Source organism: Dipteris shenzhenensis, chromosome 21, assembly GCF_047967505.1.
Source record: "Dipteris shenzhenensis isolate YYH24624 ecotype China chromosome 21, Dip_SZ_1.0, whole genome shotgun sequence".
NCBI classification, from domain to species: domain Eukaryota; kingdom Viridiplantae; phylum Streptophyta; class Polypodiopsida; order Gleicheniales; family Dipteridaceae; genus Dipteris; species Dipteris shenzhenensis.
In genome coordinates this window covers 3343209-3415297 of record NC_141616.1, presented here as the reverse complement: position 1 = coordinate 3415297, position 72089 = coordinate 3343209, and the positions used below count along the sequence as shown (strand labels likewise).

The following is a 72089-nucleotide window of genomic DNA, read 5'->3' as shown; positions in this document are numbered from 1 at the left end:
GACTAGGCAAAGTCTTTCAATCAATGGGGCCCAGATCAGCTAGGGTACAACTCGAGCAATCGTAGGATGAGCAAGGATAGATGCACATGGACCCCTTGGAGATTCTTGAGATGACCACAAAATCTACCGGTAGTTGTTCTTTTAGGACAAGGAGTCTCTCAAGGTCCTTGTGGGCTGCGATGCAGTCTAGGATCAGGTTCTGACAGTAGTTTTGCTAGCCAGTTGGAGGAAGTGTTCACAAATGAGGAGCTCTAGGAAGCCCTCAAGGACCTCCCACCCTAGAAGTTCTCCAGAGGATGGTGACTCTAGTATTCTTTCAGAGGTTTTGGGGGTTCATTGTTGCCCCAATGCGAAAGACTTGTAAGGAGATATTTGACTTTAGCCTCATAACTCACACAGTGAGTTGGGGCTAGATTCGCCTAATACTTCTTGCACTCACAAGAATCATGATTGGAGACAAGGCTTCCAATCCAATAGGAGGAGGAGCTATTGGATTCATAGTTTGTGAATGACACAGCCCTACATGTGGAGGGATCAGCAGCAGTGAGCCTAGAGGTAGTTCGTAGAGCCTTAGCCATCTATTGTGAGGCCTCCGAGGCTCAAATCAACTAAAACAAATCAATTGGTTTCTTCACAGGGCCAAAGGAGGTCCTAGAGGTGCATGATTAAGGGGTTTCCTTTGGCTTTAGGTGGATTCCACAGGAACAGATAGCACGGTACCTGGGATGCTAGGTAGGTATTGATATTTTAGTAGAGCAGTAGATTGTCTTGGTTTTGGAAAGCATCAAGTGTAAGGTTATATATTAGAGCTTAGCCAAGCTTTCCTTAGCAATAGACAGGGCCCTAGTGGTCAACTAGGTCCTTCTAGCCATGCCCTAGTATATAGCTCCTTGCTAGTGCTTTCATAGGGCTTGCATGGGAGAGCTCATGCACCTAGCGCGCAATTTTCTTTGGGCTAGGTTAGACAGCATGATAAACACTAGAGCCCGAGTTGCTTGGCAAACATTGATCATGCCCGAGGTACAAGGAGGCAAGTTGGGCATCATCAATCCAAAGATGCCGAGCAGAGACCTTTTGGGCAAGTTGGTGGTCCAAGGTCTCACTCTAAGTGCTAAGCCCTAGAAGCTCTTCATATAGAGGGATTCTTTGGGTACACACAAGCAATCAGTGGTAGCAATATCACAAGTGACTCTTCTCCAAGGCAAGTCCACAAAGCCCCCCTCATGTAGAAGCATCCCCTTTGATGCAGATACTTTTTAGGGTGTGGAAGAGATTGGAAAGGGGACTCATTCAGATGCCACCTCGCTATAGAGAGAAATTCAATCTTCAGTCTCTTATTGGGCACCCAGAGGTTTGAGATCAAGACATATGCATGCTTGGGCAGCAAACTCATATAGGTTGGGTTCAGTGGGACAAGGGTGTGGAGTAGGATTCCCTAGGATCCAAAGACATGGCAAAGAACTCTTTCCCATCTCTATGGAGCAGGATAGAAATCTAAAGAGATAGACACATCTATTATTGAGACCTAGTGGGTAGCATTGCGGACTTGGACAAATGGTAGATGGTTGGGCTAGTGCCCCAAGATAGGAATCCCTCTGAGGGTTACCATTAGACAAGGCTACGACAAGGCCAGTTTCTTCAGGGTGTGACCTAAAGGGATTCTATATCTAATTTGAGAGAGAGATCTAGATATGGATGGGAGCCTAGATTCACTTCATGGGTAGCTAATCAGAGTGATGGGTTTCCTAGGCAAGGCATGGTTTATTGTGGGGGTTAAAGGTCACTGTGCCTTTACCCTGGTTATGTACAATACTCAAATGCATATATAAATGAATGAAAAAGAAGATTAGGGTGGTTCTGCACCCACCAAAACTTGTGTGGCTCTCTGTTTCTCTCTCTCCCTCTTCCGTTCTTGCTTCCGTTGAGAGCACTCTCAACTAGTATCAAAGCCCGGGTGATCTAGCTGAGCATGCGTGAATGCTTAGAAGCTCAGCAGCTCTGTGGGAGGAAGGAGAAGCTCTGTGGGAAGCTTTATGGGTGACTTTACTTGCAACCGAGTATGTAGAGACCTTGGAGGAACCTTTGGAAAAGTCACTTTGGTTTTGCGAAGTGGTTTTGAGAGCCTGTTAAGTGTTTTCAAAGTTTTTGAGCTTTTCCCTATTCCGTTCGATGACAGAGACTCCATATTGACTTGTAGGGGCAACTATATCTTGCTTTTGGTGTTCACTTCACTTCAAGAGCTTGGAAACACCTTCATTCTTGAATCTGGGATCATTTCATTGGATTTCTGACTCACTGTGTCTGTTCCTACGTTTTTCTACCTGGGTGTTGGAACTCAAGTTTGGAGTAACCATTTGTAGATCTATCAGTTCCGGTGGACTCAGGAGGTCCTAAAACTTCTATGTTGCTTATCATTCGCACTCTGGTGGAGTTTACAAATAGCTCTGTTTTCAAAAACGTTTTTCAGTCCGTGTGTTGGACCCAGTGATTGAGAAGACGGTTTCCAAAACTGTCTATCCCATTGCGTTCCGGACGCCCGAAAACCCCTACTTGTCAGTTCTTGCATGATTTGGTGGAGTATTTTTAGAGTTATAGATCTCTGTGTGTTTGATTTTGTCTCTCTGTTATGCATTTTTCATTCTAAGGTTTTGAAACCTTAGATTTATGCCACATGGTAGTGGATAAGTGTTGACTCCCATTTCTCACTCACCGGTTGGAATTTTGGAGTTCTGATAGAAGAGAGATATTTGCAGATTTTCTTGTTGAGTCCGATTATGCAATGGCGCCCATGTTTTGAGGCATCTCAGGTTCTATTTTTAGTAGCGGTCTTTTCCGTGGGACCATGATTTCTTGAGCATACCTTATGCAGATCACTCTGGTTGCAGTTTGAGCCATGTGCGCTCATTCGTGTTGTGCATTGGGTTGCAGTGGATGATTTATAGGCCATTTGGATGCATTGCAATCCTTATTGGATGCACTGATAGGCCCAGATTGCCTTGTGGGATGCTATTTTTATGGACGCTTTGCACATGGATGCTATATTGTGCTGAGGGACAGCTTTGACACATTGCAAGTGATGCACTGATAGTGTTATGCTCTCTTGAATGAGATATTATTGATGCATATGCCCATGGACGGTGTTTATGCTTGAGCCATTTGGCACTTATTGGCATTTTGGATTGCCATTGCAGTTGGCATTTTCTTTTGGGCTAGATTTGCTCATATGGATGCATAGTACATGCACATGAGTCAGTTATATCTTTTGATGCTTTGAGCTTTGAGTTTTGGTGATATTTTAGTCTATTGTGGCATACACATTGGGATGCACCTGGTATTTGGTGTGATTCTCTCTTGTAGGCACTAGCATTTGGGATTTTGCTTTATTTGCATCATGGCATCCTCTTCCATGTCTAAAAAGGAGTTTTTCAACATTAAAAAGTTTGATGGGACAAACTTTTCTTTGTGGAAAGAACAGATAAGTGATGTGCTTATTCAAAAGAAGCAGATTAAACCCTTGGTAGGGATTGAAGCTAAGCCTGCAAATATGTCTAAGGATGATTGGAATGAGTTGGATGCATTAGCAAAGTCTACTATTAGACTTCATCTTGCAGAGTCAATTTATTTTGTAGTAGTAAATGAGCAGACTATGGAAGATTTGTGGAAGAAACTGTGTGCCACTTATGAGAAGGAAACTACCTCTAATAAAGTTCACCTCATGAAGAGGTTGTTTGAGCTACAGATGAAGGAAGGGTTTCCATTGCTTCTCACTTGAATTAATTCAATATTATTTCCAGCCTAGCTTCAGGCTCAGAAGATGAATTTTGATCGAAGACTAAGACAATATTTCTCTTATGTTCATTGCCATCCTCATGGGATACCTTCCGTATAGCTATCAGTACCTCTGCACTTAGTGGAGTACTGAAATTTGATGATGTTGTGGGTAGCTTGTTGGCCGAGGAGATTAGACAGAAGTCTATGGATGGCAACAAGTAGGATGCAGCCTTAAATGTGCAAAGGGGCAGATCCATTAGGAAAAAAGGGAGCTCATTTTGGGGCCCTGTAAGAAATTCACTATTTTCTCTTTTCTCTCTCTACAAAAGCAAGAAAATATGGATACTTGCGTGAGAAATGTCAGTGTGAAAAGGAATAAATATTTTCTTTCACATGCTTTACATTCAATGTTCATATAAGAGCAACACTTTTCTGTGCAGAATTTGGTGATTTTGACACCGCAAACGCGTCCGGAACGGCCCAAAACCCCAAAAACGGCATTGGAAATGCTAGAATCGGACATCCGGAGGTTCAAAAACGACCAAAAAAGGCCGAAAAGTGGGATTTGCAGCAAAACGCGATCTGGCACCTTTTGAGATTTCAACGGCTCAAAAGGTTCCACATCGCGTTTTGCTGCAAATCCCACTTTTCGGCCAAAAATCTCAAAAGGTGCCAGATCGCGTTTTGCTACAAATCCCACTTTTCGGCCTTTTTAGGCCGTTTCCGAGCCTCCGGATGTCCGATTCCAGCGTTTCCAGTACCGTTTTTGAGGTTTTGGGTCGTTCCGAACGCGTCTGCGATGTCAGAATCACCAAATTCTGCACAGAAAATAAATTTTTAAAAGATTCAAATTAGATCACCTCATTAATGTGACATGCTTCTACGAGCATATAGTACTATTTCTTTTTCTTATTTTCATCTTCTTTTGTTGAATTTTCAACGTTACGTTGGCCCACTCCTGATTGGTTGAGAGCCTATTTTCTCTCTCTTCTAAAAGGTCCCAAAATGAGCTCCCTTTTTTCCTAATGACAGTTCAAGGGAAGTCTCATAGCAAATCCAGAGCACGGAACATTGAGTGTTACCACTATGGCAAGAAGGGCCATATGAAAAAGGATTGCTACAAGCTAAAAAGAGAGCAAAAGGATAAGAAAAAGAATGCAAATTGGGGTGCAAATCAAAAGGAAGAGAGTCCAAGGGAGGACAAAGGAAAAGTGAAGATCGAGGAGATCAATACAGTCACACATGATACTGACAATGACATTCTCTTAATGTCTACTTTATTTGCAGCTCTAGTTGCTTACCACTTCAGATGATGCATATTCCTAGGATTGGATTTTGGATTCTGGTGCTTCATTCCATGTTACTCCCCATAGGGAATGGTTCTCCACTTATGACAATGGAAAAACAGAGGTTGTGTGCATCTTGGAAATGACTATGCATGTGATAGTGGGAGTAGGTGACATAAAGTTTTCTTTTGCGAATGGGTCTGCATTTATTTTGAAACATGTGAGACATGTGCTTAAGTTGACCAAGAGTCTTATTTTAGTGGGTCAGCTAGATGATGCTGGTTTTCACATGACTTTTGGCTTTCAGAGTTGGAAAATTCAGAAGGGCTCTATGCTTTTGGCTAGGGGTGCCAAGTGTGGGACTTTGTATCCCTTACATGTATCAAGGGTATTTGATCATGTTGTTGCAATAACCGAGTAGCCAAGCACTTCTTTGTGGCATTGCAGGTTGGGGCACATGAGCCAGAATGGAATGAAACTCTTATGCCGTTTGGGTTGTGTACCGCATTTGAGTTTCTCTAATTTTGAATTTTGTGAGCACTATCTCTATGGGAAGCAAACTAAATCAGCCCATAAAAGAAGGGGAAAGAAAGAGTTTGTAAAGCTTGATTTGGTGCATTCAGACGTATGTGGTCCCATGCCTACACGGTCATTAAGCGGGGCTGAATACTATGTGACATTCATTGATGATGCAACTAGGAAAGTGTGGGCTTATTCTATAGCTCAGAAGAGTGATGTGTTCTAGGTATTTCAGAAATGGCTAGCCTTGGTTGAGAATCAGTCAGGTAGAACGCTTAAATGCCTACGAATTGACAATGGTGAAGAGTATCTCTCTCATGACTTTTAGCATTTTTGTGATACACGTGGGATTAAGAGGGAGCTCACATCCCCTTGTACTCTAGAGCAAAATCCAGTTGCGGAAAAGATGAATCGTACCATTCAAGAAAGGTTGCAATGCATGCTTTCCAATGCAATTCTTTCTGGTGGTTTTTGGGCTGAGGCAATGAAGACTGCAGTGCATGTGATCAATAGATCACCTAGTAAGACTTTGGATGGTGGTATTCCTGAAGAGGCATGGAGTGGCAAGAAGCCCTCTTACTCTCATTTGCGTATATTTGGGTGTGAGGCATATGCACATGTGCGACAAGAGCTTTGAAAGAAGCTAGATCCTAAGTCTAGGAAATGCATCTTTCTGGGTTATGGTGAAAGTGGAGAGATGCCCAGGCTATCATCTCTGGGATCCAGAAGCAAAGAAGATCATACGTAGCCATGATGTAGTCTTCAAAGAAGAAGCTGCATAAGGCACCCATGAGGGATGTGAAAATGAGGAGAATCACTTTCCAGGATGTGAATCCACCTGCATATGTTCATAAACAGCAAGCTGTCCATGCACCAAATGTGCAAGAAATGGTACCACCAAGTACTCCCATAGGTATACAATCAAGGGTAGATGATGGATCATCTATTGGTGGAAATGATGAGCCAATAGCATATCATCCACATATAGTGCCAAGATTATCAAGCTATTATCCTTAGCCCTTTTAGTGTAGAGGCAGTGAGATCAATTTCACTCCTAAAACCCTGGGACCGAATGAAAGCATCAAACTTCTGATACCATTCTCTAGGCGCTTGCTTAAGGCCATAGAGACTCTTCTTCAACTTGCAAACTACATGCTCTTTGCCCTTTTCTTCAAAGCCTTCCAGTTGCACCATGTAAATTTCCTCATGCAAATCCCCATGCAAGAAAGTTGTCTTGACATCCATCTGCATAAGCTCCATATCCTCTGCTGCCACTAGTCCAAGCATGCATCTAAGTGTGGTCATATTCACAACCGGAGAGAATATCTCATCAAAGTCCACACCCTTCTCTTGCTTGAACCCTTTAGCGACCAAATGGGCCTTGTACCTAGGCACATCATCACCTGTGACCTTCATCTTGTAGACCCATTTACATGGCAATGCTTTCTTTCCATGTGGTAAAGAAACCAAGTCCCAAGTCTTATTCTTCATAAGTGAACTCATCTCTAATTACATAGCATACTCCCACTTGCATTGATCCTCATGCATCATAGCCTCTCTATAGCAAGAAGGCTCCCTACAATCAGTAAGCATCACATAGTCTACCCCTAGAACAAACCTATCAGGTGGTCTAGACACTCTAGATGATCTTCTCAAGGGCATTTCAGCTTGCTGTCCCACCTACATAGGGTTGTAATTATGTAACATTCAATGTTTTTCATTGATTTTTCCCATAGATTTGGCAGTCCATCTGAATCTCACAAATCCGGTCTTTCATGCAAAGACCAAACACATTGAGGTCAGGTACCATTTCATCAAGGAGGTACTTGAGGACAAGCGCATAGAGCTTGTTAAGGTTCATACAAATGATAACCCTGCAGATATGCTAACGAAGAGTCTACCTAGTCAGTAGTTTGAGTATTGTCGTGTATTGATGGGCATTGGATAGTATGCTCACTGTTGTTCTCCCTTAAAGGCACATTGTCCTTTAAGTGGGAGGTTGTGGGGGTTAAAGGTCACTGTGCCTTTACCCCGGTTATGTACAATACTCAAATGCATATATAAATGAATGAAAAAGAAGATTAGGGTGGTTTTGCACCCACCAAAACTTGTGTGGCTCTCTGTTTCTCTCTCTCCCTCTTTTGTTCTTGCTTCCGTTGAGAGCACTCTCATTTATTTATGCTCCCTGCATCTCAAACCAGGATGCTCACCACTAGTGACTCTAGCTTTGAGACAGCCACCTACTTCGGGAGATTCGGTGACAAGTGGTTTTGGTTGTCCATGGTGGGACACATAGAGACAGTGGAGGAAGTATCCTTCTTCTACATGACATGATCGGATGCTCATCAGATGGAGGTTGTAGATGGAGGCTTCGACTTGGACCCTTGAGAGAGAGAGGCATTGGACCAAGCAGTAGGTTTCCAAGCTCTATGCACTTGTCCTCAAGTACCTCCCTGATAAAACGGTACCTGACCTCAATGTGTTTGGTCTTTGCATGAAAGATTGGATTCCGTGCTAGCTGAATAGCACTCATGGAATCACTATGCAATGTCGGTACACCTATATGAATCCCCAAATCTCTCACTAGGGCCATATAGCCTCCTTGCAACCCTCTATGGTTGCAAAAGTGGCCAAGCTCATCTATTTCATGACAAAGTAGCCAATTTTCTTTTTCATGAGTGGCCTTATGTATTGATGCTCAAAGTCTTCACAATGCTCCACTAAATAATCAGGCTAGTCCAGGATATAGAATAGCCACACCCACAACACCCACAAAATGGCTACCTAAGAGATATCAGCTCACATAGGTCAAAAATTCATCATTGGCTCCAAAAACCACGTTTTCTGCTCAAAAAACCACTCAAAGCTTGGAAAATCACTCTAGATACTTCCAAAACCACCAACAGGATTCCACAAGGTTCAAATACCATTTGGCCAGCTCAAATAAGCACACACAAGCTTGCTCTATTCTCTTGAGAAGCTGTAGTAGTAAACTTCAAGCTCCAGACACACACCCACCGAGCTTAACTAGAACACCCAAGCTCTAATACCAGTAGAGAGATCTCAACAACAGAAGTAGAATGGAAGAGGATAAGAGGGAGGGAGAACCAAAAGAGAGAGCCACACAAGTTTTGGTGTGTGCAGAACACCCTAATCTTCTATGTCATCCATATATATATGTGTTTGAGTATTATACATAATCAAGGTTAAGGCACAATGGCCTTTAATCCCCATAGTATAAACCTTCTTGGACTTTGCCTTCTCCTTCTTAATCTTCCTTTTGTGTTTCTTCTTCTTCTTTTTCTTCTTTGATTCAGTGTCTGAATCATTGTTTGACTCATCACTACTTGAATCTCATTTGAATTTAGATTCATTGTCCAAATCATTAGAATTGTCTTTGAAATCACCATTGGATTCTGCCTCTTCTTCTTTGTTGTTCCAATGTATCTTTCAACTCTTTTGGCTACATCAACTAGAGTATTGAACCCATTTACACCTTCCTGGTAGTAGTTATCAGGCACCAACCAAACTATGAATTTCCAATTTCAGCCCCTTGCAGAAGTATTTTGCCATTGTTTCAGTGGTCGGTCTTTTTGCTGCATCTAAACATCATTCAAACTCAAGAACTATTGGGTGTAGTCTTCTATGGATGGCTTCTTTTGTTTTGATTGCCTAAGCCTTTTTTTACAATCACTGGGGATTTTCTCTTGTTGGAACCTCTCCAAATTTTGTGCTTTGAGGATGTCATAGGTAGTGAACTGTCATCACTTCATATGCGCTGAACCACCACATTGCATTTCCAACAATTGTACAAGAAAATTGTTGTAGCTTCTCCAGATCTCCAAATAGGGTGTCAAAACTACTGGCTTGCCACCACTGGGTTTCAAATTGAGCACCATGGCAATATGGATCTTTTTTATGCTTGCCGTGGAACATAGAAAATTTTCATTTTAGACTCACTACTTGTGAATGTGCCATTGGACAACTGGTGGAGTTATAGGTATTGGTATGTTCACTTGTGGACTAACATGTGATGGTGGTGGCGAATTTGTACTCTCGCTCCTTGCCTATTTGGTAGAGCCTAATTCTCTTTATCTTGGTCTTGAATCTTTCATCCGAATGTTGTTTCTTTTTCTTTGGACCTTTTGTCCAAATAGCGCTCTCTCACCTTTACCCTACTTGGTAGTTGTAGATACAGTTGCAAATTCTAACTGTCAAGACACTTAACTATTGCAATAGTAACTTCAAGTTACTTAATTGACCCCTTAACACTTGGCCTTAACCTTGCACCTTATTTACACTGACAATTTGGTTGTCCCAAATATGAATTTATGATCATAGGCCACATTTTGGGAACAAATAACACCTTTCTAGGCATTGTGATGCAAAATATCTAGCCTTAGGTGGCTAATCCAACTAATGCCTTTCTAGGCACTGTGATGCACAATGTCTAGCCTTAGGTGACTAAACCAACTACCATGCTAACTTAGCCTCAGTCTCTTATTTTGAAAGACGTGTCTGTGAAGGATTTTTTATCCTGACATTTTGCGAGCGAGCATGAAAACGATTGATCCAGTAGGCAAGGGGTTGTCTGTCAGTATTGGTGCCAACTATGAAGAGAGTGGGAGAGAAGGAAGGAGTCTCACTTACAGCTTTCTCACATACACAATAGGGGAATATACACAAAAGTGGAGGTTGAAAACAATTTTCCTCTTCTTAGTTGTGAAAGCCAAAAGAATTGTAAGTACAAAAGAATAGGTGAACCCTATATGTGGGTCTCAAACCAAACTCAGCTAACTAAGGTGGCATACTAACTGAGCCACTAACTAGAGTACATAAAGATAGCTATCATCCAGCTATTATTCATGGGTGGTGTACCAACCGCATCTGTAGCTAACAAGTTGGTGACATAAATGCACAATAGTCACCCTGGCATATCACGAGTGGAGCTCGATATCTCAACACTCCCCCTCGAGCTCAATCCCGATTCCTGCACACCAACCAGGTCTCTGAACTTGTGCAGCTTCTCTGCACCCAATGCCTTCGTGAATATGTCAGCTACCTGATCCTCTGTGCTGACATAAACTAGATCAATAAAACCTACTAGAACCTTCTCCTGCACATAGTGATAATGCACATGACTGCAACACTCCCAAAAGAAAACACATATCCACTGGTAGATCGTATATCAGAACTACTACCAACCCAATCAGCATCAGTGTGTCCATGCAACTGTATCTGAACCCCAATCTCATAAAATAGTCCATACTACAATGTGGACTTCACATACCTCAGTATGCATCTAGCCGCATCTTAATGTGGTTTCCTTGGAGCCTGCATAAATTGACTTACCAAACCAACAGCATAGCTCAAATCTGGCATAGTAATAGTCATATAAATCAAACTTCCTACTATGCATCTGTACATAGTAGGGTCTTCTAGAAGCTCACCTACATCTACGCTCAACTTCACATTCTACTCCAAAGGAATTGAAATAGGCTTATAGCCTATCATCCCTTATTTGGACAGCATGTCCAATCCATACTGCCTCTGTAAGAGCCATATCCCACTTATGGATCTAATCACCTCAATGCCCAAGAAGTAACGCAGCTCTCCCAAATCCTTCATCTCAAACTTCTGCTTCAATAGCATTTTCATATGAAGGATATCTTCATCACGATGACCCGTGATGATCAAATATTCATCAACATAAATGACAAGCAGCATAATGCCTTTCTTTGTTTTTCTCACATAAAGTGAGAAATCTGCCTTGGAAATCTGAAAGCCAATAGTGACAAGATACTATCCTATCTTGTTAGACCATGCTCTGGGTGCTTGCTTCAAGCCATACAAGGCTTTCTTCAACCTGCAAACCAACTCAGGATGAACAACATGAACATAACCTAGTGGTTGCTCCATATAGACATCTTCTTGCAAATCACCATGCAAGAAAGCATTATTTACATCCATCTGATGTAACGATCATCCCTTTGATGTAGCCATAGCAATGACTACTCTTACAGTTGCCATCCTTGCAATCGGACTGAATGTTTCTTCACAATCAATGCCATATGTCAGTGCATACCCCTTGACAACTAATCTTGCCTTGTATCTGTTCACAGAACCATCTACATTGTGCTTCACCTTATAAACCCACTTGCAACCAATTGCATTCTTGTCTTTAAGCAAAGGCACCAATTCCCATGTAGCATTTTCTTCCAAGGCATCCATGGCTTTCTCCCATTTTTCTTTTCCCATGGCTTGCTCAAAATAAGTGGGTTCTAGTTCATGTATCACTTTGACCATATAGGCATAGTGAATGGCTATAAATCCATTATATTTTAGCCTATCCATAGGAAACCTAGCTCTGGTAGACCTACGTAAAATAGGCTCCTGGCTCACTACCAGGTGCTCTCAAAACATCCCTCGTCTTCCTTACTCCAAGTGTAACAATAGAAGGAATACCCAACTCATCATCAAGGCTTTGTTCTGAGCCACTGGATTCACCATCCACATAAGAGTGACCTACATTCACATCAACCATGGGCTGATCTACTTTCTCTGTTCCTTTTTGTAATACGTGCATACCACTATCTGCATTGCTTTGAGGAGATCCTCCTGATCTCAATCTGCCTGTCCATGTTGAAGTATGTAAACCACTGCTAGAGGTTACTACAGGTCCACTAATATTTTGTGATTGCTGCTGTGAATTCTATGCAGCATTACCATTTTGTGCATCTACATCATTAATCATATTTATTGGTCTATATCAGTTGCTCATCTCATCAAAAACATCTCTGCTCATTGTAAACTTACGAGTAGAAGGGTTATAGCATCTATATGCTTTTTGCTACAGAGAATAACCAATAAAGATGCACTTCTCAGCTTTTGGCTCCAACTTGGATCTCAACTCATCTGGCACATGAACATAGGCAATGCAACCAAAAACTTTCAAATGAGAAATATCTAGTTTCCTACCAGTGTACCTCTCCTCTGGCGTCATGCCATGTATTGCTACAGTGGGAGTCCTGTTCATTATGCAGACTGCTGTAGCAACTGCTTCAGTCCAATAATAATCTAGCAAGTCTTTTTCATTGAGCATGGCACGAGATACCTCTCCAATATGCCTGTTTTTCCTTTCTGCAAGTCCATTTTGCTGTGGGGTATGACTGCATGAATATTGCTACTTTATGCCATGCTCCTAAAGAAAACTTGCAACCTCATTTGAAAGGTACTCTCCCCCTCCATTTGACCTTAGGCATTTTATGTGCAAGCCTGTTTCTTTTTCAACCATAGCTTTAAAAGCTTTGAAATGCCCAAACACTTCACTTTTCTTTTTCATAAAATACACCCAAACTTTTTTGTTGTAGTCATCAATAAAAGTGACAAAATAATGACAGCCTTCAATAGATGCAACTTTAGTAGTCAACACATCAGAATGGATTAATTCTAATGGCCTCTTACTCTCTTGAACATGTCTAGGAAATGATTTCCTTGCCTGTTTTCCAAATTGGCAGGCTTCACATGGCTTATGCATTTCTGTAGCCTTGAACTTAGGCAATTTTGGGCCTGCATTAATTTAAGTCACTATACATTAACATGACCAATGCGTTAATGCCAGATATCAATATCTGCAACTACACCGGTCCCATGTGCAAACATTGCTGCACTCAATTCAAGCATGTCCACATCCAATGTAAAAATCTTGCCCTTCTTCTTTCCTTTTGCTATCAAGCGACCTTTATTTTTCATATCCTCAACAAAGCATCCATGAGGATTAAATCTGACCTGCATGCCCTGCTCAACCATTTGACCAACAGAAGCAAGGTTCTTAGTGATATTTGGGACATGAAATACATCAGACAGGTATTTCTTTTTTCCATCTTGCATAGACAAAGGAATTTTACCAATCTGCACAAAAGGGCAAATCTGCAAAACTTCTGCCTCACAAGGGCAAATCTACAAAACTGACGAGAGTGGTATTTGACCACACAGTCACTTCCTAGTGACGATTATGCATCAACAGGCAATAAGAATGATTTTGTCACTCCCAATATCTCTACACATAGGCATACGATGTAATTCCTACGATAACTTTTCACTGACCTACAGAACAGTGTCACACAGCAAAAACAAGGCACTTTCCTGAGTGCTTGTGGAAAACTTCTGCCACCAAAACGGCGGACCCCGAAATGGCCTCGAATCAAAAAAATAATTTCACCTAGGGCTTAGTCCTTCTCCGTAGCATATACTTCCCTCTCGCCACATCATGAAGGGCATCCCAATCTAAGACATTGCACTCTTGCCCTTTCCAGTTGTGCTACCTGCAGAGATTTGCTCCCAAACTCGAAAAAAAGGAAAGCAACATTGATCCTCTTACTAGGACACCGCGAACTTGGTTTGCTTTCTTGAGCTCCTTACCAGAAACTGAGCTCTGATACCATGTGAAGAGAGTGGGAGAGAAGGAAGGAGTCTCACTTGTAGCTCTCTCACATACACAATAGGGGAATATACACAAAGGTGGAGGCTGAAAGTAGTTTTCCTCTTCTTAGTTGTGAAAGCCAAAAGAACTCTAAGTACAAAAGAATAGGTGAATCCTATATGTGGGTCTCAAACCAAACTCAGCTAACTAAGGTGGCATACTAATTGAGCCACTAACTAGAGTACATAAAGATAGCTATCATCCAGCTATTATTCATGGGCGGTGTACCAACCGCATTTGCAACTAATAAGTCGGTGACATAAATGCACAACGGTTACCCTGGCATATCATGAGTGGAGCTCGATATCTCAACACCAACATATACCAACACTACCAGACAATGTTGATATATGCTGACACTAACAATGTCGATATATATTGACACTATTAGAAGAAGTTCTACTAGTGTTGGTATAACTGACACTAATACAAATTTTCCATACTAATAAAAATATAGAACATTATTTGCAATAAGACCCCAAAAAATCTTTGCTTAAAGATTTATTATTTGAAAGATAAAAATATAAGAGTATGTACACAAGTTTGAGATCAAAATACTCATGTACTCGTGGTGAACTCAATATACAAATGTACAAAATGCCACTAAAAGTGTGAAAGGGACAAAGATAAAAAGCCTTGACGATGGCAAAAGAATCAATCAATAGGATCTTGAGTCAAGTCTAACGCATGAAATAAGTCAATCTCTAAGTGTATAGTCAATTTATCAGCTATATCATCATCATTTGTTGTATCTCTACCTAAGACTAGATCCTCTAATTCATCTAGCTCTTCAATACTATCGGGTGATACATAATCTCCATCTTCTTTCCTAACCTTCCTCCATCATGATGTCATTAAATGCACTTTCTTCTTGTCCCATATCGGGATCTTCATCTTCTTCCCTAGATCCATCGGCATCAACTAGCAGCATCTCCATATACACATCTCTATCTTCAAAAGTATGTTTACTTCGAGGAGCAACTTGGATCACATACCACCATCATGGATCAGAATGATCTAGATAGCAACGACGACCTCATTAACTATGTGTACAAGCAAGTGCACCTGAGTCATTGTAATTCTTGAGGGAATTCAAATTTTTTTGAAATATAGGCAAGGTGATAGAGAGGTGATATGATAGTAAAGCATATATACCTCACAATGCCACTGATTTTGTAGATAGCTATTATAACATCATCTAACTAGAATCCTGTTACTTTAATTGGGAGGATAAACTATTCAAGTAACAAAAGAATTATAACAATGCATCACAATCATAGCTATACTAAGCATGGGAACAATCATAGTTCTAGTAATCATTCAAGCATGTAGAGTACATATAAGAACTTGTGCCAATCATGGGACTTGAGTCCACTAAGATTTTTGTCCTTTGAAAGCACTCCTTTCAAGTCCCATCAGTGTCCAAAAGGAGACAATGTCCATCTTGACCATTGCCTCCTTTCTCTTAGAGAGGATCTGGGTGCTTTTGGGAGAACCACTTTTAGACCACACATTTAGGGTCACAACTCAAGCATCCTCGCCATGGCTCTCAACTCTTGTCTTACTCCTTTTATGTCTTTGTCACCAACCAAGTGCACCCAAATTGAAGCCCCCACATTCTTGAAGATATGTATGGGATCGAAGAAATGATTGATTTGCAATTCACCCCAATATGGAATCTCATGAAATATTGTTAGCCTCTTCATACCAAGAGGAGGATCCTCTCCATTCTCCCTCCAAAGGCTAATTCAATCACTTGCCTTCAAAGACAGTGGTGGTGGATCAAGTTGGCATTCACGCAAAGGATGGTCAAGCAGAAGGTATCAAGCATGACCTTCATAAACCATTTTTTTCACATGTTTGGAGTGTCATGCAAGCTCATTCAAACTTCCACCGCAAATAGGCAAGCATGGTACCCACTTATGCTAATTCCTATACATTGCATGCATAAAAAGGTCATGACAAGGCATGTGTAGATCACATCAAAGCATAAAAATATCAGTACACATGCCCACTTATACAGCCACATACCTGAGCACTCCCAATATCCTAAAAAATCATGTATGGTCCAGATTAAAATTTTCCTAATAGAAACATCAAAGAGACGCATGCCTCTCCATCGGTGAGGAGCTCCTCTATCAAAGGTGCCATGTGCATGTCCATATTCTTCACCTTGTACTTCCCTGGCACAAGTAGGGCAAGCATGAGGTGTCCCTTCTTTATTGTTATCCATGGTGGGATATTGTAATTCACCAAGACTATGGACCATATTGACCAAGATGTTGACCGTAATCTAAAAGGGTTCACGCCGTCCATTGTGAGCCCAAGATGTAAGTTGTGTGGCTCCCTCACAAAGTCTAGCCACATGTTGTCTATGTGCTTTCAAGCACCACACTCTATAGGAATCCTCAAAGTGTCATCAGTGGACTGGTGTGTAGCATGGCATGTCATCAACTCTGTATGGACTTGCATCTGAACATGTGCTGTATTCTGATGATGATGGGAAAGTGCCTCAAGACCTTTACTAGGATCTTCTCACCTTGCATGTTCCATCTATAATGTTGTGCCCCACACTTTCAACAACTAACCAATTCCCCATGCCCATGACAAAAGAGAAAACAATCATTCGGACAACTATGGATAGTGTCATAATCCATACCCACCATTGACATCACCTTTTCATTTTGTCTCTTGACATGGGCATGGTATTTGGGGCATGCAACATCTTCTAGAGCAACCTATTACAATTAACATATGCAAGAAACTTTAAGAACAAGATACTAGTAACTATTAAAACAATTACGATCCAAACATCAATCCAGGTGCGTTACCTCATTAAGGCCGAGACACTAGTGTCTAACCAACCATACTTTGCTTACAAATTTAATATCCAAAGGCAAGCTCGTAGTTTTGACATCTGATAACCATCATACGAGAGTGTTTATTACAACTCCCACACCATGGTCTCAGACTCGGACATCGTGTGCACATGCGACATCATGCCTCTAAAAATAGAATCCATCAATGTCCACCATATCCTCATTATCATTTGGTAGATCAGGCAGACTATCCTCAAGCTCCAAGTGTGTAGGTGCGCATGCTCCCTCGTTTCCCTCCTCATCTTGTATAATGGTTTTACACATGGTTAATGTGATCCCAAACTCAAATACCAACGAACTCAAATACCATGATTGACTTATTGATGATCCACTTGTTGAGAGATCATGCTCAACATCGTGTGATCATATGTGCATAGCACTAACCCAATAAAGTGCTATAAAGGAAAGGGTTAGATGCCCTAACCCTAACCTTAAATGGGTTTATATATATTCTACATTTCAACTAAATCTAGTGTACAGTTAGCCATTTGTGATGTGCTCTCTAGCTATGCCCTCTCTCCTCACCTCCACTCTTCTCCTCTCCGAGTCCTCTCCCCTCTTCATATTTTTTCATGGTATTAGAGCTCCCTTGCTTTTGCTGAGGCATTGCAATCAAGGATTACGCTCACGTTTTCACATTTGTGTTAATGGGTTATTAGCATTCATTAATTATTCTTCCAAGTAGCGTGAAAATAATGTGATCATGTAGGTTACTGAACAAGTCATCGATAAAATAAATAAAAGTATTGCTGGTACACAAGACACTACCAACAATAGTACTGATATCATTGGTAGTAATATTAATTATCTTGGTGGTGTAAATACCGATGGTAATATACACCACCGGGATAATTAATATTATCTCCGATAATATGAATACTACTGTCGGTAGTGTCTTTTGTACTGGCGGTGTTGTGGGGTGCAGATTCCCAGTTTCCTGCGTGCCCTAAGGCTATATATTGGTGGAAATGGCAATAGAGGCTCATCATTTGATCCAGTTGTGGTTCATATCCCAATTAGTTGGGAAAGAAAGTGAACCACAATTTGGATCTGAATAGTTATAAGGCTAAGTGGGTTAAAGTGAGTTAGCATTCATTATACCTGTGGGTGTGGTTTGCTCCTCCGATTCCTTGCGTCAGAGAAATTATAGACCATGAACATGAGGGATAGTGGATGCAAGTGTTTGTTGTGTGTTCTTGAGGGTGGTCTATACTCCGAATCCATGCGTTTTAGGGAACTTACAGACCATGATTTTATGAGTGCCAATGAATGCGATTGTTAGTGTGCAGTCTTGACTCTTAAGCTAAGGGCCTCAGGTATGGAGAGAAGGGGGACACGAGATGGTAGTGACTTGAGTAGAAATAGGGTATGTGTTGCAACTATGAATGCACAATCGGAAATGCCTGAAATTACAAATGCTCGTTCACAATCTTCAAGATAAGTTATGACTAGGCAAACTGCGGATGCATCAAGTCATGCACATGCCAGTATTCATATGCCTAAAAATGTTCCTGAGATTGAAGAAGGAGTTGTAGAAGAGGATCTCATTGCCAAAATGGGCACTACCCCAACACTCGATCCACCCTATGAGGTTGTTAACCAAGATACGGGGAGAGGATTTATGCGGGTGTCAATCCTCTCAAAGAGTTGTTCCATGTGCACAAGGGGGAAAAATGTAAGGCCCATGGTCCAGAGTGGGACTTTGTTATTAATGTCCATGACTACATTGAGTGGAAATGCAAGTATTGTGGAATACAAAATCTAGGGGAGCACCTTGCATAAGGGGCCACTTGCTTAGTGACTCAAGAAAGAGCATTCAACGATGTGCAGCCCCAGGAGCTGCTATAGCAGCTCACACCTTAATAGAGAAGATGCAAGCTTGTGGAAAAATATGAAGAACATCAATTTGGGAAAGTCAAGGTATAAGTGGAGTAGAGTCTGAAAGCATACACAGTGAAGAAAGTACTAGTGTTGCAGGCTCCCATGCCAAAACTCCTTGTGTGGACACTAGCATGCAAGATAGATCCCCATTTATCACCACCTATGCCAGAACTCCTTGTGTGGAAACTAGCATGCAAGATAGATCACCACCTATGGCTTGTGAAGCATGCAAGATAGATCGCCACCTATGGCTTGTGAAGCTAGATCGGCAACTGCTACTCCTAACTTGAGGCAACCTGCAATAGTTGAGAGCATCCAAATTCAAGACTTGGAGAGTGCACAGTATGTACTTGGTAGATCAATCTTGTGATTAGGATACCCACTAAGTATGGTCAATAACGATGATGATATGAGAGTTGCATGGAATTGCATTGCTAACTATGGGCCAAGCTTCAAAGCCAACTTCTTATCACACATTGCGTATGTCATTGTTAGATAAGGCATATGCAGAAGAGAAAGAGCACATAAATTGTAGCATTTTCGAGCAATTGTATAATGCTGGATGCACAATTGTCTCAGACGGGTGGACAAGCATAAAACAACATGCTTTATTGAATGTGATGGTTATATTGCCACATGGGGAGGCCTTCCACACATCGATTGCTGCCTCACATGTAAAGAAGTCAGGGACATATATGGTTGGTGTGTTATCCAAGGTTATAAGAGAGTTAGGCCCTGAAGAGTTTGTTCACCTGTTGTCATGGATAATGCCAAGAGTTGTAAAAAGGTAGGAAGAATATTGCAAAGGGAGTACACTAATTTATATGCATCTGCATGTTGTACACATACTTTAAATCTTGTATTGAAAGATTGATATAAACAAGTGCCATGGTTCAAAGCGATTGTTTGTGAGGCTCGAGACATCGTCAAGGTGGTACAATTGAAGCAACATCTCGAAGCAATCTTTATGTCTCGTGATGGTTCTATCATGTTGCAATTGCCAGTTAACATGAGATTTGCCACGTACTTCTACACTTTGCAATCTCTGGTGAAAAATAGGAGTTTTCTTATAGAGACATTTCATTGTAATGCATTTGAATGATGGATGTCAAAGTTGATCGATAGGGCAAAAAAGGAGAAAATGCATGACCTAAAAGAAACATTGGGATCCCATGCATTATGGAAATGGTTTGAGAATGTTAATAATGCTATGAAACCTGTTTTATATGCACTTAGAGCATTAGACTCAAAGTCTCCAACAATCAGAAAAGCATGGATGCACTTTTAGAATATTGAGCAAGCTCTTATTGTTGCGAGGTATCCCCCTGCTTGCCGAGCCAAGAGAATGAGAGAAGACCATTTAATGCTACAAAATGCAAGGAATTGTGGCAATTGTTTAGGCCGCGATGGGAGCAAGCTCATAATCCATTGCATGGTGTTGGGTACCTTTTAGACCCCAAGTGGTGGAATATCAAGCCTGAAGAGATCCCAATTGTTACGCATGCCTTTCATAAGGTGGTGCGATAATATTATCCCCACAACCATAAGTTTGCAAAGTGTTGTAACGAGTTAGGCAAGTATCGATGCAAGGAGGGGTCATTTGCATCGAGGGATGTTTAAGCATTGGTAGAAACTACATCTTCTTGGAAAGGGTGGATGATGAATAGTGGCACGTGTGAGCTTCTACGGCCGATTGCAATGAGGGTTCTTTCTCAGACATGCTCAAACTTAGGCTCAAAAAGAAACTAGAGTCATTACAAGTACATTCATAGTACTTTACGAAATAGACTTCTAGAGGATTGGGCTGAGAAGTTAGTGTACATCTATGCCAATTATAAAATTCTAGAAACATTAGGAGATGTGGGATATGAGGACAAAGTTTCAAAATGGACCTACAATATCCCACATGCTACACAACCTGAAGCAATCCCATCATTGCAAATTTGAGAACCCCAAGAAGAGGATGAAATTAAGACTGGTGGTGCAACATCCGAGGAAGATAGTGATGAGGAGGATGAATCTGATGAAGATGAAGGAAATAATATTCACCTTCCACATGGGTCTGAAGATGAGGACATTGATGACGAACATGATGAGGATAGTGATTCGTGAATTGTGGCAATGATGGCAATAGGGTTTTGAATGTCTCATTGTATTCTGAATGTGTTCTTGTTTTTTGATTGTAGGTTGCGGTTTAGGGTTGGATGAGAATTGTCTTGTTGTGCATTGTAAATATCTTATGTTAAGGGTTTGGGCTTTGATTCTTCCTTCTCGCCATCGCATAGGCTTTTGGGTTGTAATGCCAATTGTTGCGCTCTTAACCAAGTTCAATTTATCAAGAGCATGGCAACTAGCATACCACTCTGTCTCATATGCAATAGAATCCTATGCGAGGACGTGAGAAAGAAGCATGTGCAAGGTTTAATTTCTTGTCTTTGGTAACACTTATGTTTAATGACTTTAAAGATAAGTTTTAATTGTGTATGTGAGAGAGAGATTGAGAGAGAGATGACTTTAGGATTGCGTGTAATGGAGGCATGTGACTTAAGCTTGCAGTTTAGGGTTGGATAAGAATTGTCTTGTTGTGCATTGTAAATGTCTTATGTTTAGGGTTTGGGCTTTGCTTCTTCTGTGTTGCCATCGCATAGGCTTCTAGGTGGTTATGCCAATTCTTGTGCTCTTGACCAAGCTCAATTGATCAAGAGCATGGCAACTGGCATACCACTCTGTCTCATATGCAATAGAATCCTATGTGAGGACATGTGGAGGAAGCATGTGCAATTACAACTGTCCTAAGCCCAACACCGTGTACAATGCCATTGACAGTTGGGCTTTATAAAGTGGACAAAATGATCTAGTTGGCAAGTAATCTACTAGACAATAAAGATGGAATTTATGGCCGCAAGGCAAAGAGTAATAGCTCGTACAATTATCAAACAAGCATTGACATATCGGGCACAAGAAATTGTCTAGGCTATCGAAGGGAAGGAGTTCCACGGCATATGGCTATGAGGATGGATGGCAACAAATAGCTAACCACACCTCCACGCTTGCATCTTCGATTAGCGTTGCACGTGCTTTGTGGGCCTCTTGCCGCAACCGTGTGTTGAGGTCCTCCAAACTCTTCAATTGGGCATATAGAGCAATAATCTTGTTCTGCAACTCTAGCTGGGTTTATGGTCTTTCAATCTCTAAGTGGTGGACCTACTCAAATCAAGCCACATTCTCTTTGTGAAGTTGCGCCACTTGTTGCTCCAGTGGACCACGTGCACCCTCCAATGCCATGGACAATTTTTATTGGGTGATCATCTCTTTTGTACAATCACGCATGCGCTTGTCCTTGTAAGAGGAGAAGTCCACCTGTATACACTTAACATACAATAATTTGGTGAAGTACATTGCCACTTCATTATGGTGTGGGGGCTTTCCATATACCTCGATGTAGATTTGCCTGGCGTTTTTTTGAATCCATTCGTCTCGACAATTGGCTATCTTCCACCTCCCGTGTTGGTCCAAATCTTGGGTTGGGCTGCTTCCATCTCCCTCTGTCCTTCTGTGTCTCCTCGCCTGACTGCCTTAGGCTACCTCTTCATCTGTCTCTAAGGGCTAGATTGCCTGGAGCTCTTGTTTGGAGACCAGCTTGTTTACTTTTTTTCATTGCATGGCTACAAAACCAATGCCCATGGTGTTGATTGCTATTCAGATACTTATTGGCAATATCTTTAAATAAAATTTGAATTATTAAACATGCAAACCTCCAAGTTGAGCATAAATGGATGTACATGCAATAGTCTCTGGCACATGCTCGAGGGCTGCATTGGCAACCCTGCATAGCTGCTCGTACTATAACCATTGATGCTTGGCACGTCGAGCCTCCTCTTGTGTCAATGGACTCTTGCCTACTCTTTTGGAGACTTCCTCCTCCCTGTGGGGAGGAGTATCCTCTCCTTGTGATGTTTTCCAAAAGTGTAGTGCGGATACTACAGTTTGGATAGCTCAGTATAGATAAATTCCCTGAGTCCAGTATGCAAATTTTGAATGCATCAAATTCAATATTTGTGAGTGAGATAGGACACAAGATGCAAATGTCATGTACAATATGCTTGATGAAAGATGAAGATGTTACAAATGCTATGCAAAATGTACATGTTGCAATCTTGAATAAATGCTTTCAAATGTTGCAATCTTTACAAAATATAAAAGGCCATACATCCACAACATAAATGATATCTTTTTTGAATTATAAATGCTTTCAATGCCAATAATTTTGTTTTTGAACAAGAAGTTTATTACGATAAGTTGACAGACACATGGTGGCCCAAAAGTATTACAAGGCAAAAAATGTGGCTTATGTTGCAAGCCCAAGGGCAAGAGACATCTCTTCCATAGGCCTCATAGCCAATTCTCCCTCACATTCCACTCTCTTTAAGATATCACTGGTCTTTGCAGGTGGCTTTCTATGATCGGCAATGTGATGCATCATTTGTTCATGTGCATGACGTTTAATGGCATTAACAACATGAGAGGGAGGAAATTTTCAATCATTCTCAATATAACCCCAGGCATCTTCAAAAAATTGAATCATCTCAACAATGATCCATCCCAATGCATAGGTATCTGCATGGCATGTATATCTACCTCTTAAGGCTACTTCTTGTAGAGCTCGGGTGCAAGCCACTTTTTGTGCCCGTGCTCTTCCTCTTTCTTGCGAACTCTGTCAGCAAATTCGGCATCTGTCTCCAAATACTACTTCTTCAGATGCTTAAATGCCTTTCGACTCTCCAAGAAGTCCATGGCCGTCCCCCAGTCTATGACACCTACTTGGCATCTAGACCCAATAAGATATTGCCTGGGTGTAAGTCTGTGTGCATCCACCTTCCTACGTGCAACCTTCCCAAACCATCCACAAGTGCACGTGATATGGCAACCCTGCAGCTCCTACCAATCGCACTTTAAAAACAGTGCCATAGGATCCTAAACCGATTTTCTTGCCAACTTGGATCTCCCTCTTTGTGCCATAGGCCAAGATTTGACACTATGTCTACGTTACCAACCAGGTGTTGTGCCCTTTGAACCTCATCACCTTTCAATGGTTGAAAGGGTGTAGAGGCTAGCTGCTCTTCACCTGCAGCCATGGACGTAGCTCACCCATAAGCTACTACAGCCTTCTTTTCCCATCTCTTAGCCACTATGAAACAATGATCTAATGCAACGATCTTACTCTTGTGCTTCGCCCACACACTCATCCCTTGTGTCAATTTGAAGACATCAAACTCTTGTGGGTCTCATTGCATGCTTCATTGAAGTAGGTCTTTGCATTCCCAATAAAGCTATCAACCCAAAGCATGGCATGTATCTCCCACTGCAGTCGGCTCGCAAGGTCATCATGACCTTCAGACTACAAACTGGTCTTAGCATCACCAAGAATCCTCCTCTTCATAGTGCTAACTCCCTCTAAACTAGATACAGTTGATTGCATCTCACTCTCCTCTATGTTGCACACCCTAATAAAAAAGGAATCCTGAATGCTCCTCATCACTCTCTTGTGCTTGCCCTTACTTAGCTCTTCCCCTACTTTTCACTTAGTGCTGTCGGTTGAGGCCATGCTTGCAATTAGATCTTGCTATGTGTGTGCAAAAAGTTTTCTCGCTTGACACCAGCAAACAACTATAGTTGCCACACAATAGTGAGCAGGCAGGCATCTGACAATAACTCCCACCCTATGCATGCATGAAATGCAAGTGCAAACGATTTCAATGCATGCATGCAAATGATTTCAATGCAAATTTTTTAATTACATGAAATGCACACATGCAAGAAATGATTCTTTCAATGCATGCATGCATGAAATGCAAGATAATTTCGTTTAAAATTTGATTTTAATGCATACGTGCAAGAAATGCAAGATAACTTTGTAAAAAAATTGATTTCAATGCATGCATGCAAGAAATGCAAGATAATTTCATAAAAATTTTGAAAAAACTCCCCCCTCCCTTTAAGTGGAGGGCCAAGGAAACCTAGTACTAGGTCATGGTCCCAACTAGCCCCCCATCCTATTTAGGATGCGGGGCCAGGAACCACTTCCGAAAGCAAGCCCCTCAACCAAGAGACTTGAGAGAGGAGGATTTTTACCTCTTCTCAATCCACTATTAGTGGACAATGACACTGGCAGTTGTCATATATTTTTGGGCGGTAGTACTACCACCGGTAGTTCAAATACAACTGCCAATAGCAGTAGTACTACCGATGGTAAAAAGATTAATACTATCGATTGTAATACTACTACCGACGGTTACACTTAAACTATCAACAGTAATAAAAGTACCGGCAATATGGTCACTATTACCACTGGTAATAATGTGTCAATTAACCAACAATACTATTAGAACTACCGTCGGCACGTAGATACTCTCACCGATAATAATGTGTCAGTTTACCAGTGGTACTATTAGAACTACTGCCGACACATAGATACCGTGGGTAGTATTACTATTATTATCAGTATGTATCTGGTTTTCAATTCAAAGCCACCTAATAGTGTAAAGCCATGATTGTAACCATGAATGCGTGAAATATGTCATCATGACACGTAATCACAAGTAAATTCATGTAATTATGTGAATATGAAATCCTTGATTGATTGATTGCGATCCTTGAGAGAATGAGAGTGATCGAGAGATTGAGTGTTCCATTCACTTTCATAGAGTGATAGAAAATTTCTGTCCATTTTCGTTAAGAGATTTCCATTCATCTCTATGTGAGATAGAGTTATTTGATTGAAAGCAAGAGAGAGTGCTTTTTTTTGAGAGTTTGTGAGAAATTCATGAGAGAAATTTCCTCATGAGAGAGATAGGGAGTTCTTTGGGAGAGATTTCCTCTCTGTGAGAGAAAGAGAGAGATAGATCTACTTTTGTTCTCACTTCCACAAGCAACTAAAGCTCCTACAACTACTCCATTTAAAGAGCCTATCCTACATCCTTTATGCTCCAGTCGACTACCTCATGGGCACCTCTACAACACCCCAACTCCTACTCTACATGTGGCTAGTAGTATGCAAGGCCGACTCCAACACAAAAGCCCTCCAGCAAGCCTCACCAACAAGACTCTAGTGCATCCTCCTGTGCCACCTCCAAACCAGCAATGGCTTCTCTCCTGCAATAGCCTTCGCCATAGTGAACTGCATATGGTTCTCTTTGACTCACACTAGCAAAGGCCATGGCTCCTCTGAGACTGTGACAACTTGCAGTTGCATAATGACCAGTAGTCTTTGCCAAGAGATCACCAACAGCCATGCTCCAGTCTTTGCAACGATCAGAGTGGTGCAGCGAAATCGGCTCTTGGCTCTTGACACACACAGACAACTAAGGCCTCACATCCAACATCAACCTCCATGCACACAACTCCTTTGAGGGCTCTAGTCGCATCAAACAACTCTCCATCAATGGCTACCCCAATAGCCTAACGATCTGTAGCTTATCTATGTCGAACCTGCATACAACGTGCAGCTTGCCCAAGCGTCCACCGACGCACCTGCTCCAAGCTCCAATGGGCTCCTGATCGCTAGCAATTGCACAAGCCGCTGCCATCGCCAACGTGAGTCTCCAACAGTGCCTCCAATAGCTACAAGCTATCTTCAAATAGCGGCCATCACCAGGGCTCCACCCACAGTAGTCTTCAATGATACGACCAACCAGTCCACCATCCTCGACTCCTACCAACATCAACACACAACCAATCCAACATCCTCGACTCCTGCTTCTCCAAGTGACCTCTGGGTCTACCACGGCCAATTCAAGCCTTATCAACATCCTACAATAGACTGAGATAGAATTTTGTTGATTCCGTCCAGCATCTCCATAATTTCAAAGAATCAAAGATGGAATATTTTGATTTTATTCTATGTTTTTGGCTTGTTTCATAGGGTGCCACGTGGTAGCCTTATCCTAATTGCCACGTGTAGAATCTACCACATCATCTTATCTAATTATGTCAGCAAGGCAGCCACATCATCAAAGTGTCACATCAGCAGTCCTAGTCACTTGCCATGTCAACTAGCACTCTGCCTTGCCATGTCAGCAGTGGCCACAGAGTCACCACGTCATCAATGCCATGTCATCAGCATCAAGTCCAATCATCACTACTACATCAACATCCTAGTCAACAGTGACACATCATCAATGATGTGCCACTCTGACCCCCTGCTTGGCACACTTGGGATTTTGTATGTGACCACTCCTACCACCTCAGCATAGGGCTCCACAAGCATAGTCACTGCATGTGACCCCCTTAATTGCCACATCATCATTGAGCACATTTACACTCCTTTTGCCCCTCCACCTAGATCAAGTCGTATATCTTGATCCAAGAAGAATTTGAGTGCACTCCAAAAAGAAAAATCGCTCAATTTTTTATGCTCTATGCGCTCATCATATCATACACACATTTTGGTGCAAGTATCACTCACTTTTGAGCCTCATTGACAAATCCACTTCCTACGTGCACATCAGTCTCTACATCGACGCATATGACCCATCACATAAAAAGAACCAAAGAAAAGAAATTATTTGTTGTTCTTTCATCGATCACTGGTTGGTATAGATCTAGATCATAGTAGACTAGATTGCCATAGAGGGGATGCTTTGAATTTCCCCAAGTTGCCAATCTAAGCCATGACCAAAATTCCTGACTAGTTCCTACTCGAAGTCAGTTCCTACACTCACATATGGTTTCACATTATCACATTACCTAAAACCTGACGTTCAACACTTTGGTGACTCTTCAGTGATGAGCAGACTTCAAAGTGTTGAGATTCATTGTCGATTGTTTAGTGAGCAAATAGCACATGATTTGATTTTACACACACATGCCATCATTATAAAGCCTATTCGGCTATTTCAAGGCATTGTGCACATCATTTTAGCCTTGGAAAGCCTCTTGACTATTCCCAGAATCATTTGCAACAAGCCTTGTAATTCAAATTGGATTATATATTGTAGTTCTACCTTCATCAACATTTCAGACTCCACTTGCCACAGTCTGTGTTTTGTTGTTGATTCAGACAGTGATTTTCACGACACTTTGAGTACATTTCTTGCACCATGTCTATGACTAGTAACCTCAATCTAGAGGCATCTGCTAAGCTAGATACCAAATGGAGACCATTCTTGTACTTTAGGATAAATGGGAGTATGTCGATGGATCTACACCTAGACCATTGGATGATCTAGCCAGCAGTAGCTCTACTCCACCTATTATCATAGCACCAGCAGCGGGATCTACAACTACACAAACAGTTTTTGCACCTATAGCAGATCTTGCCATTGCCCAAGCACAGGCAGAATGGGATAAGAAAGATAAGTATGCATGTCATTTGATCAAGTAGAATGTGCAAGATGGCATGCCAGTGTAACTACTGTCATAAGTTTGGACACTATGAAAGAGATTGCCGCAAGAAGCAATACGATCAAGGCGGTCAATCCAACAGTAATCGAGGGAATTTCCATGGCAGCGAATCATCATGGTGGACATTCTAGTCACATTCATTTTGCAAATGAACACGGGAATATGTTTCTTGCAAATGAAGAAATGCACAAATTCATATAGTGTACCTAGACACCGATTTCAATACAAAAGAGGATTTTAGCTATCAAGTCAACCAAGTAGATTAAGATCCTTGGCACATCGACAACAGTGCATCATCTCACATGACAAATCATCAAGAATGGTTCATAGAGATGAAACCATTAGAAGGTTAGAAAAATGTCATCTACATAATAGATGATACACCAAATCCAATTCAAGGGACAGGCATTATCCCTATGAACAATTTCACTGGTACGAAAGGATTGGTGAAAGATGTACCCTACGTTCCAAAGCTTAGCAAGAACCTTTTATTAGTAGGTCAAATAACAGAACACAACTATCGATCATCTTCAACGAAGATGAATGCACTATCAGGGACAAATCTAGAAGATTTAAACTAGCAGGAAAAGGTGTCAAGGAAGGACGCTTGTATAGACTACTAGCTACAGTACTAGATTTACATGCCATGTCAGCTCAACCACAACAAATGCCACTATCTGCAACATGGCACAAGAGATATGGTCATGTCAATTTCAAGAGGTTACTAGATCTCATGAATTAGAATATGGCAATTGGGATTCCTAAGCTACAGTTTTTTGGAAAAGTTTGTGAAGCATGATGTTTCGGCAAACAAAAGCGAACCACAACTTTGGCAAAGGTACCTCTCAAGCAAGACGTATTCTTGATTTGATACATATGAAATTATGGGGTTATGCCCAGACCTGCAACATCAATGGTTCACTTTACTACTTGACTTTCATCGACAACTACAATAGATATTGTTGGATCTACTTTTTGAAAGAGAAATTTGAAGTGTTCTCTAGATTTCAAGAATTCAAAGCCATGGTAGAAAACTAGATACGCAAAAAGATCAAAGTCATGAGATCAGATAGAGGAGGTGAATACATGTCTTCAACATTCATGAACTTTTGCAGAAGTCATGGCACTCGAAGACAATTCACTTGTGCAGACTTACTACTCAGTAGAATGCGAGAGCTGAAAGGAAGAATGGGACTTTAGTAGACAGTGCTAGAGCAGTGATTACTGAGAAGCATCTTCTAAATCAGTATTGGGCAAAAGCAATAGCCATTATAATCTATTTTCTTAATTAGCTTTCGACCGAACCGATTCAGGGTATGATACCTTATGAAGCATTCACTAGAAATAAGCCACACATTGGGCATCTCTGCATATTTGGTTGTATAGCATATGCCCACATACATGATGATCATCGCAAGAGATTGGATGTGAAGTCACATAAATGCATCATGGTTGGCTATAGTGAAGAAAGCAAAGCATACAAGTTGTATGATCCTACCAACCACAAGGTCATTATCTCCACAGATGTAATCTTTGATGAGGAATCAGAATGGAAAACCTCAAACACAAAGGAGATAGATGCACTGATTTCACAGTCATCTGCAGAAATGGTTGATGAAGAAGAGGAAGAATTGCTAGAAACACCCCAAGCTCAAACGGTCTACTAGGGAAGCAGAACACTAGCTAGATTGACATATGCTCAGAAAGGCAAAGCAATTCAGGTTGAAACCACCAACTATGCTCTTATGACTACCATCATGGCTACAGAAGAGCCAGTGTACTTTGAAGATGTAGTAGACAAGCCAAAATGGCAAATTGCTATGAATGAAGAAATGGATGCTTTGTATACGAATAATACTTGGGAATTATGTGACGTTCCACCAAGAAAGAAGGCCATAGCAAAAAAATAGGTATACAAAGTGAAGTACAAGAATTTCCAGATGGAAGTATTCAAAGATATAAAGCCAAACTAGTTGCAAAAGGATTTGCACAACAATATGGTCAAGACTATGATGAGACATGCTCCAGTAGCAAAGATGATTCCATACTGTACTTGATATCACTAATGACACTCAGCATATGGAATGTGTACTAGCTCGATGTCAAGAATTCATTTCTCAATGGCTACCTAGACAAGGAAGTCTACATGCAACAACCAATAGGTTATATTGAACCAGGAAAGGAGAACAAGGTTTGCCATCTCAAGAAAAGTCTCTACGGCTTAAAGCAAGCACCCAAAAGTTAGTACAGTAGAATCGAAAAGTATTTTGCTAATCTAGGATACATGAAATCCAATGCAGATCATACTCTCTACTACAAAGTTCAAGGGGAAGACATTACTATTGCACTTTTCTATGTAGATGATCTGATTGTGACAGGAAGCAAGGATGGCTTCATCAAAAAGCTAAAACAAGACTTATCTGCTGCAAAGTTCGACATGAAAGAACTTGGACTTATGCACTATTGTCTTGGAATTGAGTTCTGGAGAGATTCAGACATTACCTTTATGAGTCAGCTCAAGTATGTTGACAGTCTCCTGAAGAAGTTTCATATGGTAGATTGCAAGATTGCAGCCACTCCATGGAACAGAGTTTGAAAAGCTCTTTACCGAGTGGTTTGGTAAAGATGTCTGCAACATTCTCTTTGCTATCACAATGCTAGAGTGTGATGTCACCAAGAAACACTCTTTCTCTGATGACTAACATCAATGTACTTTGTCTTGGAGTGATATACTGGATTCTTGGCCAATGCTTGAGCCGATTGATTATCACAGTATATTGTTGTTGGCTTTGACTCATCAAAGCAATCTATTTCTGACAATAGTCTTCTAAGCCATATAGCCTCACATGCACCTATAGTGAGTGCTTTATATTTTGCTTCAGTCGAAGACAAAGAAACAGTTTGCTATTTGTTTGACAACCATGATATAGCACCTTGACCAAGGAAAAATGCATATCCTTGTGTGGATCTCCTGGTCTCATGATCTCCGGCATAGTCACTATCATAGTATCCATGCAACTGTGGATGACTTCCTCTGTATTCTTTCCCAAACTATCTTGTACCTCCGATGTATCTCAAGACTCTTTTGGCTGCATTTCAATGATATTGTTTTGGATTTGCCATAAACTGTGTTAGTGAACTTGTTGGGACAAATCGATGTAATGGGATCATACCAAGGGTCATAAGGTCTATGATTGTGAGTGTGATCACATGAGTGTGTGTGTTAACATGTGCGTGTGTAGGTGTGATTGATGATGTGTTAATCAGTAGGTGTGATTGAGAGAATCAGGGAGTGATTATAGGATCTAAGGATTCCATCCTCGATGATGTCAAAGATGTATACTCTCTTGCCTATATATTGGGCATCCTCCATGAATAAAGTGTTCTGTTTATGATCCATTACTTCCATTGTGCTCCACTTTAACATGGTATCAGAGCTTTTCCACCCTCCTTGAGCGTCCAACTTCGCTCTACTTGATTTGGGGGTTTCTCTCAAATCTCCTTCATGGCTAAGCATTGCAAGTGGTTAGATGCTCAAAAATTTCCTTGTTTATCATTTTTCACTTTTGCTTTTGGTCATTTGCCCATATAATGTCTTCTAACATCGATTCAAGATTGATCTTTGGGTTGCTGTCCAGTTTGACTATGTATATGTTTGGATGATGAGCTTCATTGACAACAATGATGTAGCCTATTTGATGCTTGAAGGTGATTCAGTGAATGAATGTAGTTTCTATCATGATAATTGAAGGCTATTTGCACTTGGATGGTCATATTTTGCCTTAAATTCATGTATTTCCTTATGAGTCATGTGAACCTTTCCTTTGTACAAGAGTAGACACTACCCTTGTTGCAATGACAAGTGGTAAGACCCTCTTATCCATGATGAAGATTGAATATCCCAAGAAGATCACACACATTAAAGAAGATGAGCTTACCAAGGAAGCTCAAAGTGACATAATGGTGGCATGGAAACGATGTCGCAAAAGGAGTGCTACCATCAAGGGGGGGAATTTCCCCACATATTCAAAGTAGATTTTTTAATGTGTGTGGTCAATAAGGTTCTCTGCCATGGGTAGTCCCCCTTAAATAATTGTGAGTCTTATGTTTTACCTTGTTGGATCTAAGGGTATTCCCATGCACAGTCATTGTCCATTCTCGGAATTGTAAACCAAGAGCCAAATTTGGAGTGAGATCATGGAGCAAGGGTCTCCAAATGAGTCTACTACCAATGCAACTGGAGTGAGTCTAGGTTGTGGATCATGTGTCTTGCCACTAGAGTTGGGAAAACCATGAGGTTCCCATAGACTACTGATAGGGGTGAGGTCATCAATTTGTGGGGGGGTATGTTGGGACAAATCGATGTAATGGGATCATACCAAGGGTCATAACGTCTATGATTGTGAGTGTGATCACATGAGTGAGTGTGTGAACATGTGTGTGTAGGTGTGACTGATGATGTGTCAGTCAGTAGGTGTGATTGAGAGAATCAGGGAGTGATTATAGGATCTAAGGATTCCATCCTGAGATCATCGATTATGTTAAAGATGTATACTCTCTTGCCTATATATTGGGCATTCTCCATGAATAAAGTGTTTTGTTTATGATCCATTGCTTCCCTTGTGCTCCACTTTAACAGAACTTACTGCAGAGCAAATATATGGCTGTGTGATAGACATATAAGAGATCCGATGAGTTTCCTGTAGTACCTGTCATTGACTGTAGGATTTTCTAAATCCTTAGTAAGTCAACCCATTTCTCCAACACTAATTTGCAATGTAAAGTCTTTGGCTATGTTTCTTGGTGGTATGAAAGTGAGTTGGTTCCTCCATTAATTACTTCTAAATTTGGACTTTGTATATTAGTGTTATAAAAGGATCAATTGTAATCCATGATCCTAATGAGAGGTAATATATGCCAATATTATTAATAATGATATGCATACATCGTATGGCAGCATTTTGATAAGCCTCCTGACTTTTAAAAAGAGAGGACAAGAATCTTCTTAACTGTGACCTTTTTCTTTTCCACCATTGTATAAGTAAATCTTTCAATCCATATCGTTTGTGTTTAGGAGATAGAGATGTACCCCTACATGGTAAGTATTTTTGAAATATATGGATTACAATTCAAGAGGTCTAATGGAGAATTTTCTAACTTTTTCCCCAGCTTATGGCTTTTATCATGAAGTAAGATGTCATGTATCATTTATGTTTTATTATAAATTGAACATGGACATATTTTAAGAGATGGATGGCTCATGTTTTTGTAGTGAAAGGGAAATAGTATAATTTTTTACTCTAATGCACTTGCTTATTGGGTTTAAACTTGGATTGGATTTGTCATCTATTGAAGTTAGAGATGCAGTTAGCTAGGATAACACACACTTCTTTATCCATTGTACATGGCGGATAGGTTATATGAAGGAGTATTACCTTTGGAACCCACTACTACCCTAAGCCTCAAATTTGTTTTTACACTTTGATGGGACGCGATTGTATTAGCAACCCAAAAAATCCATGATAGATATGAGTATTGATCCTTGCATAAAATAGAATATTGGTTCTCTTATATCGGAGTGTTAGTCATGTTCAAGATGGAGCAACAATAGGTTTTTTCACTAACACAACTTACCTGGGCTTATCTTTAGCCACATTGAGTAGCATTTTTTTCATTCTACATCTCCTAGACTTCTACTACATTTTGGTGGTTAGCTCTACTTAATCCTCAGCTCATTAACGATTAGATTCAATATGTCCTTTCAATTTATCATCTTCTAGAAGATGATAGGCTAGTCTCACTACCAAGTGTAAGGCTTTATACCAGATAACTTGGATCCATCCTTGTAGTTTCTTTTCATGGATTATAAGAATCAATAGATGGTTCATCACTCTACTTGCAAGTAGCTTACAACGTGCTAGATATGTGTGTCATTTAGCCTGTGTGCTACTTTGCTTATGGAAATGTTTGGCAAAGTACCTCGGCCCTGTGTTACCACTATGTTGATTTCTTGCTATGGGGAGAGTGTGTGCAACCAATGCTACAAGATGCTAACCTATGCTAACACCGTAGTGAGTGTTATAAAGAGCCATCAATACTTGCATGCAGCATTTAGAGAGCACTCTGTGAAGCAACTAAGGCAATTTTGTCAAACTAGATTTGCCACTTCTTTTCTAGTTCTTGCTAGATTTTTGGAAGTGCGTTAAGCTTTAGTCGGGACTGTTGTTGATAGACGATGGGCGAATTGGCTCGAGAAAAAGACACATTATGCAATACCACGCAATAAATGTGTACATCTTGTGGAGGATATTATTCTTCTTTTCGTTTGGTTGCGACCTAAATTCCATAATGGCTTCTTTAAATTTAGTATAAAATAGTTACCACATCCCTGAAAGCATGACATTACTGTTTGCATCCATAAATGGAGTAGTGAATAGGGCCATCATATCATCATGTGGGGCATCATCATCACATGAATAGGGCCATCATATCATCATGTGCTGGCTAGCTTCTAAGCCATGTAAGTGAGAGGTGCTAGTAGGACAATAGTTGTAATGGCTCCTAGTGCTTGATTGTTGTGATGTCTTAGGGTAACATGAGACTAAGACTGCATCCTCTTAGACCTCTCATGCTCTTTCTCCATCTCCCACATGATTTGCTTCAACTCATGGGGATTGAGCTTGTTGATAAGCTTTCACACTTTATCATTTTGTTAATTTGAAGGATCATTAGATTCGATAATTCCACGCTTATCATGATCACTCCCATTGGCTTTGCTCCCACTAGATGCCATATTGAATACACATAGTTCTAAAACAAAGACATTTCCATTGAGATAAAGATGGAGAAATCACTTAAAAGCTATGCCAGAAGGTTTGGAGGAGGTAGAGAAGTGTAAGCTCTCAGATCTTAAAAATTTATGGCCTACAATTCTTGGTCAGAGTTCGGAGATTTGACATTGCATTTGACGACCAAGAACAGGTACGAATTCTGACCCATTAGATGCATAGGAAGGTGTAAGGAAAGGGGGGAGGAAAACTCTCCCCTATGATCTCCCCTTCATAGGGGAGAGGTGGATTGCCTCTTTTCTGGCTGTCAAAGTGCAAGCATGTTTGATAGTCTAGCTTGCAAATCACACAGATCAATATTCTTGTTTTGTATGTTCACAAATTCAATGGTTGAATGTTTACCAAATCCAATGGGTGAGATTGAGTTTCCTATGAACCTCCGAATAAGTCAAGCAATTGATCTTCAGTCTATTCCACCTGAGAATTTGAAGAGACTAAGAGGGGCTCCTCGTGTGGCTACTAGTGCTGGAAATCTTAACCCCACTAGGAGGGAATTTCACCTACCCCATGATGTTGCAGCCATGCTCAATTGTTGTAGCCTAGAATGTCGTAACTAGCACATCGTTCCCTAGTGTATCGTCTCCAACCTAGCATTAGACTACTAGGAGGGAAAAAGTGGTGACCATGTGAGAATTAGTTTGCATCCTCCATTGTTTGTGATTTCCATTGGTGAGTCCCTTGCCTTGTTTTTGCGAGGTCTAGTGGAATGGAAGTTGTGGGAGAAATAAGTGTAGTATATACTCTTGTAAGTTGTGACCCTTGTAGTTCATATGAAATATCAACAGCGGTTGAATCATGAATGTGTGCTTCGATTTTGTACGAAGAGTGCATACTTGAATGCAAGAACGATCTAGTATTTGATTGTTTGATTCATCGATCGGATTGATTGATTCGTCGAGTACTTGCTTCGTCGAGTATTTGACTGATTGATTCATCGATAGCTCTACGATTCTTGACGGAAATTCACGGAATAACACTCAGTCGAAGCCTGCAACGGCAAATGAATCGAAATGCGCGGCACTCTTTGAAGCAGAGATTGATCATTGCATGATATGATACAAGATTAGACCAGAGGAGGTTGCGGGGATGTGACAATGGAGCATTGATTCAAACACCACGGACCGGTCACCGGATCGCAGTCCCATAACCTCTGGCGGTTGCAAGCAGATCGCTCGATTGAAGATTCATCAAAGCACGAGGATTTCTGCGGTGTTTCACGGGCAAGAATGTACTTAAACGTGAGAAATTTGGACGGAACACCTCTTTCTTAGATTTTCAGAATGCTGGTTGTTCCTTCGTTGCCATTTTCTTGACGGGAATTGGTGCAAGCTCTGAGCTTTGAAAACGTTCGTGAGCAAAAAATGCAGAGCGAAGAAGCAGCCTGCGATGATTTGCTATCGGGAAATTTTTGAGTTAAGCGCGAGGATGAACCGTATGACGATGATTTCTTAAGGAGAATCGAGCGCTGCCTGTGGATTGATGTGAAAACGGCAATAATATTAGACTTCTCCAACTGTAAAGTAGGGCAGAAAGCAACCGATTTTCGATTTTTCTGCAACGGCGACCGATTTCAGGGGGCAACAAACGGCGAGGGGCAACAAATTCACAATGCGATTCGCTGCAGGTTTGGCGTCGAGGACAGATTTCAGCTGGAAAGACGGTGCTGTAGCCTTTTTGGAGCAGTAATTGCGACATGGGATGCTCAGACCGTTGCATGATTTCTCTCGAGAATCCTTTCCTGCTCCATTGCGGCTTAATCCCTACGAGTCTACGACTGTCTGCTGCAATCAAACGCTCGATATTGTTCCCTGCTCGGCGTCGACATTGATGAAGAAGACGGATCCCTGTTCATATCGCAGGAGGACTAGGAGAAGAGGAAGCAGATTGTAGCGGACGAGCTTCGATGTGCATCCATCGTGCCGGCGACTCCCACTCCATGCTCGGGCCCCGCGAGCTCCCATGGCGGCAGGTAAAGAGCAAATCTGGTTCACCGCGTAGCAGCATCGTGTTGTTCTGCTCGGATTTCCGCATCGTGCTCGTTGCAAACGACAGTAACTTCTCTATTTTGCATCCTGCAACCGTTTCCCTCTTGCTGTGTGTGCGTGTCGTGGAAACCATTGTCGCCAAATCGCACGTCTCCAAAGCAATATCCCATATACTTCCATTGCTGCTTGCCGGCCCTTTTGCAGCACGTCCTTCCGTCTTTCCCCTTCGTCGTGCGTGTTTGTGTTCATACACCATCGCACGCACCGGCATTTTCCTCCTTCTGCGTTGCATCGATGCATTTTTTTGCCTCCCCTGGCAGGAATTTTCAATTCCAGAGAAAGCCACATCCCCCGCGTTTTGTTGCCCGCACGTAGAGCATTGCCTCCTTCTACGCTTTCTTCTACTTCCGTCGGCACTCCCTTTTCAGGTTCTAAGCCCGCCGTAACCACATTTGCTCTTCCCAGCGCTTGGCAATCGCTTCCTTCGAATAATTCCTCAGCGATTGCCGTGGCATCATCATGTAGTTTCTCATAGCAACAACTAATAAGCAATCTTCAAATCGTAGGCCGATTGCCTCGTTCGCTTTGCACTTATCCGTTGTTTGCTCGGTGTGCGTTCGTTTCTCTCTTCCCAAAGGTCAAGGAATGACTACAATTTAAACGCAAGGAATAGCCACATTCTTAAATTTTGTTTACTGGAAGCCGTCTTTTGGCAGGTTCACATTAAAGTCAGGTTCTTCCAATACTCCGACCGCTCATCAGCAGCGGGAGAGGCCATCATCTGAAACGAGGAATTTATACCATGGAGGGATGCGACCTTTTTTCTACGGTCGAAATGCAGTGACGGGATATGGCATTTTCTTCATACAACAGAGGTAGCGGTTCAGGTCAATCTCCTCGAGCTGCAATGGTGCGTCTAGACAGGCCTCTATCCATGGGATCGACAGTGAAGACAGCCGCACTCACGGCCCCTGCAGCTGTACCTCCCCCTCCCAGGACGAAGTCTATACCAACATCCTTGTCCCAGGGAAGGCGTACAAGTCCAGGATCACGGAACGGAAAGGACGATTCAGGTGGTTTGTCATTCTTAACTCGACTTCTGGACATGCTGAAATTTAGTAGAGCCTAGCCTTGCCCAAAATAGCCGCCAGAAGCGTTTTTTCCCGTCGAATTCTGTAAAGCTTGACATGCATTTAATACGATATCACAAGTTGTGCGCTATATGTCTGGTTTTCGTGCAAAGTACAAAGAGAGGTGAAACCTCAAAACCTCCAAACCTGCAGGCTGAATATATTCCAGAGTGAAACTTGTGAAACCTATGCGCAACTACACAATTCGTTAGCAAAAAGTATCGTGAACATGGCCTCATTTGTCTTAAGACTGTACAACTTCAAACTTTTGTTTGAGGCTAATAGCACCACAATCTTTCATTCTGCGCGAGGCTCCGAAGTTCTTTTTATGAAAGATCAAGGATTTGTAGGTGAGTAATTAGCAGCTAATAACTTTCCGCGTGAAGCAGAGATTTTGAAACTGTATGGTTTCAGTGTCAGGAAGAGTAAGGGTTGCTGTAAGACTTCGTCCCAGGAATGCAGAGGAGCTGATAGCTGATGCTGACTTTGGCGATTATGCGGAATTGATGCCAGAGGTTCTCCCATGATCCCCTCTTATTTCTTCTCCCTTTCCTTGACTGCCAAAGAAGAATAGTAAAAATTGCCAATTTAATGAGAGGAAGATCTCTTCATTCTTCATGCTCTTTGCATCATTGTAACATTACGCTCTTTGCGAAAAGAATTGACATCGCAGCAAGGATTTTTGGGCAGCAATATTCTGCTTTTGCAAGACTTTTGTTCTGATTTTAGGGGCAAACATGCTTGCAGCTAAAGAGATTGAAGCTGCGGAAAAATAATTGGGATTGTGAGACCTTCCAGTTTGATGATGTGTTGACTGAGACTGCTTCTCAGAAACGTGTCTACGAAGTGGTTGCAAAGCCAGTAGTTGAGGTTAGTGCTTTTGGTTTTTATTCCTTATTCAGTGTTACCTAGGATGGTGTTTTCAGGGGTTGAATATTTGGGTGACAACAAAGTAGGATTCTTGCACACAGGTTACTATGTGTCTGAGCTCTACATTTTTGGATTTTGTTCAAATTCACTGCAGTGTACATGGAAGTAGCTTTCTAATCTAATATTTAATTATAAAGAAACGTTTGCAGTGTGCACTCCATAATAAGATAAGAGTAAACAAGCCCACTTCAAGACAGCACCTTTACGAAGATCAGATGGGTTAAGTAACGTAGGTCTCCTATAGGGGAAGATATCGCATGCGTACATTTCTCAGGTTCCTGGACAGGTCACTAATTATCCTTTTATGGCTGAAAATACGTGCTTAACTAAAATAATAATACCGAAATGTTGTACTTCTGAGTTTCTGTTTTGCAGAGCGTATTGGAAGGATACAATGGGACTGTGATGGCATATGGACAAACAGGCACAGGGAAAACATTCACTCTTGGAAAACTTGGTGAAGAAGATACAGCTGACCGCGGTATTATGGTGCGTGCCATGGAAGATATTCTTGAAGATACATCGTCTGAGCAAGATGCAGTGACCGTTTCTTATCTACAGGTGTGATAGCATAAATTACTTTTCATTCCGGTATTACTGGACCTTTTCAATGACTATTTAGGGGACTTGAGTACATCAGGTCAATTTTTACTTTTTCTTCTTTTGGTTTTAAGAGGTAGTATGTGCTTGTGGTATTTGGAAGAGACACAGTATTCCTCACACTTTCCTCCAAATACACATGCTCATGCAAGTGCGCACACAAACACAACAACTACTAATGTCATCAGGAAGCCTTGCAGGCCTATAGGACAAAGTACACCAAGAGAAAGAGCTCGTACAAGCCTAAGTGGGCTGAAGCAAAGGGCCCGCAAGGGCCCTTGCTGAGTGCTAAAGAGCTCAGGAGCTCAAAACAAAACTCAAACAAAACTGAAAACTGAACACTGAAACTCAAAAGCCGAAAACTGGCAACGTGGTGGCTCCTCAATGGGCTGCAAATATATATCTTGGATCTGTGTCTCACTATGGCGGAGGACGTGCTCTCCTTGACCTTTGTATCTGATGGGCTATGTCAAGAGTGACGCCTCATCTCTAGAGTTCTCCTGTGAGGAGAGTTGAGTTAGACCAGCCTCAATCGTGCGTGCTCTGGTCACTCTGTCGTGTGTGGTCTCTGCATCCCTCGCTTGACAGCGTCGCATCGTCTCTCTCGGCTGATCCACAATGCCCTCATGTCAGCTAGCACCTCCTCCACCCCACCATGTCTTGGAGCTGACCCAAATGCATAGAAGTCCGTGACATGTCGTTGTGCTTGGTCTACCACAGCATCCTGCGGCACAGTCACCTCTCGCTGCTCTATGATCTGTTGCAATAGTGTCTCTCCATGTCGTCACATCTCAATCAGCTAGCACCTCCTCCACCCCGCCATGTCTTGGAGCTGACTCAAATGCATAGAAGTCCGTGACATGTCACTGTGCTTGGTCTACCACAGCATCTTGCGGTGCAGTCACCTCTTGCTGCTCTATGATCTGTTGCAATAGTGTCTCTCCATGTCGTCACATCTCAATCAGATAGAGCCCAATGCAAATCTGGTCATGGAAGTAGATCAACTGTGAGAGTGGGCCAAAGCCATGCCTCTCCTGAAAGCGGCAGCAATGTTGTTCCCTGAGTCTTACACGTACTTGGAGCAATCTTCACAGGGCTAGTTTTCATGATGACCCATGCAAGAGGACAAGGAGCCTTAGCCCGATTAGAGATGCAATTATTTCACGGGCACTTTTAGGATCCGCTGACAAAGAGCTAGCTTTTCGACACCCTAGTGAGGATGGCTGCCATGTATGCAGCAACTCTTTGGGGAGTGATCTCTCGGCGACAAAGTGGAGGAGATTTGAGTGACTACAAGTGATTATGTGGTCTATGATGATTTGGAGTAAGCCCTCAGTACCCTATCGGATAGTACAGGTAGAGTTCGCTATAACACCTCTCCAGGTTGATGCCATTTTTCAGATAGTGTCATTCCTCCACACAGTTTGGGCCTTACCCCACTAGAGACTGCCGAGGTTGGCACTAGAGTCATCCATACGGCTAGCAGAGAGAAGGGTTGGTACAATATGGTATGCACGTGTTTCCACATGCTTTGCCAGTCACAGTATTCAAATGGACCGGCTTCCCCCCTTTCAATACAGCATGGATGCTTGATCCCACGAGATGAGATTAACCATATCATACGGTTAGACCTTCTCAAGCTCCATATGTCTTGGATCGGGGGGGGGGGGGTTGTTCCCCCACCAAGATCCAGTTCTATCACCACTACTTCTCGAGAGTATCGGAGAATGGAGTCATCGTCAGAGCCCAGTACCTCGGGGATAGAGGACTCTCACGTGCACTGAGGATTGCCATTGGACAGATGCGGGTCTCATCCCATTAGTTGACGATTGAGGCAATGAGAGCCGCTGGCATACTCAGAGAGCTGCAAATCTGCAAGTTATGCACGCTAGGGGAGGTCGAGACAAAGCAGCATTTCTTATGTGTCTGCCTAGCCTACTATGAGATCTATCTCCACTGGCTCACCTCGGTAAGTGAAGCTATGTTGGTGGAGTACTGTGCGTGAGCTATTGAAGATCATAACCTTGGTCTTCCCAAGGTTGACTACTATCAAGTCTCTCTCTCTGCAAAACACCTCTAAGGCCTCCAAATGTTTCTGCAGTCCCTTTGCTGAAGATGATATGAGGACTATGTCAACCGCATATAGCAGTATTTGTATCATCAAATCAGCCAGTAGTGATCCCTCTCCTCCTAGGTGGTCAATAAAGGATGTGACTAAGCCTGAAGAGAGTCGGTGAAAGAGGGCATCCCTGGTTCACTCCGATCATGCTCTCAACCCAATCTAATAGGCCTCCTGGGGCACAGACTCTCCCTCTGACGGACTTACATAGGGTCATCATACCCTAAATCATGACCTTCAGGATATTTGCATCTCTTGAAGTCTCCTGATCATATGAGATCATGGGACAGTGGAAGGCCTTCCCGAAGTCTACAAAGCAAGCGTAGATGATTTGGAGCAATTACTTTAGTTCGGATCAGATCAGCTTAGAAGGGAGGTATCTTTTTTGAGAAATGAGGGAAGCATTGTCTTACAAAAATTTCACATGTTTCCATCTTCTTTCATGCTGAAGGACCAGAGGAAATTTTGTAGTAATGCATTACCTCCCACAAAGGCCTGTTGACAAGGAGAGAGAGCTTTTCATGCTAAAATCTTACCCGGACATGATTGGGATGAATTTACTGTGTGTTTGCTGTGTGGTAGTCTCAGAAATGTATGCTTCCATCTTTCATGTATTTGCATATTCAAACATGTGAGACTGAGGGCTATGATATCTTGTACTATCACCTGTTGTTGAGATTATTTGTCAGACCCTCAGCTTGAAGGGAGGCATCTTAATTTAGATGAAGCAAGTATTCTCTTACATAATTTTCACATGTCTCCATCGTTATATCCTTGTTTCATGAAGGACCAGAGGAAATTTTGTCGAAATGAATTTCCTGCTACAAAGCCCTGTTGACAGAGAGGCAGAGCTTTTGAGGCTAAAGTCTCAACCAAGATATGATTGGGATCAATTTACTGTGTGTATGCTGTGTGGTAGTACAGAAATTGTTATTTTTGAAGCCACAGGATAGTCGGAGTCTATCCTTGTTTCATGAAGGACCAGAGGAAATTTTGTTGAAATGCATTTCCTGCTACAAAGCCCTGTTGACAAGGAGGCAGAGCTTTTGAGGCTAAAGTCTCAACCAAGATATGATTGGGATCAATTTACTGTATGTGTGCTGTGTGGTAGTACAGAAATTGTTATTTTTGAAGCCACAGGATAGTCGGAGTCTAGGTCAAGTAATGCTGCAAATGCTACAGCTATTTTGTTCTGAATGTCATTTGGTGACATAGCTTTATTTATTTTCTTCTGCTTACACGCATTACAAATAGTCACAGATGTTTTTAGGTAGGGACTGTTCTCGTCTTTCCTGATGTCAGCCAGGGGATTGTGCATCAAACAGCTTTACATGGAGACAGTGCAAGATCTTCTTGCACCTGAAAAGGACAACATCTCTATCGTTGAAGATCCAAAGACTGGTGATGTGTCCTTGCCTGGAGCGACTCTTGTTGAAGTCAGAGACCAGAAGAGCTTTGTGGAGCTTCTAGAGACTGGGGAAGCAAATCGTTTTGCAGCAAACACCAGGCTCAACACTGAATCTTCTCGTAGTCATGCAATACTTCTGGTAAACCATGGTCTTCAGCTTTGTGGGAAAAGGAGATAGATGTTGTGTTTCAACTGTCAACATCAGGATTTAATGCATGCAATAGCCATCAAGGCTGATGTAGCCAAATCTCTGGTAATGATGTTTGTTTTTGGTGCTTGTACACAATCTTTTGCGCAGGTGAATGTTAAAAAAACTGTTAAAGTCAAGCAGGATAGAGAGCTGGCTGTTTTGAATGAGAATGGCTCAAATATGCAACTGTCTAAAGGACATCGCATACCGACAATTCGAAAAAGCAAACTGCTTATTGTGGATCTGGCAGGCTCGGAGAGGGTTGACAAATCTGGTTTGTGTTTTCTCTGTGCTGATAAGAGTGGACACAGAAAAGTTGTTCACTTAAAGAATGGAACAATCTCCAAGCACTATCTGCTTTTATGAAGTAATATAGCACTACAGCATTGTTGGCATCGTGGTTGAGTGGGGCTCATCTGTTAGATCTTTGTTGTTTTGCCAGGTAGTGAGGGCCATACATTGGAAGAGGCCAAATATATCAACCTATCACTGACAGCCCTTGGAAAGTGTATCAATGCACTTGCTGAAAATAGTCCACATGTGCCCATCAGAGATTCAAAGTTAACCCGGCTTCTTCGAGACTCATTTGGAGGTACTCCCTGTGCATGTCTCTCTTATTTCGTGCCCTACCTTTCCAATGCATACATTGGCTGGCCACGTAGTTGAGAATGAATCTTCACCCAAACACAAAAGCAGCGCACACTTTTTTGGCACTCAACAGGCAATAGTAGAACACATCAGAAACTGATTCAAGAAAAGAAAGTCGGCAGACAAGATGGGTATCTACAAGGAAACAGACATTGCGGTGTATGGCATTTGCAGACAGAGATTGTCTCATGCCCTTGTATGTTGCTAGCAGCCTGACAGTCAGCATGCATGAATTTATTATCAATGTTATTTTGTAATTGCACAGAACATAATCACACTGTTGAATGCACCATCACCTGCAATGTCACAGTCCCGACTCTAATTCAGAGGAATGCTTTTTCATGTCTTATATCTAGTTAGTTGTCAGTTGGCTAATAGATAGTCACAACAAATGAAATTATGATCAAGGTTCAGAAACTGCACGATAAACAATGCAAATGTTGAAAGTGCAGTCGCCTGCAATGTCTGGACTTTGTTGCACAAAAACCTTTGCGGAAACCACTTGCCTTATAGGTTGCTTCTGCTTCTGCGTCTAGCTACTGTGTTGCATTTGTCCTGCACTGTAGGTCTGCTACTATGTGACTATGAAGGAATACTCTACCTTGATGGATACTTCAAGGGCATTTGTGAAAGCACTTTGCCACTATGTACAAATGTTGGAACAGCATGCTTCTAGTTCCATGGTTTTCTACACTAAGCAGAAGCAAATGAAGCTAAATACAGACCTTCAAGAGCTACATAAGCAATGGAATGGACTACACAAGTCTATGCCTACTCCAACCTTCTCCAAGCTACTCCTTGGAAAGATTCCAAGTGAAGGGCTATGATGATGAGGAATGAGGTAAGTGGTGGGCTAGTTTTATAGGTCCCGACTCCCAACCCTCTTCTAGGTAGGGGGAACTTTCTAGAGAGAGGGCTGCTACTTGTAGCGACTCAAGGCCACCTAGATTATATGGCACACTTATGGCAGCTGAAGTAGCCTCTAGGATAGTGCATCTAAAAGCTCCTACTTAGGATGTTTAATCAATGGATGGATTGAACCGTTGTGATTATGAGAGTGAGAGCTACGCTTTGGAAGCTTGAATGCTGACAACCATATCTGTCCTAGAGCCAAAAGTGCTCAAGTGTGCTTTTTAACATGCTCTAGCAGCATCTAGTCTTAAGCTTGATAAATGTAGGGTAAACATCATGGGCCATGATGTATGCTGAGTCCACAGTAGGAATGCAGTATACAACTGCACAACTAGTTAGGTAGCATGTGAAAAGAAAAATGATTATATCAATGAAAACCCTCATATCTAGTGTTCCCCATAATGACGTAAGAATTCTTGTGAAGCTTTCAGTGATTGAGGAATTGCAAAAATGACTTTGTCATGTAAGTATTATGGTAATATATGAAAAACACATATAATGCAACCTGAGACCCTTTAAAAGATAAAGCCTTGAATGATGAATACTTTTTTTGAAAGATAATGTCCATTGACAATCAATCAAAGAGACTACTGTTCTACTCTCCTCCAAGCTGTGTGTCAAAGGTCCTAAATGGCAAAGGTGTTTCAGGGGCAGAGTTAGGCTAGGATGTTGCCTTGATTTCATGACTATTTTTAGTCCAGTTGGACCCAACCATGGGGAGGCCATGTAAGCCCAAGTGTGGAGACTTGCATGTTTTAGACTTTTGCTGGGCCAAGGCCAAACCATTATTTGCAGTGGAAAATAATAGATTGATGCTACTCCGTGTACGGTCACAAGCATGCACGAAAAATTCAACACTCAGATTTGAAGGTAGACAGCAAGATGTAATAACCAAAGCTTAATAGATAGAACCAAATATAGATACAAAAGGTGACTCACCCTACACCATGTGGACAGCAGGACGCTGCTCCATTTGTGCTAGATCTAAGTGTTGCCCAATAACCCTGCTCTGTCCTCCTGCCATGTGCCTTCAGCTGAGGTCCTCGGTGGAGGCGAGGGCCTATTGGAATTCCTCTATGTTTGCTGGTGTCTTTGCTGCACCTGCTGTTGCCAACCTCCATCTTGCTAGTGCCTGGAATACACCCTGCAAGTGCCGGAATGACCTGCTCAAAAATCTGTATGTCAGCCCATTGCTTGTACCCAGAATGCACCCTGCAGTTGCTGCAGAGTCTGCTGAATTATGTACATTCTGCCCCCCAGTGGGGATATACAGGCACTCAGCCTCCAAAATTTGGCCAAGACTTTGCCTTCTCATAGACTGCACAGTCTGTGCATCAGGCCGATACTGGTTGGTTGGATGGCTGAGCAGACCAGGGTGGGGCCTATAAAAATCCCACTCTTCTTTGGTGCATTTGGCTGGGCCTAGTGCCAGAGCTACTGCCCACCACGTGGATCATCTGCATGCAGCTCCATCTCCCCTACATATGGTGTTAGAAAGGAGAGTCGCTTTTGTAGCCAACTCCCACAGTGGAAGACTTGCCTTACCCCAGAGCTCACAGAATCCATAAAACAAATCTCACTCCCGTCTCTTGAAGTAAAAGATACAAACTAGAGCATGTTCATGAAGTAGAATAACCAAAATATGTAGAATAGATTGACAAAATAAGCAAACTGTGATACAAAATGTAGTGCATGACCTACCACCATCTAGCAGGCAGGGATGGACTGTTGGCACTACCATATGCTACCTTCTACATCCACAGAGGACCTCCAACGTGTCAACCTGGGCACTCCGTAGAAGCTTCAGTGGGCGTGTCAAGATGCTGCTTCAAAACCTCCCTTTGCTGCTTTCCTTCGTGATAAATGTCTGCTGTCTACACACTGGATTCCTAGACCACCTTGCTGCCCCAATGAGGGCCTTTATATAGGGCTACAAGCCCACAAATTTGGCAGAGCAGATTCATAGACAAAGACATCGAGTGGTTTGAGGGAAGCCCTCTTGGGAAACACCTTTTTCTGCCCTTGAAGGCCTTGCAGGAATCTCTACTTCACTGCAGAACAGACTCCTACCCCTAGCTGACCATAGCTGACCTGACCTGGCCTGTATGACCGACTAGCCCCTGTTGTACTGCTGATTCCTGCTGCTCAAGCCACCTGCCCCTCCTGGCCTTTTCCGACCTGCTGCAGGCCTATTAAAGCAGCCCTTGCTATCTTGCTGCACTTGTAAGGCATGCTGCTGCCACCACCTCAGCCCTCATCTAGGGCCTTAAGCTGCTCCTAGGCATCCCTTTTATGCAGCCACATGTCGGCCCCTTTCTTTCCCTCAGATCTGCCCCCGTGGCAGCCTTCTCAAAGGCCGCCCAGGTGGCCATAGTTGGTTCCATACTCATATGGTTGGCTGAACCATACGCGTATGAAATAATTATTCCGTATGCGCATGGTACAGCCAACCATGCTTGCCTTTTTTTGAGGAAAACGGGGTTCCTAGACCTTTATGAAATCAAAATTTTAATGAATTTGAAATTAATACAAGTTCTTCTTGAATCTGAAGATCCCTCTTGTGGATCGCCCTTTTTTGGAGACTTGCCCTTGTCCTTGTCCTTTGCTTGAGTGTTGAAATCCTTGTTAGTATTCGTGCCATGATACACCTTCATCCAAGTTCATTTCTTCAAGTGTCATGGACCAAGCTCCTTAAAAGTGGCAAGTCTGCTCCTTTGATCTATGGTTAGTTCCATGACAAAGCCTTGATGATTGGGGGCAGCTTGCTCAAAACAAGCTTAACCAAGGCCTTGGTATCCAACAGTTCACCAATGAAAGCCGTCTTTTGAGATTCAATATCTTCCTTAAGTTGTCTCTCTCATACTAATTGCTAAGAACAAACTAGGCAGCCATCTGAAACAACAAGATTACGATATCTTTGTCGTCTGTGTGAGAATTGCAATGCATTTGCATCTAGCTTCTCTCACGCTTGCAACAAAGTTGGATTTGGAGGCGCTGCCATGATGCCTATCCTCATTGCCTGGGGCTTCCCAAAGGTATGAAGTATCACCTTCCACCATAAGCTCCACGAAATTAAGAGACTCTTGACCTTAATAAGTCGACTTGGGTAGTTAGGTCTGTCAAGCTTTTCCTCCCCAAAGTTAGGGATCGAAATATACTTAGCTGCTCCCATCTTGGATCTCTTTCCTACTGAAAAGAGAACTTGGAACTAAGATCTTTCTGTCCATTAAGAGCAAACTAAATATACTTGCCTTCTCCACATGGCTGTGTGGATCTTAAGGTTTGTTGCCCCCCCTTAGTCCCTATGGACAGCAAGCAAATGCTTGTGTCCTTGGTAGGCTTCAACGTTTGGCTGATGTGGGTCAGCCCCTCAAGCATCAATGAGTCATGGTGTAGGTGGATTATCCAAAGGTCTTGTCCAACTTTAGATGGCTTCTTCCTAGAACCTCTTCTCAAGTGAACTCATTGGCTCTGATACCATGTGAAAGAAATCAACCCCTCAAGTATTGAGCATGATGTAGGTGGATGGTCTGCCAACCTTGGATAGCTTCTCCCAGGTGTCTTCCTGGAACATCTTTGTAGGCGAACTCATTGGCTTTGATACCATGTGAGGGAAATTCATCTGGCAACTATGCACATTTGTGGAAGCAATGTTAAACTCAAGAATACTGTGTGTGTGTGTGTGTGTGTGAGAGAGAGAGAGAGAGAGAGAGAGAGAGATCTATTAACGTCTTCGGGAAGCCTTGCGGGCCTATAAGATGGAGTACAATAAAAAAGGTAACTCATGTAAGCCACTGTGGGTTGAGGCAAAGGCGCTCTAACGCCCTTGATGAGTGCTATGATCTCAAAACCTCAAAAACTCAAGTACTCAAAACTAGTACTGGGAATTCATATCCAAGTGCCATGTCGGCTCTTCGGTGGGACATGAAGATGTGTATTTGAGCCTGTCGAGTCGTCTCTCGCTCTGGCGGGGGGAAGGGGGCGTGGTCAGAGAGAGAAAGAAAGAAAGAAAGAAGAAAGTTCATTAAAGTTTGCTAAAGACCGATGGGTCTATGAGACTGAAAGAAAACCTGATACAATGAGCAAAAGGGTGGAGCTACTAAGTGAGCATCCTAACCCATGCTAGAAAACGCACGCACACGCACACACGCGCACACACAGATTATAAAAGTCTTCAAAAGATTGAAGGCTCTATGAGACTAAAAAACTAGAATGCTTAGGGTCCCAACTCTAGTTCATATCACAAGAAACGTTTCGAAACGTAGAAACGCGAAATGTAGAAACACGAAACGTTTCAAAAAAACTTGAGAAGTTTCAAAATGCAAGTTTGTACTTTCCGGCCCCAAAAATGTTTACAATATGTCCTACATATATGTGATATATATATATATATATTCAAATGATGCTAAGCATGCAGATTCTCAATTATACAACCTTAACAATGGCATACAATGTATAGGAGTAGTTCAATGAATTGAAATCTAAGTTTAAACTTAGAGAACATTACAGGTGTTCAATCAATTAAAATCAACGTATAAAATCCAAAAAATGCAGCAAAACCCAAAACCCTAGTCAAGGGAAAAACCCACAACACATTCATGCAAACGCTTCTTTGGAAGAGAAACGTTTCAAAACCTGCTGCAAGGTTTGAAACATTTTTCTTTTTAAAGAAACACGTTTTTTGTGCCAGCTGGTGCCTTTATAATGTCCTATGATAGACGCCTTTTGCTGGTTCTTGCTCCGGCCGTGCTGTCACATCCAGCCCTCTACACCTGCTTCTACCCTACCCATCTGGCCAGCATTTGCTCGCCAGCTTGTCCACTAGTGTTAAGGAGGTTGATGAAGCATTTGGGAAGACCTGGAAAGCGAAGGGTCAGTATTGACATCTTCATGTTCTCAAGAACTGAGTCAACATCAAGGTGGAAGAGTTTAAAAAATCAAGGTGCAAGACCTCATATAACTCCGTATGGGAAGGGGCCTGGGAGGAAGATTAGAAGCGGCAACCTTAGGCCCTAGGGTAATTCAAAGTCTAACTGAAAGTGGCCCCTTCCATGCAGTCCAGCTCTTCTAAAATGAGAGGCCAGGTTAGATGGGGGCACTGCGTAAGATGTCTTCTAGAGGAATTGGAGCAAAAGACTTTGCCAATCAATGTGAATGTAATTTACTTGTTTCAAAGGATGGTGTCTTAAAGTTGAGCCCCTATCCATAGGAGACATAGAGAGACATAGGAGCCATCAAGATTTTGTTTTTCACGTCTAATTTGGTCAATAGATTATATTCTTCATGATGTGAATACGAATTGTTTAGTACAGCTAATGATTTTATTTCTCATCCTACTATTTTCATGGGGAAATGTCCTTTCAAGACACAAAGTTTTGACAAATTCTGCCTAAAGTGGAAATTCCCTTAAGAGTAAATTGTAGAGGTGTTTTTTTTCAAACTTCGTATAAGCTGATGCACACAATTGGTGTATTAACCCTATGGATTTTAGGAACGGCAAGGACTTCTCTTATCATCACAATTGGGCCATCACCTCAGCATCGTGGAGAAACTACAAGCACTATTCTGTTTGGGCAAAGAGTAAGTTGTTGCTTATCTACCCTATCAGGCTTCAAACTCATCTTTATAAAAATTCTTGCTGCCATTGATTGCCGTGATCCTTGTAGCTTTATTAATCTGCATAGGTCTATGCTAGTCCTGGACTTCATGAAAATTTTGTCTCACTTTTGTGCTGAGTGCAGGCCATGAAAGTTGAAAACATGGTAAAACTCAAAGAAGAGTTTGATTATAAAAGCCTTTGTAGGAGGCTAGAGACAGACCTGGATAGGTTGATTGCAGAAAATGAACGGCAAAACAAGGCAGTGCTTGATGCTGAAGAGGAAATGGAGAGAAAAATCCAAGAGGCCCAAATTTCAGTTATGGAGGCAGAAAAGAAGCTAGCAACAACCTTGGAGGTCCTTCCAAACTTCCACGCATCTCCTTCATATTCTGCCTCTTTTGCATTAAGAATACAAAAAGTTTATAAACCAACAGCAATACGCTCTGTATGTTGGGTGGAGAGTGACCACTCAACTTCCTAGAGTCTCACTTATCTACTTCAACATGATAATTCTTACACATATTAATAGCTATTTTAAACTAACCAAATTAAATTTAAACTGAGCAGCCCAAAGTGACTATTGCATGGAATCAAAATTTGACATGAGAGCTGGGTAGAGCTTTGCAGTTTTTCTGCGGAGAATTTTGGAAATGTTTTTCAATATTGTTTACAAGTTTGTCGAAGAATAATGGAGCTGAACATGAACAGCACCTGGTGAGCCTCTTTGAATACCAAACAACTAAAGCTATCTTGACAAGGCAATACATCATTTTCTACTATTTATAACAGATAAACTGTTATACTGAGGCCGATTTGACAATACTTTGCAAGCAAAATAAGCCGTATATGTGTTCTGTGGCTTCAAGTTTGTTAGAGCGTGCATGATTGACTACAAACTATCTAATGGCTTCATATCCTTTATGCACTTTTTGAAGCTGATCTGATTGCTTGCTACATATTGCAATATTAAAAAGTGAATATCTCGTGCATTTCATCCTCTAATGAACAGAAGCAGGTTTAAGTGGTGAAAAAGTTGTGTTCTGAGGCATCTGCATATATTTCGTTGAAAGAATTAGATTCCTCTATTGGAGAACAACTTAAGCCTAACCTTGCCATCACTGTGTAAGGCTTGACTGTAAGTGTGAAGAACTGTATGATTAACTTTTCTACTTATGCTCCCCGTCAGCATAGTCACTTCATATAGAATCCATATGCTGGTCTGTTGCTTTTGTGAGGACTACACTGCAACCTCTGGATCCTTTTGCTTGAATATCACCTCAAGGACATATCAATTGCTATAAGTCCTTCGTGTTTGTTCGGCTCAAGCATATACACACTTGTGCATGCGTATATAATCAATATTACAATGCACCTAGATTTTATTTGGTAGTACCTGTGCTGGTGCATGAGAGCTTGAAGCTGAAATCAAGCCAAGACAAGCTTGTGGGTTTGAAGTAACACGTGTTTTGCTAATTTGAACAACTTTCAGCTTGGCATATATGTTCATCCATTGGGTTGTATAGTCTTTAAACTCTTGACATGATTTCCCAACCCACAAGTTTAGGTCTCAGATCTGGGCATGTGCTTTTCTTTTACGAATATCAAAGTAGCTACACATGTTCTGCCTATTGTGTGCGTCCAACAATATCTCTCTTTTTTTACTTTTCCCTCACATTAATACAGTGCTTTTCTTGTTAGCTTTTGGGCCTGCTGAGGTAAATGGACCTCTTTTAGAAACCTAGTATAGCTGCTTATGCTTGGGCACTGATGATGACATGAGTGTTGCTTTGCTTGCTAAGTATGTCTTCCTTTTGTTTTTCATAAAAGTTTTTGTTTACCTCTTTTTTTCTTCTCTTTCATTTTCTCTTTTAATTTTTGTGTAGATTTTTTATCTTTAGAACAACCAAAAATTCTAAATTTGTATGATTGGACTTATTCTAGTCTTACAAATGTATCTATTGTCCCAGAACTGTAAGTGATTTATGCTTTTCATAAAGACTACTGTTTTCACTGCTTTACAATTATTGCTGTGATGACCTTTCTTTTGAAGGACACAAAAAAGGAGTTGTAGGTGAGATATTTGGGAGCTTTAGAGTTTATAAGTATTGGCAGTAAAAGAAATGGGAGGGAGAGTGATGAGTAGCCAAGTTTTGAGGAGGGAGTGGACAGTTTTTTGGAGAGAAGCGAAGCTATCTTTTGAGCGTTTAAGATAGGGCTGATACTGTTTCTTGGCTCTTTTAAACAGGAAATGACAGCAGAAAAATTAAGACTACAGAAGGAGCATATGGAAGCGATCTATAAGCTAGAACAGGAACGCGCTCACAGGGAAAGGCTAGAAAAAGAGCTCAGAGACAGCACACAAAGTCTGCATGCTCAGAAAGAGGTCTCTCTCTCTCTCTCTCTCTCTCTCTCTCAATTGCAGACTGCTTTATAGTTTGGGTTATGCAAATGCTTGTTCAGTTTTCAGCCATTATTCAATGTGCTCTCAAAGGGTCTTCCATTGAATTGAGCTTCCATGAACATGGCGAGAACCCAGCATCAGTGTTTGGCAAAAATCTGAATCATATGATCATAAACTTGACATGAAAAGCTTTCTTTCAGGATTCCCTAAGATGTTATTCCAGGCCTCCTTTGTTTACTCTAAGTGCTTTTAGATTTCCCATGACAATTCCAGGGCTGATTTATTTTCTGATCTTAAATTTTGCTCTTTTCAGAAGCAGATCCAGAGTGAGAAAGTAAGACATCAAAAAGAGCTTGAAGAAAGTATGCAAAAGCACCAGCATGAGATCACAGAAATAGCAAAAAGATTAGAAGCAGAGCGTCTGCAGAAGGAATCCTTGGAAAGAAAGCTACAAGCAGCAGAGCATTTAGTGAAGCAAAAGGATAAAGATGAGGTATTAGAACATCCATAAATAAATTATGAATGAGCTAGGTCATGTTGTGTTTCATAGCTGAAAAGATGTCGTTCGCCCCTTGGTTTATGCATAGCAGCTAGGAGATCAAGAACAGCTTTTGCATCTTACTAGGCAATTTGAGAAGGAATCTAAGTTAAGGGAGCAAGTAGAGAGAGAACTTAAAGATTTACGCTCTCAAGCAGCCATATCTTCTAAAGAAGAGGTATCAGCCATATAAAATTAAGAAATTCCACATATTTTTTCTATGGGTGAAACCAATGTATTTACATTAAGAAAATATTTTTACAATGCTTCTGATTTTTCAGAAATTCCACACACGCACATACACTTTTTTTTGTGAAGAAATCTTTTATTGCTGTAAAATAATTACATTCATAGTTACTTCGAAACTGAAGTAACTATTACTCAACTAAAGATCTCAGTATAAGCTGTATACATATCCTGATCAATCAAACAAGTCTGAACACAGTCATAGAATGATTGCTGCAGAGATCATTTGAAAAAGATAAAGGATGAAAAAAGGGGATCACCAAAGACTCTATGATTTCTGTCCATCCATAAAGTCCATAGTGCCTAGTAGCGTACCCATATAAAAAATAAATCAAAACCCTGTCTCGGTGGATGAAAACCAAACAACCAGAAAAGCCTGCCAAAAGTAGCAGTAGGAAATCTCGCTCGAAGCCTCTGTCGGATGAGAGCGATGAAGGTGCAAGTATGTGGACAGAACCAAAAAATGTGTAGCACACATTCAGTGGGATGTAAGCATCGCAATATGTCTGTGTGCAAGTAGCTGGCCAGATGGAAAAATGCCAAGCAGGACTCGCCAAAGAAAAAGATGTTGTCGAAGAGGGACGTTGTAATGCCAAAGGAGACGCAGCCTTTTGCTCCACCACTTTAGTGGGCGATCCATATGCCAAACAGTATTTTCTCTGTTAGAAATCCAAGGCGGAAGTAATAGCACTTTATACAGTGATGGCACTGTAATATGTGAGAACTTCAAGGGACGGGCTGAAGAGTAAGAAGAGCGTAAAATCCAATCCTCAAGCCTGTTCTGAAGTTCCATGCGAGATACTGGCAAAAATGGTTGAAGCATTGCTGAAATCCGATGCCAGAGAGGACAGTAATGAGCTCCCAAACCGTATTTGCTGGCAGTCATGGAAAAGGATAAAAGTGTGCCATCATCCTGAAGTACATCTGCCACAGAAGTTATGCCTTTGAAGGAGAGAAAGTAAGAACGTCTTGGTTCTTAAATGGCCAAAGAAGGGTGGAATACTTTAGACCAATAGATATTCTCAGCCCTCAAGGAGTTTCCCGACAAAGAGTCTCGGCCATGCCATTCCAAGTGGGATAAGATATGTTTCCAATCAAGAAGCAGGCGAGAAACAAAGGGGCAGCCTCTGATCTTGCCTTGGATAGAGCCAAATATGAAATCCCACGGAGTGGGCTACCAATGCCCAAATGCAGAAGTATGAACATGTAATAAGAGAGAGCGGATCATTAAAGCCCACGGCTGATCTCCTTGCATAAATAGCAACATCATTTTTCCTCTGTGAGCAAGTAAATGCATGTGAATATTGAGAATGTTTAGACCCCCATGCATCTTTGGAGAACGGAGACGATGTATAGAGAGTAATCTGAGACTTTTCTTGCCATTTTTAGCACACCAAAAAATTTCCATGATAGCTGACATAAAGGAGTTCAGCTCTACCTTAGTGAACATAATGAGAGGCAGATAAAACTGTATGTATGCTATCAAAATGGATTGTGCGATTCGCAAACGAACATGTAGTGGCCAAGTTGCAAGCTTCCAATATTCAAGTTTTGCCTTCAACTTTGTCAACACCCAATCAGTTTGTTGGGAACGGGTGAGTTCCCAACCTAGAGGATAGCCGAGATGTCGAATAAATTGAGAGGCGGGTACAATTTCTTCAGGCCACAGAAGACTGTGCCATTCTTGTTCATGTAACGGCAACAATTTTGATTTCTGAAAATTGACCCGAAGACCAGCAGCCAATCCATATGTAGAAAGAGCCTGCATAATCATGGACAGATCACTGCGAGTATTTTTTGGAGTAAAGAATGAATCATCAGCATATGCTTGAGCGATCATGCTACGAGTGCTAGTAATCTCCAAACCATGCAACTGGTCAGTGTCCAAAAGGTGGTCCAGATATTGAAGCATCGGATGAGTGGCTATTGCAAAAAGTAAAGCACTTAGGTGACATCCTTGCCTAACAGAACAGCCAAGAGTCCAGGATGTAGAAATATCCCCTGAAAGTATGCAGGCAGCTTTACTATCTTGATATAGCCAAGTGATAACTTGTTGCATTTTTGTGCCAAATCCCAATGCGTGCATAGTCGATGAAATAAAATCCCATTCAACCGTATCAAAGGCTTTGGCAATATCAACTTGCAATAATAAATATCTTGCTGCGTGTATTTGTCATATTCAATTCCAACATAGGCATTAGCAATGTTATCTGTGATATGCCTACGCGGGACAAAGCCATATTGGGCAAAATGCAACCCATCATGTAAAAACCCCTTTAGCCGATCGACAATCATTTTTGTAGTGACTTTGTAAATGACTGGCATAAGGGTGATAGGTCTCCAGTCTGCCAAAGATTCACAGATTTGTTTTTTTGAAAGGAGTTTAACAATACCTCTCTTCCATGCGTCTAGCATTTTCTGATTTCGCCATGCAAAATTCACCATATGCAGCAATGTATGCTTCAAAAGAGGCCAATATTCTAGAAAAAATTCAACCGTAAGACCATCCCATCCTGGAGATTTCCATCTTCCGCAGGATTTGATTGCATCTGATAGTTCCCTCTCAGTAAAAGGTTCCTCCAATTCCAAAGCTTGAGTAGTGGAAAGAATAGGAGAAACATGTTGTAACAGCAAATTTTGTGCAATCAAAGCTTGCTGTGAGGGAGGAACTGCAGAACCAAATTGCTGAGAAAAATGTTGCACACAAACAGAAGCAAGCTGTGACCTCGAGGTGGTCCATGATCCATCAGGCATAAGCACCTTGCAAATTTCTGTTTTTAATCTTCTCTGATGCAAGCTTTTGAAAAATTCTTTGGAAGAGCAGCCTTTATGTGTAAAGGCTCTTTGTCTGGCTCTAGTCTCCCATTTGACCAGTTTTCTATGATCATTGAGTTGAAGACAATGTCTGGCCTGGCATAGTGTTGTTTGCTCATGTGTTTGCTCATGCAGGGACAACGAACGAAGATGGCTGAGTTCAGTGAGGTCCTGACAAGTAAATTTGGCCTGAGCAATAGTTTCCCTCAGAGTCTTCATGTAAGACTCGCCATAACTTCTTATCACAACTTGCATTTTTGGGTTAACATATGAGTATGTCTGGAGGTATTGTCTCCCTGTTGAGGAGCATTATTAAAATCCCCACATATAAAGGCATGATATCTCCATGGATATTGTTGCATGGCATCCCAAATTTCAGTTCTTTCTCTAGAGGATTGAGGTGCATAAACAGAGGCAAATTCAAACACCTCTCCTCGAATAATGCATTGAAGAACAAGCCATCTGCCTTTGTGGTCATTTAAAGCAATAACTGGTTGGAGCTCATGTTTGATCAAAATGACCACCCTTGAGAAAGAGTGCTCTCCAGCATAGAAAATGTCATAGCCACAGTAGTGTCCTGTCTTTCCTGCATAGACATGTTGGTTATGTTCTTGTAATGCCACTATGTCAGGCTGAAATCTATTGATGTACAGCCACACTGTTTTCCATTTCCTACTGTCACACATCCCCTGGACATTGAGTGTAAAACATTTGATATGAGCAGTCATATTTACATATATTTATAGTAATATAACAACTATGTACAACAGCAAATTTCATGATGTCAATCCTGCATTTCTATCTCAGGGTTAATGCTTCTCCCTGGAGAAGAAATATCCACTTGAGGAGTAGACAGCAGAGCAACAAGCTCTTCTTCAGGGAAGAGTGTTCTGCTGGCTGTCACTGCAGCCCATGTGATCCCAATTCCTGTATTGACCTCTGGGGTGTTTCCACTGGAAGACGCACCATTCCAATTACGAGGGGGTGGAAGTCTTCTAGCAGAAATAACTTTTCTTGGGACTTTGCCATCCATCAATTGGAGGTTTCTGTCCTTTTGTCGAGGGTTGAATAGCAGGAGGTGAATGTGAAGAAACATTCCCATTTGAAACCACTGGAGCTTTGCCTTTATCTTGAATTCCAGAAAGCTATCTACTACCTTTGTTTTTATTTGCAATAGAAGTAGGAGCATCCTTGGTAGGCATTTGAACCGGTAAAACAGCAGGAGGCATTTTATGGTGATTCATTGGACACTGTGAAGCCATGTGTCCAAATTTTTTGCAGTCAAAACAAGCCCCTGCAAATAATCCCCATTTCAGTTTGTAAAAGGCACTTCCCATGTCCACATTATTCACCACCGTGACTGAATAACAGTCCGGTGTGGGATTATCAGTATTCCAAAGAATGCAAAATCGATTTGAATTGCCATTAGGCCGTGGTAGGTAGACCACTTTGCCTAAAGAAGCTGCAATTTTAGGCAAGAGTGAGGCCATGCATTGTGGGAAGTCTACAACTTCAACCCAGACCGGGCATCTATGTCAGATTAAAGCCTGATAATCCCTTGTGGGAGACCATGGCAATACATGCACCATTTGTTGCCCAAAAAAAAGAGGTGAATGCTCCAAAAGCATTTGTCTGTGTAGCTCATCCACCATAATAACCTCAAAAAAACCCCTGGCTGCATAGTGCACTTTGCGAACAAACGAGCCAGCCAGTGTGCGAGTCAACCAGTTGCCTATCTCTGCAGCAAGTGGCATCCGGCCAGGAAAAAATAAAACTACTGCATTTTTAGCATATTCTCTGACAGGATCCACAATTTCATCTACTTCCACCATGAGGCCAACTGATGGAACCGAGTCTTTCCATACACACACGCACACACATACCCGTGCATAGGCACATACACACACTGTAGCTAGACTATCCTTTATGTATGCATAGTAACTGTGCTTTTATTAAACGATCATGTATTTTGTGAGTTTTGATATTAATTTCAAGTCAGCTTTGTGTAAGGATTTTCCATGATTTTGTTATTTCCTAATTCCATTCATATTCATGAACTTTTTTTTGAGTGTGCATGAGTGCCTGTTATGGTCGCATACCTGTGCAACTCTTCTGTTTCAACTTTTCCACTTGCACACTGTAGTGCATATGCGCACACATATAGGCACAATATAGAAGGAACTTCTGGAGATGAACAATGTAGCACAAGCATGGTGGAACAGTTTCATCCTTGGAAAAAGAAGGAAACACGGTTGACCTCAATAGACATTTGCAGATGTTTGAAAAAGCTTGGTAAAACATATACTACTATAATGGTTGGTGGAACCTGTTACCAGGCCTTTCACCACCATTTCAATAGCCATTTAGGCACCTAGCTTTAAGGAAAAGGGATCTCCTGAAACCAAACTATCCTATGTTGTGAAAGAAAACTTGCATATAAGATGGATTGACAATTTGACTTCTGTCGGTGATGGAACTTTAGAGACACTTTAAATGTTTCTAGTACTCTAGTTCAGGTCCTTACATGCTTCCATCCACTTAGGAGCATGTTTTTTTTTCTTCTGCATACAGAACTTCAGTTTATATTCTCGCTGTAGACTGAGGATTTGGATGCTTAGAAGTTATGTTAAAATATAAGAGGCAGTTTCAAAGTCAAAGTTGTTGGAATAGATGGATATGTGAGCCCGCCATCGAGGACATGGTGCAGGGTAGCGGCACTAGGAAAGTTTTGGAGAAAGATGCCTTGTTGGCAGGAGTGATGACTGCGGTATGGGCAGATCTAGTGGCAGCAAGCAGGCTGCCACATGGGCAGATGATCAAAATTGAATGCCATCTAGACAGTACTACTGGCTGACATATGGGCAAAGCTACTTATTGCCTGCCATGTGGGAAGCAGCAAGAGGTGCCCAGCCACGTGGGTTAGGTAGGCAGCAAGATAGGGCTGTATGGAGGGCCAGCCATGTGACCTGGGTGGCCAGGATTTGAGCTGAAGAGAGCCAAGCAAAGGGCTTAATGTGCAGGCAAGAAGGCCCTATACATGGGCAGATGATGTAATGCCATCTAAGAAGCACTATTGGCTGACACATGGGCAGGATTTGAGCTGCAGAGAGCCCAGCAAAGGGGCTGAATGTGCAGGCAAGAAGTCCTTATACATGGGCAGATGATGGAATGCCATCTAAGCAGCACTACTGGCGCCATATGGGTAGGGCTACTGACAGTGTGGCCAGGGGGCTGAAGAGATCCCAGCAAAGGGGCTGAATGTGCAAGCAAAAAGGCCTTATACATCGGCAGATGATGGAATGCCATCTAGGCACTGGCAGCCATATAGGCAGGCCTACTGCCTGTCATGTGGGCAGCAAGAGATGCCAGCCGTGTGGGCTGGGTAGGGAGCAAGAAAGGACTGTGTGGAGGGCCCAGGCTCAGCCACGTCAGCTGGGTGGCCAGGCTTGGGGCTAAAGAGAGCCCAGCACAAAGAGTCTGAATGTGCAGCCTAAAAGGCCTTATATAGGTCAGAACCTGGTCAGGACTCAGGACTACTGCCTGCAATGTGGATAGTAAGAGATGCCCTGTTGGGGAGGCAGCAAGATAGGGCTGTGTGGAGGGCCCAGCCATGTGAGCTGGGTGGCCACTGAAGAGAGTAGCTAAGGGGCTGAATGTGCAGCAAAAAGGAATTTAGGAGCACAGAAAGTCAAGGAGCACAGAATTGACTTTTTAGAAGGCTTAGATCAATTGATGACACATGGTGTACTATTCAGGTGCTGCGATGAGTAAATATATGATTGATTTTGTTAAGCGTTTCCTTCTCTTATTTAAAGCTACTTTATAGAGATACCTTTATGCTGTTTCTAATTATATAGAGGTGGAACTGAATGTTCGGATGTCAAATTTTTAAGATACCACAGGTCTTACCGTTTTCACAAAATTTGTCCCTCAATAGTATGGGAGTGTGGACAGCTAATGTTAGGGATGTTGTGAGCTACTCCTCTCAGGAAGTTTGACAAGGAGATTTGATTGTACTTATAGACTGCCAAACTAAGAGATGAGACAAGTTCTTTGAGGCAAGAACTAGAAGAACAGATCAAACAGAAGGAGAAGTTGGAACAGGAGGTTAAACACCTGAAGCAACAACTGCTGCTTTTAACTTATGAAGCTGACGAGGTAAGCTAAAACTTGAACTTATGTCAGTCTGTTCTTGTTTTTCATTTGAATTGGAAAATTGCTCAAGCTGGATTGCACTTTCTGTACCAGACAAGCAAGAGCCCCGACAAAGAACCTGCAAGGACATCAATAGGATCTGAATCTCCCTTGAGCTTGCACAAACCAAGCCATATGCGGGAAGCAATAAATGGCCAAAGAGCTACGATTGCAAAACTCTTTGAGCAAGGCATTAATGGCGAACCTTAATCCTCTCTTCCCTGTCTCTGATTATCGTAACCTGGAAAACCCTTGTGTTTAGCTCTTCTCATGTTTTACAGTAATCCCTCTTCTTTTTCTTAATGGAGAGTTCATGAAAAACAAGTTGATATGATATGCAGTGGGGTTGCAAAAGATCTTGTCTCTATTGGAGTCCGAGGACATGGATGTACGTGTTCATGCTGTGAAAGTTGTTGCCAATCTTGCAGCAGAAGGTGAGACTCAAACTTTGCTTGTAGTAGATTGAGGCTGCTACTTTTTTGGCTCAAGTTGATTCCCTTATGACAGCTCTGTTCTGTTGACTAAATATAGTGTAGAGTACATGAATCAGTACAGTAATGAAGCCTTCTTATGTAACCTAAAGTTTAGATAAGACAATGCATTGTGTGGAACCATGTGAGCATATGCCAAAATTAGCATCCAACAATGCATAGATCTTCATGCGAGTTTTTTCGGTGCCATGCTTTAGCCTCTCTTAGCATTCAATGCTAACCTAAACCCATGATTTTGTGGTGTGATGATAACAGAAGCTAATCAAGAGAAGATTGTAGAAGCTGGGGGCCTGGGCTCCCTGCTCATGCTGCTGCAGAGTTCTGAGGATGAGACAATTCGGCGTGTAGCTGCTGGTGCCATTGCTAACCTTGCCATGAACGGTATGTGATAAGAGTCAATTTAAGGGTTTACTCTTGGATCTATGTGCAGTCTGTGGTTGGTGCCATTGAACAAGATAAAGGCCCTTCATTGAACCAGAGCTTCCTACAAAGGGTATTATTGATAGTGCATAGATTTGTGTTGACCTCACATCAGAAAATGAGAAATGCATGATATAAGGTGCTGATTGTCTTGAGGAGGTACATTTCTTGTAATATAGATGCATCAATGCAAACTCCAGATCTGAAACTGCAATCGGAATCTTTAAATTTCTTTATATTATTAAAGCTTGACAAAAACTGCACCATGAAACGAGGCTTGTTACTCTGGTCACACAAGATCTGCTTTGCATGGAGTTCATCAACCTTATTTATTTTACAAGCTCTTTGTTATTCTCTTACCTTGCGTAGAATTTTTTTATACTTCACAATTTCTAGGATCTAAGATATTCGTATGTTTATAAACGACTTATTGTTTGATATTTCTGCAGAGACCAACCAGGAATTGATTATGGCACAGGGTGGGATCAGACTACTGGCTAGGACAGCCAATGAAGCAGAAGACCCTCAGACACTCAGGATGGTGGCAGGCGCCATAGCAAATCTCTGTGGAAATGGTACAAAGCTTTAGTTGTCTTTTGTATTGAGACAAATGCGCTGTTCCCATTTGACAGCTAAACATTGCAACTGTTCTGGATGTCACATATGTCTCTTACTTGGGCTAAGGGGTCATTCTGGGCCATTCTCTACTGAAGTTCTCTAAATTTTTGCAGACAAGTTACAGGGAAAGTTAAGAGAGGAGGGTGGAATCAAAGCTCTCCTTGGGATGGTTAGATCAAGACATCCTGATGTCCTTGCACAAGTTGCAAGAGGTATAGCAAACTTTGCAAAATGCGAATCCCGCGGAGCTGCACAAGGTTAGAAAAATTCCTGTGTGTTATTTTGTTCGGCTTTTTAACAGGCAATAATTTTGTTTTTACATTTAAAAGGAAAAGTGGTTACATTCGGTTGATTGTAGGGCAAAGGAAAGGGAGATCCCGACTTATAGATGATGGCGCATTGCCATGGGTAGTTTCAAACGCCAGCAGTGAGGCATCTCCAATTCGACGGCACATAGAGCTCGCTCTTTGTCATCTGGCTCAACATGGTATGGTTAACTATAATGCGATCCATAAACTTGTTAAATCTTTCGCAGAATGTATATGGAAATGAAGTTGAGCTGGCTAACAGTGTGCGTAAACTTGTTGCAGAAGTAAATGCCAGAGACTTGGTTGCAGCTGGCGCATTGTGGGAGCTCGTTCGAATTTCCAAGGAGTGTTCACGTGAGGACATCAGAAGTCTCGCAAAGAAAACGCTCAGTGCAAGTGCCACCTTTCAAACAGAATTGAGAAAACTGCACCTTACACATGAGTAGACACGGATTTCTTCCCAGCAAGCGGCTCTTCCTTGCCACTCTTAAAAATTGTACATGACAAATGATTACATGTAACCTTGTCACCAGCCACTCGTGTCCATGTCCTAGAATTAAAACGTTGGGATGCATCCGCATACTTTCACTTCCATATCAGTCCAGCAGCAATGTCTACTTACATGCGAAGCATGTGTTAGATGCCAAGCACGTTGGAAGCACTTGTATATTGCATTTTGTCCATGCGGATTCCCTTCTGAGATGGCATGAGAATCTGACCGGAAGTAGTACTTGTTAGCTCATAATTTCATGCAATTGACGCACCAAATTCAGTGAGAACGTCTTTTTAACTTCTGGTTGTCATAGAACTAGGAGGTAGTGACTTGGTTTTTTTTAAAAACTTTATTACTAGACCAAAAAAGAAAATTAAAACACGATGAATTTCGGTCGACTTAGTTTCAAAAAAAAAACTTTATTATTAGACCAAAAAAGGAATAAAAACATGAAGATGGTGCGTGAAAAAGGGGCAAATTGAAAGCTGAGAGAGAGATGAAGAAGAAGAAGAAGAAGACGAGAGAGAGAGAGAGAGAGAGAGAGGGGGGGGGGGGAGGGGGGATGTCAAGGCATGCAAATAGCAAGTGCAACTTAACCCAATCAAACGAGATGGGTGCACGGAAAGGGGGCTGAGAAAGAGAGAGAAGAAGAAGAAGAAGAAGAGAGAGAGAGAGAAGGGGCGGGGGGGAGGCGGGGGGGGGGGGGAGATGGAGGATTTCAAAAGATGCAAATAGCAAGTGCAACTTGAAAATCTAAATGCGAGTTTTAGCTTCTCAAAGTGGAACCTCCAATTAGATGTTGCCATGGTGCAGGCCAGAGCCTCTAAGTCAGAAGACAATCATCCATTAGTCAATAATAGATGAGACCACACGACACATGCTTTTTGCCAAAATACTTAAGAGACTCTTCTTAGTTCCAAAATGACTTCGCCTAGGAGCGAGCAAATTGGTGATAAGTTAGGATTCCAGCTAGCTAGCCTAGATCTCAATGGCAACTTGCAAACTAACAGCTTTCTTAAAATAAGGTTTAGCTTGAAGGATGCAGTTGCCTTCCACACACGTGCCAACGTGAATTCCAAATTGAGAGGCTATTCTGTGGAGTATGGATCTTCCGTAGCTCCTTAATCATAGTTGCAACCTAGGTGGGATCGTATGCTTTGAAATCTAAGGAGATAATGCAAAGGCTTTCTTGAGATATGACAGAATCCCTCAAAGTCTTAAGGCACTTCCACACATGCGCCAACCTGAATTCCAAATTGAGAAGCTATTGTGGAGTATAGATCTTCCATTGCTCCTTAATCATAGTTGCAACCTAGGTGGGATCGGATGCTTTGAAATTTGAGGAGATAATGCAAAGGCTTTCTTGAGATATGACAAAATCCCTCAAAGCCTTGAGGCACTCAAAACACTCTGCTTGTCAACTAGGCTAGTTTTATTTTGCCAACTATTAAAGCCACTTACCTCCTTTCACTGTTTTCGAATAAATGGTGGCTTGCAATTTCATCTACAGAGGGCCAACCATTAATCTCTTGGCCCCAAATCTCTCTCTTACCCATAGTATTGATCTCAACACACCCTCCTAAAATCCTAGAGATGCCAGCAATACTAAACACTGTTCTTCTGAGCCGACCTAGAATCCATCCAAGCCGGGCCATATCTTGATAGTTCAATGGCAAGCTCCACCATATCTCCTCATTCAAACTAGCATCTCCCCTCTACTGCGACCTTACTTTCCATCTCATTAGTTTGCTACAAAGTTTCCAAGTGTCAATCAATCTCAAGAACAAGGGAAACCATGACGTTTAAAAAAAAAAGGGGAAAACCATGATGTGCTATATAGTGCATGCTAGATTAGATAGGTTCATCATCCCTGGTCCTCCGCATCCAAAAGTCTTATCATACCAAAGCTTATTCCTCCACTTTCCCACAAACCACCACAGGCATTCCATCCATGGAGCCCTGCACTCAAACACCCTAGGCATCCATTTACACAATACGGCCAAATTCTTGGCATCTACATCTGGGATCCCCAATCCACTGTTTCCTTCAACATCTTCATAGCATCCAAGGGTACATAATGCTATCTTCTATTGCACCTATCCTCCATCCAGATAAAATCCCTCAATATCTTCTTCGCCTCTAGGCAATTTACCCTTTTAATCCTCCAAATTGAGGCTAAGTAGGTAGTTGATGCAAAAAGAACATGTTTCAAAATAAGCACCCTAGCATTCCAACCCATAGTAATACCAATGCCAAGCACTAATTTTCTGCTAAATCTTCTCCTTAAACCAATCAAATCTCTATCTCAAGGTGATTCCTACCCCCAAAAGGGCAACCCAAGTACCTAATTATCACCCTCTTTCCACCCACTTCACAGGTAACTCCAATAGCCACTGCGGTTCTTCAAGTCCAACCTACAATCAATTAGTAATCCATTAATCCTAAGCTTCTTCTCTCTTCAACTATGATCTAGTCCTTGGCAACCTTCACCACCTCCCAAATAGACTTATCTTATCTCTCCCACGGGTCACTCAACCCAATAATAGCCCCCACTCAAACACTCTTCACCTCCTCATAGAATTTCGGCCTCTTAAGAAGTCTCTTATGTACTTAAGCATATGTACTTAAGCATAGTTTCATATAATTGATGGCATTTGGCACCCATCTTTAATATAGGTGGTTTTTCATCCGGATCATTCTGATCCAAGATGCAGGTACGTGATCCAAGTTGCACCACCAAGTAAGCAAATTTTTGAAGATAGAGATGTGGATATGGAGATGCCACTACCAATGCCGGATCCAATTGATCCAGATGGATTTAGAGAAGAAGATGAAGATCACAATATGAGCCAAGAGGAAGATGTGCATAATGACATCATATGGGAGGAAGATGGAGATCATGATATTGAGGAAGAAGATGATGATCATCAAGAATCATCCGACTTTATTGAAGAAGATGATCAAGCCTATGGTGAACGTACGATGCTAGAGTACGATGATGATATAGGAGATCAACTCAGTATAGAGTTGGAGATAGACTTGTTTGGCACACTATACTTGGCTCAGGAAGCCAAGTCTCAAATGTGGACATGAATATATGAGCTTCAAACTTGTTCCTCCTTCCTTTAGCATAGACAAACTCCATCCAACTGGGTCATAATCAGACAATCCTGAACACACTCAAATTCTTCCACCTATAGGAGCACTCAACCACCATCCCTCCTTAGACACATAAGACCTATCAATACGGCTAGCACAAAAATCCACCCCCTTACGTCTTGTATTTAACGTAAACCGTCCCAACCCATCTGGATCAATCTTGAAACAATCAACCAATCCCTTCTCAAGACAAAACTCTTCCACGCTTAGGCAAAAATCCCTCTCTCAGCGTGAGACCAATCCTCACTGTTCCCAATCATATTCTAGTCACACCCCAATATCCATTTATTACTTGTGATCAACTCATTCAACTCCTTCCAACACTCCTCTCTCATACAAACATCATTTGAGGCATATATACAAGCCATATCGAGCTGAAAGTCCCCCACACTCATAGACGTAGCCAGAAACTGACCTTCAGCATCACGAAACAACTCCTGACCTTTGATAGGTACCTTGAACAGAATGGTCACTCCTCTACCTCTCACTAGGGAATTTACTACTACCTCGTAGCCAATTTGCTTACAAGCTAGCAAAATTCCCTTGTCTTTATCGAATTTGATCTCTTGAAGCAACAGGATCTCAGCATACCGTTGTCTAATAGCCAAAATACATGTTTCTGCCTAGACTTACCACAACAACCCCGCACATTCCCAAGACACTAGTGAGACTGCAGGCTTCTTCCCCTCTTCAATCCTGTTGTGCAATAGAACCTTATATGCATCCCACAAAATTAAATATGTTCTCCTTTCCCCGTCCCATGCTTCTCACCATATTCTTGATTCTCTTAGGAGGATTCTTTGACAAGGACTTCCCAGCAGGCAATTCTTCTGACACTTCTGCATTCTGAGGCTTCTCAAAAAGGGGAGATTGGATAGATATTAGACGATGCTACCAAAACACTCTTTTACACACTATATACAAGATCTTATAATGTCTTGAGTTTGTGGCTTCAGCCTCTCCTCCCTAGCATCACCGATCACAAAACTAGCTCTATTCAAAAGAGGAGCATTTGGGACAATATCTTTAATTTTTGGGGGCATTCATTGCACATATTGGGAATCTCAACCTCTCCTGACGCTTGTTGAACCCTAAAATTAACATTTCAGGGATTCATCCAAGGCCAAAGGGAATGCTTTCATCGAAGAGTGAAGTGAGCAAACTGAGTTGCCAATCAAAGAGCAAATGGGCAAATGCAAGGGAAAAGTGGGAAGCAGCTCATATCCCCTATCAATGTTGTGTGCCAAATACCAAGCCCCACCAAATGTGGCATTACACAATAAGCAAGGTAGCATCGTCACAAGGCAAGGTGGTGAAGGGCCTCGATTGTCTCCAAAAATGTTAAATAATAGCAAATATATTGAATTTGCAAAGGTCAAAGGTGTCGGTTTGATTAATATGATATAATGGCACCTATCCCTTTGATTGGAAGGTGCAAACGATTGTAAAGGCAATATATCATACCCACTGTGAATGTTAGAAGAGGTCATGTATATAAAGCTCTCTAGAGTTCTAAGAGTTAAAGTGGTTCTTACTACCAAGGAAATGCATTCGCATATAGTATGACATGAAGCCAATCATCTCTGATTGCCAACTTTGTATAAGTAATATAAGAAGGCTATTTCTAATTTGTGTGCATACATCTCCTCTCACTCTCTATTCCTCATTGGCTTTTTGAATTGTGCATTCCCCTAGGCCCCAATGCTATATTTTCACTGCACATTGGTCCACATGTCTCAACAAAGAGCAAACACCCCCTCGGTCATCTTGAAGTGGTGATTGCCCCCACACACCCAAAATAGAATGAAGGGCCATGAGATGAACCAAATCACTAGCACATAGAATCTTGATTTGATGATCCTATTGGGGAATGCAATGTTGTTTGCACTAGAGAAACTAGTGGGGTGCAAGTGAACAACTAGGGGTGAATATTGAGCCAATAGAAGCGAGAACACGATGTCAACTAACATACTAAAAACAAAGGGAAGAGTGGATTGCTAGAATCAAGGATAGAAAAGAGCTCTAGATGATTGTGGAAGAAGACAAATCCTTGACTGAGGGAAGTGAGCAAAAAAAGGAAGCAAATCATCACAAACATCATAAAGGCAAAGACCCAATTGAGTGACAAAGCCAAAATGGATACATTTGGAGTCAATCCACCACCGAGCCTACTATGTGGCACCGAGGTAGCAAGAGGACCAAAAATACGAATGAAATTCCAAAAGTCAGTGGAGGAATGATCATCGGCTCCCCGTTGATGTGCTTCATCCATGATGATAACTCTTTCATGCAGAGAGACACATTGTTGGAGGACCATGTTCCACCTTTTATATATAAGTAGCTTCCTATGAGTGATTTTTTCCAAGATTTATGTGCAATCCTTTGCCTTTCATCCTTGCTTGCATAGTTATCGAATGTCACCACTGATAGATATTGAATGTTGCTTTGTGCTTATCTTCGTATAGTGACACTACAGATAGACTAGGAGTGGGAAACTATTTTCATGAATCCCTTCAATAGATTTCTTATCTTAGGTGCGAGACAAGTAGTTAGGTCCACAATGTGATGAAAAATCTTGAAGTGGAATTCTTGGAGTAGTAACAAACACCTTCCAATAGTTATAATTAGAGTATTTCAAATTGTGATGAACAATCTTGAAGTGGAATTGTTATAATTACAGTATTTCATAATGGTGTTACTAAACACCTTCCAATAGTTAAAAGAAGACTTCTAATAGTTACAAGAAGACATGCATATCAGTACTCTCTATGCTTTAGGTATGGATCTCCTTCTCTAGAGGTAGTGATGCTTTGGGTGTGGATTGAATCTCTGCTTCCTATAGAGGCTATGATGCTTTTATTAGGTTTTGAATAGTCTCAACCATAAATGCTTGTAGATCCATATCTATATACATTGACATTGAGGGATGTGAGTCCAATTCAAAAAATTTGATTGAGGAGCATTGCCATTCTAGCACACTCTCCACCCACAACTATGGCCATCTTTTTCCTCCACTACTTTGTGTTGGGGTAAAGGCCAATGGCCTAGTATATACCCCTTTGTACCATACATACATAATAAGAGCTTACCTTGATCTGGGTGAGTTAGCACCCACAATTTCGGTGTTCTCCCTTTCTTTGTTGCTCTCCAATAAGACCTCCTCTCCATCAACTGGTATCAGATCTTGGTTGAGTGAAGCCAACAAGGAGACTGTAGCATTGCAGTGTTGCTGTGCCAAGAGACTAAACTTGTTGCGTGGAGTCTACTACTATTCGTGGGCTGCCCCTGGGAGCTGTATTTTGACATATACTAGCTCATTTTTACTGTTTCAGCCATATATATCAGGTTGCATCATCTGTTCCAGCAATTTATTGCCTTGTTTGAGCAGAGGAGAAGGAATATTATCCATCTACGGTAAAAAACGACCTGTTGCTCTACAATTCCAGCCACTGGAAGTTGCTTTTCTGGGGCCCGAAAGCAAAAACGTCTTTTGCTTATGGTGGACTCTAGTTGATCAAAGGCAGCTGGTACTTTCAGAATTCAGTTGGGTTTATGCCTTCAAGTTGATGCATATCAAGCCAAAGGTTGGCTGAAAGTGATTGCTTACAATTGATGCATTTTGAGCCTTTGTTTAGCTGAGAAAGTGAGCATAAGTGAGCAGTGTTTTTCTGAAGCTGTCTTGTATCCCAAGTAGGGATTATTTTTGTGAGTGCAATACTCTTTCCACTAAGGGAATTTTTTGGACAAAAATTTTCAGAATTGTTGGGCTATTTCATTGGAGTTTATGCCTCAAATGCTTCAGGAAAAGTTGGTGATTGGCAGTTTGCAGTCTTGTGACAGCAGTAAAAAGTGAGCAGGTGGCTGTTTTTAGATGTGAATATTAGAGAATCCATGAGGAATTATCTTTTGAGTTGACCTTAGAAGTTTCAATTTTTTGGACAATCTACAATCTTGTTTTTGAAAGCGCTTCAATTTGAGATTTAGAGAAAAAGTTATGCCTATGCCTACTGTCTCATTAGGTGGAGCTTCTTATTTTGCTACTTTCATTGATGATGCTACATGGAAAGTGTGGATCTATCCTCTTCGGAAGAAGAGTGATGTCTTTGATGCATTTCAAAAGTTCTTAGCATTTGTTGAAAATCAGTCGAGCAAGAAGCTCAAATGCTTGCGCACTGATAATGGAGGAGAGTATACCTCTCATGCATTTAAGAATTTTTGTGAGCTACATGGCATCAAGCGGGAGTTGACTACTACTGAGAATCCTTCTCAAAATGGGGTTGATGAGAAGATGAATAGAACTATTCAAGAAAGGAATATAAGCATGCTTTTTAATGCCAGTCTACCTCATGGCTTTTGGGCTGAGTCTATCAAGACAACAATACATCTTATCAATAGATCGCCTAGCAAGGCACTAGATGGAAAAGTGCTAGAAGAGGTTTGGTCAGGCAAGCCACCATCTTATGGGCATCTTCGTGTATTTGGCTGTGAAGCTTATGTTCATATCCCTAAGGAAAAACACAGCAAGCTTGATCCAAAGTCAAGGAAGTGCATTTTTCTTGGATATGGTGATTCAGGTGAGATGGGATACCGATTGTGGGATCTAGAGGCCAAGAAGATAGTACGTAGCCATGACATTATCTTTAATGAGGACAAGATGCACAAGAAGACAAAAAAGACTCTTGAGATACACACAGTGGTGTTTCAAGAAGATGGACAACCAGCATATGAGAGGCATGCACAACCTGTTCCACATGATACATGGCATGGACAACCCATAGATCGTGAGCTGGGAGAGCCACATCTAGGTGGACAACCTCAAGTTATGTAGGAAAATCAGTTGGGACAGTAAGATGCTCATGGTGAGCAAGTGTTGAGACATTCCACTAGAGTCTCACGACCTCCACAGAGATATGCTCCATCTCTAGATTATGTCATGTTGACAGATTGTGGTGAACCTTCATGCTTTGAGGATGCTATGTCTAGGAATGACAAGCATAAGTGGGAGAAGGCTATGCAGTCAGAGATGGATTCTTTGATGAAGAATGCTACTTGGGATTTGGTTTATTTGCCCAAAGGAAAGCATGCATTGCCATGCAAATGGGTTTACAAGCTGAAGATGTCTCCAACAGATGCATTGCCTAAGTATAAGGCAAGGTTGGTAGCCAAGGGTTTTAAGTAAGAGAAGGGTATTGACTTTGATGAGATCTTTTTCCCAATGGTGAAGATGACTACCCTTCGTATAGTGCTTGCATTGGTTGCCAGAGAGGACATGGAGCTTGTCCAAATGGATGTAAAAACAACTTTTCTACATGGAGATCTTCATGAGAACATCTATATCCAGCAGCCAGAGGGGTTTGTTGTGCAGGGCAAAGAACGGATGGTATGCAAGCTTCAAGTCTTTATGGGCTGAAGCAAGCTCCTAGGGAGTGGTACCATAAGTTTGATGCATTTATGCGATCCCAAGGGTACACATGGAGTGAGATAGATCATTGCCTCTACACAAAGAAGGCATCAGATGGTAGCCTTCTTATTTTGATTTTATATGTTGATGACATGCTTATTGCTGAGAAATCTACTTTGGATGTGGATGCCTTGAAGAAAAGGTTGCATGAGACCTTTGACATGAAGGATTTGGGTGATGCCAGTCACATACTTAGCATGAGGATTGTTCAGGATAGGAATAAGAAACTCCTTCATTTATCACAGATAGAGTACATTAGCAAGATACTTGAGCATTTCAATATGGAGAGGGGGAAGTCCATAAGTACTCCGTTGCCTCCATATGTGAAACTTAGCCAAGCGGATAGCCCTAAGTCAG

At 41.7% G+C, this 72089-nt stretch overlaps 1 protein-coding gene across 2 annotated transcripts; it reads left to right on the top strand.

The window, feature by feature from the left end:
• Window positions 1-36734: 36734 nt before the first annotated feature.
• LOC147888377 (kinesin-like protein KIN-UB) lies at window positions 36735-63374 on the top strand. 2 transcript variants are annotated; one of them, XM_087392874.1, is made up of 21 exons: window positions 36735-37037; window positions 37770-38126; window positions 38598-38698; window positions 38931-39053; window positions 39489-39674; window positions 43158-43379; window positions 43539-43704; window positions 43873-44022; window positions 50482-50570; window positions 50732-50944; window positions 52835-52972; window positions 53304-53483; window positions 53581-53706; window positions 60612-60746; window positions 60837-60972; window positions 61124-61216; window positions 61529-61654; window positions 62143-62268; window positions 62425-62568; window positions 62670-62798; window positions 62902-63374. In XM_087392874.1, exons 2-21 carry the CDS (start codon window positions 37904-37906, stop codon window positions 63063-63065), a joined length of 2970 nt encoding a protein of 989 aa, XP_087249000.1. In that variant the 5' UTR covers window positions 36735-37037; window positions 37770-37903; the 3' UTR covers window positions 63066-63374. The 2 variants fall into 2 exon arrangements, with proteins under 2 accessions (XP_087249000.1, XP_087249001.1); XM_087392875.1 differs by lacking the exon at window positions 36735-37037 and adding an exon at window positions 37465-37481.
• The last annotated feature ends 8715 nt before the right edge of the window (window positions 63375-72089 follow it).

Bases quoted from the DNA above. Each gene is read 5' to 3' on its own strand.
- LOC147888377 (XM_087392874.1), top strand. From the start codon at position 37,904: ATGGCATTTTCTTCATACAACAGAGGTAGCGGTTCAGGTCAATCTCCT. The intron at 61,217-61,528 runs GTGAGACTCAAA...TGATGATAACAG, and splicing joins TGCCAATCTTGCAGCAGAAG to AAGCTAATCAAGAGAAGATT. The intron at 62,269-62,424 runs GTACAAAGCTTT...AAATTTTTGCAG, and splicing joins AGCAAATCTCTGTGGAAATG to ACAAGTTACAGGGAAAGTTA.